This window comes from Silene latifolia, chromosome Y, assembly GCF_048544455.1.
Source record: "Silene latifolia isolate original U9 population chromosome Y, ASM4854445v1, whole genome shotgun sequence".
In the NCBI taxonomy this organism is placed as follows: Eukaryota; Viridiplantae; Streptophyta; class Magnoliopsida; order Caryophyllales; family Caryophyllaceae; genus Silene; species Silene latifolia.
The window spans coordinates 373,406,393-373,478,481 of NC_133538.1; the positions used below are offsets into that span (position 1 = coordinate 373,406,393).

At 39.5% G+C, this 72,089-nt stretch overlaps 2 protein-coding genes and 1 pseudogene across 2 annotated transcripts; 1 reads left to right on the forward strand and 2 right to left on the reverse strand.

The window, feature by feature from the left end:
• Positions 1-229: 229 nt before the first annotated feature.
• Positions 230-1,755, reverse strand: LOC141631856 (pentatricopeptide repeat-containing protein At5g56310-like; annotated as a pseudogene).
• Positions 1,756-11,582: 9,827 nt separating this feature from the next.
• LOC141631857 (uncharacterized) lies at positions 11,583-12,167 on the reverse strand. Its single transcript, XM_074444476.1, has 2 exons — positions 12,021-12,167; positions 11,583-11,936 (listed from the first exon to the last, which is right to left on the reverse strand). Exons 1-2 carry the CDS (start codon positions 12,165-12,167, stop codon positions 11,583-11,585), a joined length of 501 nt encoding a protein of 166 aa, XP_074300577.1.
• Positions 12,168-17,024: 4,857 nt separating this feature from the next.
• On the forward strand, positions 17,025-30,462 carry LOC141631858 (uncharacterized). The gene is made up of 3 exons (XM_074444478.1): positions 17,025-17,436; positions 17,533-18,059; positions 30,370-30,462. The coding sequence occupies exons 1-3, from the start codon at positions 17,025-17,027 to the stop codon at positions 30,460-30,462; spliced, it is 1,032 nt and encodes a 343-aa protein (XP_074300579.1).
• Positions 30,463-72,089: the final 41,627 nt, after the last annotated feature.

Sequence of the window (72,089 nt, forward strand, 5' to 3'; positions counted from 1 at the left end):
GGGAGACAAAGGATCGATTTTGTTTTCGGAGGTGCCAGTGGAATTGATAAGTTCGTTGTTCGTCATGTTTGATTAAGGAGACGAACAAACAATTTTTATGATAGAAAAAAGAGAAAAAAACACTGATACGATGATAAACTAAGTTTAGGAAAATATGTAGTTGTGTTATCATATTATTAGCAATCATCAGCCTATTTTTACATCAAGGAAGAAGGCTGATACAAAGAATCTACTCAGCCAAATACAATGAATTTGATAATACAATGAATTGGTAAATACCATCCACGGAATATGATGAATTGGTAAATACAATGAACGGAATACGGAATACAGAATATGGAAGGCCTACCCGGCCTAACACACCACAATTGACTGAGCTCCACCCTGGTATTTTCTTTAACTTTCCTCCCTTCATCACCTTCCTTAACCTCGAAACTTCATCCCATCTCCCAGCCTCTGCGTACATATTGGACAAAACTACACGAACTCCGTGATTATTATAGTCTAATGCTAAAATCTCTTCCGCAACCCTTTCAGCAACCTCGACATTCTCACATTTCCCACAGGCGCTCCCCAATGATCCCCAAATCATCAAATCGACTTTCCATTCCATGTCTCGTATCAATTGCTCTGCCTCAAGCAGTTTTCCTTCTCTTCCTAGCAAATCAGCCATACAACCATAATGCTCCAACTTGGGCTGAATTTTGTAACGTGTTCGCATTGAATGAAAATACTCATGGCCTTTTTCGAGGAATCCACCATGGCAGCAAGAAGATAGGACTGTTACCAAAGTAATGCCATTGGGCACATATCCTTCAGCCTCAAACTTCTAAAAAAGATCAAGAGCTTCATCTCTATGTCCATGAACACCTAGCTCCTGAATCATAGAATTCCTTGTCGCGACATTCTTCTCTTTCATACCCTCAAAGACATCCCAAGCCTTAGCCACAGATCAATTCGTCACATACATATAAACCAAAGCGGTACCAAGAATCACTCCCAAATCATCACTCTTTTCCCTAATAAAACTCTCAATCCTTTCCCCTAACACCAAACACCCATCCTCAGCATACGCCGATAATACAGGCGCAAGTGTAGCCCCATTTGGCTCAATCCCATCATCAACCATCCGATCAAACAACAACAGCGCCTCATTCGAGCAATCATTCTGCGCATACCCGGAAATCAAACTCGTCCAAACACTCGAATTCCTCCCAGGACTTTCATCGAACACTTGACGGCCACGCCCCAAACTCTCACAAACACTATATCCCCTCACTAACCCATTAACAACATGGCGGAATCCAACTCATATTTAACCGCACACGAATGAACCTGTTTACACCCAAAAATCCACTTCAAACAAGCACAACTCATCAAAAGAAACGAAAATGTATGCTCTCTCGGCGTCACATTGTTCCTCATCATTTCCATAAACAATAACAAAGCCTTATAAGGATGTTCAAAGCTAGCATGAGTTCTAAACAAAGTATTGTACATAAAGTTATTTGGTTCTTGTGTGTAATTGAATAACTTTATGGCGTAGCAGATGTCGCCAGAACTCGAAAGAGCGCAGAAAGATAAGAGGCGGCTGGTGGCGTAGTTATCGTGGATGCGTGCAGAGAGGATCATTTGAGCATGGATTTGCTTGAGGTGATGTATTGTGGTACATTTGTTAGCTAGAAGAGAGAAAGGTGGATGATGATGAGAGATCATGGTTTTGAATTTCGGAGGGAACGGGGGTAGTTTCGGCATTGTGATCACAAATTCTCAAGGAAGAGGTTTGAGGCCAATGAAATTTCGAATAAGGCCGGTGTAGTTAATAGGAAATAAATATAATTGTTGGACCTCAACCATCACCTTAATCTTTTGGCTGGGATGGTTCCCTGATATGGTATCAGAGCCTTTGTGACCAAAGGTCACGGGTTCGAATCCTGGCAACCCCAATAACTCACGAAGTGAAATTTCAGCACACGGTAGGGGCAGGCTTGCACTTACCACTCTTCAAGCCCTGGGTATTCGAGTGAGGGGGCGTCTCTTCAAACCCTGGGCATTCAAGTGAGGTGGCGTAATAAGATATAAATATTATAGTTGGGCCTCAACCATCACCAGTTTTGGTTGAGATGATTCATCTAACAGTAGTTCGAGGGTTATGAGACTTGTGATTCGGAATAACGATAAATGAATTGAGCAAATTTTTGGGGTTGGTTCGGTAAAAACTTGGCTCGAGCTAGGCTTGGACGCAGCTGTTAGCCTGAATTCACGACTCAGTTGAAATAGATTTTTCTCTTATTATATTTTAATATAATTTTGCTACCCGTATAGTTATATTTATTTCTAATTAATTGTTATTTTTCTGTATTGAACTTGAAAAAAGAAGAATATATATTGCAAAGCCTAGCTTTGTATTTGTCCAAGCTAACTCTGAATTTCAACTTTCGATAATTTCTTGCCAACTTTGTGCTCAAGCTCGGAATTGGGAGTTGATCTCGAGTAATAGGAAATAAATATAATTGTTGGACCTCAACCACCTGCTTAAACTTTTGGTTGAGATGGTTTCATGTCATGGTATCAAAGCGAGCTTGACCAAAGGTCATGAGTATAAATCCTGGCAGCCTCCAATAACTCACGAAATAGACTTTCAGCACATGATATGGGGGAGCCTGTGCACTAACCACTCTTTGAGCCCAATGGGCATTCGAGTGAGGGGGCATAATAATATAGTATTAAATTACACCAACTTCCTCCCTATTTTCATGCATTCCGACTCAATTCGAGTCGGTTTTCTATGTCTTGCATTGCATTTTGTACCCCGATTCCCTACTCTATGATATTATGTCCGTCTTGCAGGTTTTGGAGCAGAAATGGAGGAATCGGAGCAAGCGAGACAACTGGGTAGACTTAGCACGAAGAAAGGAGGAAGAAATGCTGAGAGGAGCTCCCAGCCGGTAGGCCGGCAGCCGGTCAGCCTGCTGGGACTCACCCCCAACACTTAGCATTGCATATTAGGATGGAAGTTACAGAGAACTCCCTGCCGGTCAGGCCACCGGAAGCCGGCTGGGAGAACAAGAAGAAGGAATAAATTGAAGAAGTTCCAGAGAACTCCCAGCTGGGCAAGGCACCGGCAGCCGGTCGGCCGGCTGGGAGTACAAGCTGAAGAACAAAAGTCAACAAACAAGAGGGAAAGTCAAATGAGCTCCTAGCCGGTGGACCACCGGTAGCCGGCCCACCGGCCAGAAGCACCTAATGATATATTTCCAGCTTGATTCTTACAGGGAATTCTCATCCGGTCAGACCACCGGCAGCCGGTCGACCGACTAGGACCCCCCTTCCGCATTTTACCCTCCTTTGTAATTTCCAACCTAATTCGTGTGTAACCTATAAATACCCCCTCCCTTAATCATTTATACACACAACCCTAGATCTGAAATTATTTCCCTAATCTTATGCAAACCCTTAATCAAAACCTTAATCTTTCCTTAATCAAATATTAATTACTTCATAGATTAGCTTAGAATTAGTTGTTATTAATTGTTTACATTTAGTATTGGGTTATTAATTGAACAATGGTGAAGATTATTCTTCTATTTAATCAAAGGTTGCAACTTTGTCTTCGATATTAGTATAATCCCTTCTCTATTATTGTTCATCTTTCAATTGTTTACATATTTGAATTGTTTAGTTAGTAATATTTGAAAACATGCTTTCTCTTACTTGTTATATGCTAAAGTATCCATCTTTTACCTTTGTTATCATGAGTATGTGTGAGTAGTGCCTTACTAGGATGAAGGGGGAGCTCTTGTAGGATTATAGGGGAGGATTAAGACATATGAAGAATGAAACTATTGAGTTTATGCTTGTTGATTTTATCATGCACACAAGGTGTTTGTGAGAATGCTTAGGTGAGAATTTGAGCATTTAATCTATCTTTCGACTTGTTGGGTGAGAGCTTGACTAGTAATTAGGAAGCACATGTTAAAATCAAGGTTTGGTTAATTAGGTGAGAGCTTAATCGATCTTATCTTAGGGGTTAGTCTCACATCGATAGATCGAGTCTTACTCTTATGCATGCTCTTGGTTTTACCTATCTAAGTTCTTGCCCCCCCTTCCCTTCATGAGTGAGCCCGATATCCTAGTTCTTTTAACCATCGTCTTTTATCACCTTAACGATGATAGAACCATAATTCCGTCCCTATGGTTCGACATTTGAAAGCTACAACGTTCATTCGTACACTTGCGAAGCTAATACAAATAAAAAGCACAATAAGTTTTTGGCGCCGTTGCCGGGGACGACAATATTGGATAGGATTATTTGTTTTCATCTAGGCTTAGTTCTTTTATTTGATGCTTGTTTATTTTCTCCCCTTGTCCTAGTGCAACTCTTGCATTAGGACTATTTGATCTCTTGTTAAGTGCATGAATAGGTGTTACATCGGACCTCTTTTCCCACTTGATTACGAGATCGAGAAGACATTCCGGGCAAGAAGAAGATTAGCTCTTTCGGCAGTTCGAGAATCCCCACCCATTCTTAACCCACCAATCACCCAAAAACTCTCAATTGAGAATTTAAACCAACCACCCTCTTCCTCCACCCTATCACCCCTTCACATTCCACAAAACTCTCCACCACAAAACTCTCCCATCCATTCACCACAAAATTCACCAACACATTCACAACATTTCACCCATACAAACGATAACGAATATCCACGAAACAACATCATAAACGACGATATGGCGGACCAACCTATGGGGTATTACAATAGGCCGGATCCCAACCGTGCTTGTTCGGCCATCAACTATGGAGCTCTCGCTCCCAATACATTTTAGCTTCGTCGCCATGTGATCAACTACATGCAACAAGATGTCTTTCATGGAATGAAAAGTGAGGATGCAAACCAACATATCACCTCATTCAAAGAGAAAGCGGGTTCTATCAAGCACAACGGTGTAACCGAAGAGCAAATGCTCTTAATGCTCTTCCCTATCACCTTGAAAGATAACACCAAGAAGTGGTTGAACTCTCATGAGCCGGGTACATTTACTGCTTGGGAATATTTATCCAAGGCTTTCATCAACAAGTTCTACCCACCATCTAAGACCGCAAGAATTTGCCATGAGATTCAAACCTTCAAACAAAGACCCTTTGAAACTCTAAGTGAAGCTTGGGAACGTTTTAGAGATCTCCTCTCATCTTGTCCACACCATGGTATCCCAAAATGGATGACCACCCAAACCTTTTTCCAAACTCTTGAGTAAAGATTCCGAGACATGATCGTGGCGGCATCCAGTGGAAATTTTGATAGTATGAATAACGCTCAAATCACGGAAATGATTCAAAACATTTCCGAGAAGGAGAGTAGTTATGCTAGAGATGTGGACTACAAAAGTGAAGGGCCTTCTAAGATAGAGATGGAGTACAAGGCAAAATTGGATACTTTGACAAAGGAATTTGAAGAGTTCAAAATGGGGAAGAAGCATGGGGATTCAAAGCATGCCAAGGAGAGCGGACCTAGGGCATTCCAAGGTCTATTACGTCCAAGAACCTAGGTCTCCACCTAGGCAATATCCTCCTCAAATGTTTTGCAATTATTGTGGCGGTGTGGGGCATACCATTGAGTATTGTTCATCTATTCCACAAGATGATCAACAAGAGTGCTTTGCTCTTCAAGGGCAAGGTGCACCGAGGGTCTCCTACCAACGTCATGAGACATTCTACCGTGCCTTTCCTAACCAAGATCCGAAACTTTCCTATGCTGGGCAACCTTTGGACTCCAAATATCAACAACCTCAATACATGCCTCCACCAAAGCCCGACCATTCTAAGCAGTACAATCAAAACCAAGGCTCTAACTACCGAGGTCAAAGGCAACATGACAATCCAAACTACATCCCACCCCATCAAAGAGACAACTACCGCAACCGCAACCAAAACCTTCCATATCAACAACAAGGCTATCAATCAAACCAACAATCTCAACAACCATTCAACCAACAACAAGGATACCAACAAGGGTATCAACAACAAAAAAATTCCTACCAACCTCCACAAAATCAACAACAATGCATAGAACCACCCAACCCCGTCAGCTCTCTTGAGAAATTGTTAAGGGAAATGGATGCCAAAGCCGAGAGAAGAGAGGCCCAAATTGACAATCAATTCAAAAGTTTGAAGACCAAACTTTCAAATGTATAAGCACATCAAAGGAAATTTGATTCATATATGGCCACCCAAAGCCCCTCTTCTTCACAAAGAGCTCCACACTCATTGCCTCCTCAAGGTTCTCATCCTAGGGATAGACCATTGTTTTGGTAAAAATTTACCTAATTATCGATTTAATTTATAAGTGATAGTGATTACTCTATGGCCGATTAATATTTGGTTATGATGAATATAATGAATAAATATGCAACAAAATGAAGAAGGAAATAAAGATGAACGAAAAGAATGACACGAAGGATTTTTGGTGACGCGGAAAACCCGGTGTGGGAACAACCGCGGGGGGGGGGGGGTCGGAATCCCGCCAAATTTGCACTATAATCGAGAGTAAATGCCCAAGTAAGGAAATACAAGATTCTTTGTAGCTAGTGAACTATCGCCAAGTGTAAACGGAATTTTTGAGAACTGTAGAGTTGCTTGGGTTGAAAAATCGAATGCCTTGAGTGTTGCTCTCCTCGTCCTTATATAGATGCTGAAACCAGAACTAGGGTTTTTGAGCAGCCTCTGCGTCTGTTGCTAAATACCAGGTCAACCTTCTAAAAAATAGGGGTTTGTTGATTGACTTTGTTGGTGGCCCCATTTTGCACGTGGGTTTTTAGTTTACCCAATTTGTGTTTGTTTCTTCTTTTGATCCCATGGCCCATAACACGCCACCTCATCGATTCCCTTTTCCCTTTATTTACCAATAATCATATGCCACATCGCCTAGTCTTCTTGCCACTTTTTCTGCCAATAATATGATGCCATGTCACAGGTGATAAAATACAATTTTTGTCCCTAACAATTGCCTCCAAATTTCCGTCTCAAATATTTTTAGGCGGGAATTTCCGTTGTGATGCGGAGAACTGACGAAGTTTTAGCAGTTACCTTGGTTTCTACAACTTCCCCACTTAATGCTTCCTCAACCGCCGTATTTAGTTCCCCAATCCCCCATGAACTCCTTTTTATATAACTCCCTCAGTATTCCCCTCTTTCTCTATCTTCTCACTTTTCCATCATTATCAATCACTTTGATCTTCCTCTCTCATAAACCCTTTTTTTCTCTGCCGGCTGCTCTTCAACAAGTACTTCGTCTCCTACTTATTTTCTTTTCTTTTCTTTGCACATCATGTCACAAAAATCTGCTTCTTCAACCCCGGCCTCACATCCGGTGACGCCGCCTGATCTTTTCCTCTCCGGCGGTGTCCTTTCCGCCAAGCATTCTTGCGATTCCGACTTTTCTTCAGAGGACCTTGCTTATATCAAGGAAACGTTTGGCTTTTCCGATGATGTGGTATTTCATATTCCGACCCCTGGCCAAAAAGCCGACTCTGTGAGGGAGGGGTGGATATGCCTATACGAGTATGCTTTCCGTCTGGGCCTGAGGTTTCCTTTTCCTCCTCTGATTCAGGAGTTTCTAAACAAAATAATCACTTGGCTATTTGCCAAGTGGCTCCATATACTTGGCAAACTTTGCTCGCGATTAATGCTATGAATAGCCGCTTCGGTTATGAAATCGGTCTCTCGGACCTTGCACACTTGTTTTCGGTCAGGTCCCTTAGTCGGGGTCAAGTGACCATCCGGGTTCGAGACGGGGAAAAGAGTTGCATTATCTTCCCTGTGAAGCCGGATGATAGCAAGTGGTTCACCCGCTTCATTTTTGTGAAAGTAGATACTCTTCCGGCTCCCACTGACTACATTGTCAGCGTCTGGCGGTCAACAGACGGTATTTGCATGCCCTTATTCCTGTGTATTTTTCTTTGATGCTTATATTTCCTTACTTGGTTTTTTGTGAAGATCTGTGCCACTTGCCTCCATCCTCCGACGAAGCTGCTTCTCTTTCCAAGCTATTTGGTCCACCCCCCTGAGCATAGGACCTTCCCCAATCTGGTTCAGGATTCTGCTTCTGTGGTGAAGGAGACAACAGCTGAGGAAAAAGAACATTGTGAATCAATGTCGACTGGTGCGTTGTTCTTTTCTTTCGACTACGTTCTGTTTCTGGATACTTGATATTTCTGGTTCTGACTTGATCTTTTTTCCTTCCAGGCTCTGCAAAATCCAAAATTTCGCTAGACGATGTCTTGGCCAAGAGAGAAAAGAAGCGGGTCGAAGTTACCTCCAAGCCTGCTGAGAAGAGGAAATCCACCCCTGCCCCTGGTTCTGGACCTCGTCCTAAGAGAAGATCTGCTGCTGTGGGCCGGGCTAAGGAGCAGACTTCTATTGAAGCCACTCTTCTAGCTGTGAGGCCTCCATTGCCTGGGCACGGGTTGTCTGCATCTGGGGATCCTCCGGTTCCCAGACCTACTCTTCTCAGCCCCGCCATGTCCGCTTACGCTTGATCCCGGCGTCTAAAGCCATCCCACTTCGAGTCGCCGCTTCGGGGCGCCTCGCTTCCAAATCTGCTCCTGCTACTAGGGTTATTGTCCTTATACTTCCAGACGACTTTGGCAAGGCTAAGTCTGCGCGTAACCTGGGCTTAATGAACCAGATGCTACTTCCTGCTCCTAGGTCTGCGTTGGACAGCAGAGTCTTGCATGATTTGGTGGATCGTGCAGCTGAGCACTCCTTTGAGGTAAACGGACACTGACTGCTTCAAGTTTTTTTTTTTTTTTTTTTGACACTCTGTTCTGGTGCGACAGTCCTTCCAGATGGCTCTGAATCTGCAGGAGAAGGTACCTCTCTTAGAAGCGAAAAATGCTAATTTTCAGAAGTAGATGAAAGCAGCTAATGAGGACAGGCTTAAAGTTCAGGATGATTTAGACAAGTCCCAAAGTCTGCTGCTGGAGGAGGCTGCTCAGAAGCAGATTTTGCAGAATAGTCTTTCTGCTGCTGAAGGGCGGATTTCTGGTGCTGAAAAGAATGCTGCCGATCTTTGTGAGGCGTCTTTGCGATCTTGAGAACGTTCATTAGAAGCCGAGAAACGTGCTTCGATCTTTGAGGCTCGTGTTTCTCGGTTACGGAGGAGAAGGCTTCCGAGGTGCAGGAATTGAAAGAGAAGAATGCTGAACTAGGGGAGACTTTGGTGAACTCTCTTTCCTATGCTGCTCTGGAGACGAAGATTAAGTGTATAAAGGCGTTCCAAAAGGGGGAGCACTCGGCTTGGAACTTAGGAGCTGAAGAGGAGAAGCTTGCTGCTGATTTCCCTGATGGCCTGAACCTGGATCTGCTAGCTGGCTTAGTGGAACCTGGTGCTGCTTCTGCTGATGATCCAGGTGCTGAGGAAGAGGTGAATTCTCCTGCTCCCGATACTCAGGCAGCTGCTTTTGTGACTGTGGATCACATTGACATATATTAGCTTTTCTGCGTCTGAAAGACTTTTACCATACTTAGTTAGTTTTTGGCCCTGCGGGGCGTAACATTTCAGTTTTATTTTGAACAGTTTGATGTATTTTGGTCTGGCTCTGGTGCCAGACGTACTTTTTTTCTGAACTTAAGTATTTTCTGGTGGATATATCTTTGTGTCGTACCGTTTCTGGTGCTTTGATTTGTGCATGCACGTCGTTTGTTTGGCCATCGCTGTTTGATTGCTGGCTAAGGGGTCTAGTATGCCCACTCGTCCAGAGGAGCCAGGCTTACGTGGGTGCTAATGCATCGCGGGAGGCTGGTTGTCCCGGTTGTACGTCCTTAGACACGGACACACGCTTTCTGTAATGAATACAGACTCTGCCAGATTAGTTTGCATTTTATTCACTTGGCCATTTGAAAGAAACAAAAAGGGATTCTATACTTAAAACATTAAAAGTGGTTTTGTAAGTTAAAATTTATTAGAATTAAAATACAAATAAGGTTGTTTCAGAACCAGAAATGTTGAATTCAGAAATAGCGTTGAGAATCAGAAAAATATTCAGAGTCAGAAAATATTCAGATCCAGAAAAATATTTAGAGACAGAAAAATATTTAGAGATAGAAAATATTTGGAGCCAGAAAAATATTTAGAGACAGAAAAATATTTAGAGCCAGAAAATATTTAAAGCAATATCTAGAACCCAGGTGAGTTTTGTATCTCGGTAGGCCGAGTACCCGATTCTTGACCATCTTTGGTGACTTAAGTGAAATACTTTTTCAAGTGGGTGATATTCCAGGATCTGGGAACCATTTGCCCTTCCATAGTCATGAGTCGGTAGGCTCCATTTCCAACTGTGCTTTCTACTTGGTATGGCCCCTCCCAGTTGTAGGCGAATTTTCCTTCTCGCTGGTTCTTGGTATTCTGGAAGACTTTCCTCCGGACCAGATCTCCTACCTGCAGGGTTCTTACTTTTACATTTTTGTTATAGCTTCTAGCCACAGTCTATCGGTAGGAAGCCATCCTGATCTGGGCGCTGGTTCTAATTTCATCTATCGTGTCCAGACTGCTTGCCATTTCCACCTGATTCCGATCTTCTGTTATGCATCCATATCTGTGGGTTGGGACCCTAACTTCGGATGGAATGATCTGCTTCTTCTCCGAACACCAGTGCAAGGGAGTTTGTCCCGTTGCAACCTTGGGTGTGGTTACACACGAGAACCGCAGGGTAGCTCTTCCGCCCATTTGCCCCCAATCTCCTCCAGCTTCTTTTTCAAGTTTTCGATGATAATCTTATTGCTGGATTCAGCTTGTCCGTTGGACTGAGGGTTCCTAGGAGTATATTTCTGCAATGAGATATTCCACCTAGCACAAAAAGCTTCTGTCTTATTTCCAATGAATTGGGATCCATTATCGCATATAATCTCAGATGGAATGCCAAACCTGCATATGATATTGCGTTTAATGAAAGATATCACCTGGGTTTCTGTAACCTGGGAGGATGATTCTGCTTCTATTCATTTATAGAAGTAGTCCGTCATGGCGAGCATATAGACTTGGTTTTCTGGCGCTCTGGGTAATGGTCCCATGATGTCCATTCCCCACTTCATGAAGGGCCATGGTGAGATAACCTGATGTAGAGGCTCTGCTGGCTGGTGGCTGACGTTGGCATGCCTCTGACAAGCGTCACATCTTTTGCGAACTTCATGGCATCTTTGCGCATTGTTGGCCAGTAGTATCCCTGCCTCAGTGCCTTGTTGGAAAGGCTTCTGCACCCTGCATGGTTTCCACATTCTCCACTGTGGAGAGCATGCAAAACAGCCTGAGACTCTTCCCGATCCAGGCATCTGAGGTAGGGTCCAGCGAGGGATTTCCTGAATAGAACACTATCAATTAGTATGAATCTGGACGCTCTCGTTTTAAAGCTCCTTACCTCATTTTTATCTGCTGGTAGGACATCATTCTGCAACCAGTCTAGGTAAGGTTTCCTCCAGTCTGGAGTATTTTCTTCACTGCTGGTGCTGCACACCATTTTTTTTCTTGCTGAGATTTTAGTGTTGCTGGCTCCAGCACATGGACAATTGGTATCGTGGAGATGGTTCATGCTTTGAAGGTTGCTCCCAGGGTGGCTACTGAGTCTGCTTCTGCATTCTGGTCCCTGGGGATTTGCTTGATGTTGAACGTGACAAATCTGATTTTCAGCTCTTTTGCTACGTCTAGATATGCCATCATCCTGGGATCCCTGGCCTCATAGCAATCGTTAATATGGTTAACTATAAGTTTAGAATCACTACAAACCTGAAGGTGTCTGATTTTCAAATCCAGAGCCAGCTTCAGACCCAGGATCAATGCCTCATATTCTGCTTCGTTGTTTGTTGCCTTGAATTCACATCGTACAGCCTGGACTATGAGGTCTCCCTGGGGTGACTTGAGGACCAGTCCTACTCCTGCTCCCTTGGCATTTAAGGCTCCGTCCACATGTAGCTCCCATACTTATTCTCCTTTATCTTCTTCCAGACTCAGAATGTCCTGCTCTGCCTGGGTCTGGAGGGCTGGGCAGAAGTCAGACACGAAGTCTGCCAGAGCCTGAGACTTTATAGCCGTACGAGGTTCAAACCGCAAATCGTAACCGCTCAAGTGCACGGACCATTTAGCCATCCTTCCTGACAATTCTGGTTTTCTCATGATAGTCTTAAGAGGATAATTAGTTATCACAGAAAATGTATGAGACTCGAAGTAGGGCCGCAATTTATGGGATGCAGTAACTAGTGCAAGGAAAAGTTTTTCTAGTGATGTATACCTGGTTTCTGCTGGAAGCAGAGACTTACTGATGTAATATACTGGATGCTATGATCCTTCCTACTCTCGTACTAGTACTGCACTGACTGCTGCTTCTGTGACTGATAGGTACAGGAACAATGGCTCTCCTGGCTCTGGCTTCGACATGAGTGGTGGGGTGCTGAGATAACGTTTCAGCTTCTGAAATGCTTTCTCGTGATCGTCCGTCCACTCAAGTCTTTGACTTTTTCTGGGTACATCATAAAATAGCCTGCATCTGTCCGAGGACCTGGATGTGAACCTGTTCAGGGCCGCCACTCTTCCAGTTAGACGTTGGACGTCTTTCAGTTTCCGTGGAGACACCAGCTGCAGAATTGCTTTGATTTGCTCGGTGTTGGCCTCTATCCCCCTCTGGGTCACAATATACCCCAGAAATTTCCCACTGGATACTCCAAAGGTGCACTTTGTAAGATTCAGCTTCATTTGGTATTTTCTGAGGGTATTGAAAGTTTCTGCCAGATGCTGATGGTGCTGTGAAGCCTGCTTCGATTTGACGACCATATTGTCTATGTATACTTCCATAGTTTAGCCTATTTGCTCTTTAAACATCATGTTTACCAGCCTCTGATAGGTAGATCCTGCATTTTTCAGTCCAAAAAGCATGACATTATAACAGTAGATACCTCGCTCGGATCTGAATGCTGTCTTTTCCTGGTCACTGGGGTGCATCTTTATCTGGTTATATCCGCTCCAGGCATCCAGGAATGTCAGCATCTCGTGCCCTGCAGTGGCATCCACCATGGCATCTATGTGTGCTAGTGGGAATGGATCCTTTGGGCAAGCTTTATTTAAATCCGTGAAATCGACGCAGACCCTCCACTTGCCATTCTTCTTCGGAACCACCACCACATTAGACAACCATTCTGGATACTTTACTTCTCGAATTTTTTCTGCAGCAAGCAGGTTATTTACTTCTTTGTTTATGACCTGGTTTCTTTCAGAAGTAAATTTTCTTCTTTTCTGCTGCACAGGTTTATAGCTTGGATCCACACTTAGCTTGTGAGTTATCACACTTGGGTCTATCCCTATCATATCATCATGTGACCAAGCAAAGAAGTCTATGTTAGTTCTCAATAATCGAACAAGTTCTTCACGAATGTTACCTGTACATTCAGATCCAATGAGCACAGTTCGTTCTGGATGCAGTGCGTCCAGGATGACTTCGTCCAGCTCTGCCTGCTGAGGCTCAATGTACTCGTCTTGGATGCGCTGGCTCTGTAATTGCTATGCGGGCGAGCCGATTGTTGACTTCAGAGCCACCTTATAACAATCCTTAACTTCTTCCTGGTCCCCACGTATCTCTTGCACCCCCCAAGGCGTTGGAAACTTCAGGCATTGGTGGTACGTTAAGGGAATTTCTATCATCTCGTGGATCCAGGGCCTGCCAAGGATCACATTATAAGTAGAGGGTCCATCAATAACCAGATATCTTACCTGCTTGTTTACTCCTCCGGCATAGGCCAGGATGACGATTTCTCCTAAGGAGTGCTTTGTTTCGCCACTGAAACCAACCAAAGGAACCGCCTTTTTTGCTAGATCCTTATCAGTGAATCCCATGCCTTTGAGTGTCTCTAGCATGATCAAATTGACGGAGCTTCCGGTGTCCACCAAGATCTTTCTCACCTTGCAATTTCCTATAGGAAGCGTGATGATTAAAGCATCGTGGTGCTGTTCTGGAGCAGATCCTGCATCTGTTTCGTCAAAGGTGACTGACGGCAGATTCTGGCGGTTAATCCTGCAAGAGCTTTCTGGTCTGTCTTCTTTAGTTCTGGTTGCGTGCCTCTTTGCTGCTGAATATGTTAGCCCACACAGCTCCAATCCACCTGTAATAACATTCACAGTTCTAGTGCATTGAGGAGGAGATGGCAGTACCTGATCTCCTGAGTTTACTCTGGTTGTGTTTCTGGGTAGGAGGTGATCCAGGTTTCCTTGATCATAGTGGAATTTGACTTCCTTTCTGAGGGAGTGGCATTCATCGGTGTCGTGGGTGTTGCTGCCGTGGAACTCGCACTTCTTGCCTGTGTCCTTTCTGCTGCTGGGGTTTCCTTCTGGAAGTTTTGGCCATCTGACTCTGCGTCCTAGCTCCTTCAAGGCTTTAAATAGTCCTGCAAGATTGGTAGTAAAACCATACTCACTTACTTTCGGAGGCAGATATGCTTTGCTCTTTCCTTCAGAATTTCCAGAAACTCTATTCACGCTCCTGCTGTAGGGTTTGGGTCTTTCACTCTTCTTTTCTACTGGAGCTTTCCTGGATACTGGGTCTGAATCATAGATGCCTCTAATTGGTGCAGAGTCTTCCTCCAATCTCATGACAGCAATTGCCTTTGTCTGTACTTCCTCAAAGGTGGTGCAAGGGTGCTTCGTCAGAACCTTGTAAAGATATGAATCCTGGTGCAGTCCTCGGCGGAAGGCTTGTATAGCGGTTGCTATATCACATCTTGGGATAGCCACCTTCTCTTTGTTGAACCTGTGCAGGTAATCACGGGTGGACTCCTCGAACCCTTGCACTATTCGGTAGAGGTCACCGTCCGCTTCTCCGCTTTCGCTGAATGCTGGTTGAAGGCATTGACTAGGTCGGCGAAGCTAGATATTCTCTTGTTCGGCAGGCCAACGAACCACTGCAAGGCTGCTCCTGACAGGGTTGATCCGAATCCCTTCCACATAAAAGTTTCCTTTAGAGATCTAGTTGCGGTCATCACCATCATTTTTTGCTTGTAGTGATTGATATGGTCGAGTGGGTCTGTGGTTCCGTCATAAAGCGTCATGGCTGGAGGCACACATCCTTTAGGGACACCGATTAGGGCTATGTCATCCATGAAAGGTGAGTCTGCGTAGCTGTCCCTGGCTGCTTTCTCCAACGGACGGCTACGCCGGTATCTCGTACATCGCTCCCTCGCTCCTGTATTCTTTGCTCTAGCGGATTACCTGCTCCTGCAAGAGGGTTAGAAACAGGCGAAAATGAACCAGCCAGTTTACCTCCTAGCCAAGGCGCTCCAGAAAATTGGCCTGGTGCTGGATGACTGGTTACTAGTGTTGCACTGATTATAGATCCAGGCTGCCATCCTGGTGTCTGCTGTAATCCTCCGATCCAGGTTCCACTGGTGTACTGGTTGCAGGATGGAATTGCTGCATTGGTGATAGGTCCAGATTGCCATCCTGATGTCTGGTGCGCGGGGGTACCTGAGAAAGGTGGAAGGTCAGGTCCTGATGGGGTGCTAAACAAAACGTTACCTGTTGTTTGCTGCAGACTGGGTGGATTATCAAATGATAGGCATCTCAATCCTCTGGGCTCAATTGGTTCGCTGGGTGCTACTCCTGTAAGGTCTAGTCTGGTGACTAGTTCTGATGGAATTGATCGATTCGACCCTCCACCGTTGGTTCTGGTAGGAGCCTCTGGTGCTGATGTTGGCTTGGTCTGGACTGCTGTCACGATCTGCGCAATCAGGTTCTGGTTGTCCTTCCTTAGATCCTCAACGACCCGACGCAGAGTGTCCATCCCCTGAATCATCACCTGCATCGGATCAAGCGCTGGAGATCCTCTGCTTCGGTGAACTTATGCGCCTGAGCCTTCCTGGGTCTGGCTTCTGGATACAGCTTCACCTCTGTTGGGGTTGCTTTCCCTACTGGATTTGGACTGACCGGATGCACCTGCTGCCTTTGGAGTCCGCGGTGGCTTCTAGAGCTGGGGCATGGCTCTGGTTGACATGCTAACGGGGATCGTCTAGCTGGACGCTGGGGGTGCACTGACTGATCCTGCGGATGCAGAAGTAAGTCCTGCTCTATAAGACAGGGCTGACATGCCCTGGATGCTGGAAGGATCCTGGCTGGTTCCAGACATCGTGACGGCTGGTTCAGTCTTGCGAGATTTGGCTATAGAAAATGATCAATATGCCCCACGGTGGGCGCCAAACTGTTTTGGTAAAAATTTACCTTGTTATCGATTTAATTTATGAGTGATAGTGATTACTCTATGGCCGATTAATATTTGGTTATGACGAATATAATGAATAAATATACAACGAAATGAAGAAGGAAATAAAGATGAACGAAAAGAATGACACAGAGGATTTTTGGTGACGCGGAAAACCCGGTGTGGGAACAACCGCGGGGGGAGTCGGAATCCCGCCAAATTTGCACTATAATCGAGAGTAAATGCCCAAGTAAGGAAATACAAGATTCTTTGTAGCTAGTGCACTATCGCCAAGTGTAGACGAAATTTTTGTGAACTGTAGAGTTGCTTGGGTTGAAAAATCGAATGCCTTGAGTGTTGCTCTCCTCGTCCTTATATAGATGCTGGAATCAGAACTAGGGTTTTTGAGCTGCCTCTGCGTCTATTGCTAAATACCAGGTCAACCTTCTAAAAAATAGGGGTTTGTTGATTGACTTGGTTGGTGGCCCCATTTTGCACGTGGGTTTTTAATTTACCCAGTTTGTGTTTGTTTCTTCTTTTGATCCCATGGCCCATAACACGCCACCTCAGCGATTCCCCTTTCCCTTTATCTACCAATAATCATATGCAACATCACCTAGTCTTCTTGCCACTTTTTCTGCCAATAATATGATGCCATGTCACAGGTGATAAAATACAATTTTTATCCCTAACAACCACCACCACACCAACAAGCTCATGTGGTGACCTTGAGGAGTGGGAAAGACTTGGAGGACCCTTACAAGGATTATTAATTGAAGAGAAAGAGAGATGTCATGAAATATGGTGAGGAGAGTCCACCCCCCTCACCTACAAGTAGAGTGGACAACACTAAGAAGGGGAAGGTGAGTGACTATATTGAAGATGATGAGAACTTTGTTTTGCAAGAAATAGTGGTTGAAAGAGACCAAGAAAGAGTGGTTGAAAGAGACGAAGGGAAAGGAAAAGAAGCAAGTGAAGTAGCTAACACAAAGCAAGCCGCAACTCCCAAAAAAGCGAATAACCTTCCAATTCCATTTCCTAATAGAAGTAGAGTCATGAATGAGGAGAGGAAGTTCTCCAAATTCTTGGACATGTTGAAGAAGCTTGAAGTTTCATTACCTTTCACCGAGGTAGTGACACAAATGCCGCTCCACACAAAATTCTTGACAGATGTGTTGACCAATAAGAGAAGCATTGGAGGAGATGGTCTAGTTTCTCTTAGAGGAAAATGTAGTGTGATCTTACTCAATCCCATGACGGAGAAACTACAAGATCCGGGTAGTTTTTCCATCCCTTGAACAGTGGGTAATGTGAGCATTAAGAGGGCACTTTGTGATCTTGGTGCTAGTGTTAGCATACTACCTCTTCCCATTGCGAGGAAAGTCGAGTTACATGACATGATTCCTACCTCCATGACACTACAACTAGCTGATAGATCGGTACAAAGACCGATGGGTGTGATTGAGGACGTGCCGGTTAAGGTTGGAAACTTCTACATCCCGGTGGATTTCGTGGGGCTTGACATCCCGGAGGATCAACAAACGCCTATTATTCAAGGAAGACCCTTCCTAGCAACCGGAGATGTTAATATTAGTGTCAAGGAGGGAAAACTAACCTTCAAGGTGGGAGGGAATGTAGTTGAATTCTGTTTGACCGGAGCCATGTCACAACCTATGTTCGAAAGTGTTTACTCCATAGACATGTTGGAAGAAGCTATTGAAGAAGCTAAGGACAAATGCTCAGGGAAGCATTTGGAGGAAGATTATGAAGCTCTACCGCCTATCTTGGATGAAGTTGAGGGTAAGAACCCTCCTGTTGAACCATACAAAGTATATGTTTATGTTTTGATGATGTCAAGAGTACTTTATATTATATATACTCGTTGCGCATAATTGTTCGTTTAGTCTCTTCAGATTAGACTTATTATTTGCAAAGATTAAAGGATTGTGATTAAAGTATACAAGAACTTATTGTGATCAAGCCCTCAATTACGGATCAAGATATTGCAAGATAATGGAAGAATTATTCAAGCATTCGTGAGAAGATGAAGCTCAATTGAAGATTGATCAAGCTTGAATAACGAAGTAGCCTACACTCGAAGATCTCCTAAGAAGATTAGAGAAGCGTAGGTGATTATCTCGTAATGGTAACATAAAAATGGATTTCTTATGTTAGTAAAGTTATAGCTTCACAGCTATAACATTACTTATGAAAGAGCTCAATGTTATAGCTCTTCTACTATAACATTGAAATGCTAAGCTTATATAACGCACGACTTAAGAAGTTTTCAAATTGTTTTTGAAAAATATTTTTGTCTCTTTTAAATGTTTTAGCAAATAGTATTTATTTAATGATGAAGCCCATATTCATATTGAGTGTGGTTTTATTTTAATCTTATAATTAGTAATTATGTTGGGTCAACTTATGAGTTGAGTGATATTGCTAATTAGGGTTTCTAATATAGCATACTCTTAAACCCTAAATCTAACCTAATATCAAGCTAGGGTTTTCACGAAAAACAAGACATATGAGCCGTGTTGGTTTTGTGTAAGCCAAGAATAAAAGTTGTTATTGTTAAGATTTTATTCTCTAGAATTATCTTAACATATCTTTTATATTTAAATTGATATGGTTATATATGATAAGAATATTTTTGTTATGGAAAATCTTATCATATCTTAAGATTTAAGGAAAAGATAATAGGAGAATAATTGATAAAATTATCTTTTGAATATTCTCTAGTATCTCCTAATATTTTAAGGAAAGAAATAACAAAGATATGATTTGTGTACATATCTGTTGTTTCGGCCTCTAGGGTTTCGTGGAAACCGTGTGTGCCTTGCTTCCTCCTTTGATATAAATACTCTACTCTTTACTACATTTGAAAGTAAGACCTTTGAGCATAAATTGAATTTATTTTGAAAGCAAAAAACTGTGTTTCATAAGCAAAAGCCGTTTTGTTATTTTGAAAGGTCGTGCGTCTTATTCACTTGTGCATTCATTCTTTTGTTATCGTTATAAGATAATAGTGCTTAATTGACTTCTTACTCGTTCATTAACGTGAACTTTTAGAAGAATCATTAGTACTTTCTTATTAGCGTAAGTTAGTCACTCGTGTATTTAGCGATACTCATTTGAGTTACAACTAGGGTTAGTTGTACGAGTTGGGTTAGTAAATATGTAATCTGTAGAAAGGTACTAAATTTATTAATCGAGAATAGTGGACGTAGGTTTCGATTTGTGAAACTGAACCACTTCAAAAATCCATGTGTCTCTCTTTCTCTTTCGTTTATTTGCATTGTTTTAATTCGTTAATTAATTGATTAGTTAAAGTTTAATCAATAAACTTTAAATAATTAATTATACACATGCAATCGAAAAAGTAGGTTAAAGTTTTTAATCCTTAATTCACCCCCCCTCTTGAGTATTTCAGATCGATAGACTCTTCAACTGGTATCAGAGCCTCGTGCTCTTGATTGCCTAACCGCAAAGAGGCTGATCTGTTTATCCTCATTTATCTTAATGTTTTAGTTTCCGCTGCCTATCACGTGATAAATGGATTCCAAATACCTCAAATGTCCCGTCTTTGATGGGAAGAACTATGGTTTATGGAAGAACATGATGACTTACTATGTGAAGGGTCATGATTGGGAGTGCTGGAAGATTATTTAAAATGGACCGCATAAAATTTTGGTTGCATCCGCTGAAGGCACTACCTATGAGAAAAAGGAAGAGGATTATATCGAGGCTGACTACAAGAAGGTCGAAAATAATTCTAAAGCAATAAGCCTATTGCAAAACGGCATGAGTATTGCAGAATTCGATCGATTCTCTTCGTGCTCAACGGCCAAGGAAATATGGGACGGCCTTGAACTAGTTTATGAAGGTACTTCTATTGTTAGGAAACACTGCACAGATCTGTTAATGCAGAAATATGAGCTATTCAGTATGGAGCAAAACGAGTCCTTGGATAGTATGTCCGCAAGTTTTTCAAGCATCATAAATGAATTGAAAAACCTAGGAAGAAAGTTTAACACCGAGGACATTGCAAGAAAGGTTCTTAGGAGCCTGATTAAAAAGTGGCGTGCTAAGGTCACAGCAATGGAGGAATCGAGAGATCTTGAGAACTTTTCCTATCAAGAACTCATTGGTGCCCTCATGGCCCATAAAATAACTCTAAATGCTGATGAAGATGAACCAAGTTGAGGTAAAAATATGGCCTTGAAAAGCAAAGATGTTAGCTCCGACATAGAAGATGAGACAGTCTTGTTGCACGACGTTTTAAAAATAGAATCTTTCGAAACAAATAAGCAAAATCTTCTTCTAACAACAACATGTCCATTAACAAGAAAGCAACAGAATCAAAATCATCATTTGCTAACAAAAGTTTATTCAAGTGTGGAGAATCTGATCACATGATCAAGAATTGTCCAATATGGGAGAAAATTAAAGACAAGGCAAAATGCTAGAAGACAAAGAAGGAGTTCAAAAAAGTAATGATGGCTTCGTGTTAGGGAGATCTTGACTCAGAAGATGATGAAGGATATGAAGATAACGAAGTACCCAATATTTGTCTCAGCAGCGTCAGTCTTGACCTAATCTCTGACAGCGACGATGATAGCACGATTTCTCATTCAAATTAATGCTTTCTAGGAGAATCAGATGAAGATGACGATGATGAGGTTAGTTATCTTGAACTCAAAAAACGTGTTAAGAAATTATCTAAGAATGCCCTACTTGATTTTTTTGAGCAATCCCTCGACAAATGTCATGAACAGGATATGGAACTAAAGGATCTAAAAGAACAGATTCTTGATATTGCTGAGGATAATCATATTCTAAAGGCAAAAGCGACAAAGTTAAAATCTAAAGTTACAGATAATAAAGCTACAACATTAGATACTACTAATGCTGAAAATAAGGAATTAGAGTCCAATGTTATAGCTAATGAAGCTATAACTTCAGACCTAAGGCTTAATATTAAGCACCTTCAAGCCAAAGTTATAACTAGTGAAGCTATAACTTTAGAACTTAGAAAAGCCAAAGAACTTTTAGAGAGTAAAATCACATCTGATGAAGCAGTGATTTTAGACCGAAAGAAAGAAATCGATCCTCTCACAAAGCAATTGAAAGAATCTAAAACTGACATGATCAATGTTAAGAAACAGCACTCGGATGTTGTATTTATTCTTAAAAAAAGGTTCCAAGACTTACGTGACAATTTCAAGAAGGATAATGACGTATACCACATGCTCGGAAAGTCCATGTGATCCGGTTGATGTCGTCACTCATCCAATCAAACACATTTATAATACTCAACAAACTACTAGTTAGCGGTAAGTCGAGGTCGATCCATGGGACGGTGTGCTTTGGGTTCTAAGTCTATCTATCTCAATTTATGCTAGTGTCACAATTGATGGGGTTTGTAGTTGTGTCCTAGACTAATGCAAGCAATAAAGTAGAACGAGCAACAAAAGGAAAGATGTAAACAATTGATTAAAAGTGCCAGGATATCATGGGGTCATGGGGGATTCATGGTTTTGATCATACAAACATGTTTACAATTATATGCAAGCAATTAATGTTGTGGAGGAACCGAGTTCATTTATGTCTTACGGTTCATAGGAAGGGTTGGGTCCCGGAGCCGAATCGATTAGATTGTACAACACCTACAAGTCGACTTACTTTCCTCCTATTCAACTTCTATGCATGATCTAACAAGACTCGAGTTGGGTTATATCTTACAAGTCAAGTTGAGTAGATAAGAGATGGTTGTAAATGCAAGGATTCATAGGCTTAGCATTTCATCAAACATAACATGTGCATAAAGTTGACATCACAACAAGCAAGCAATTTAATCATGTGAACATATTAGATTAAGCATGAATCAATCCCATGTTGGTTTCCCTTAATTACCCACTAATCCTAGCTAAAGGACTACTCACTCATTATCAAGTTTAACATGTTAATAAGGGTGTCAATCATCACAAGTATATACATGATAATAGAATGAAGAAACGAACAATAAAGATTAAAGAGTAAAGGAATTATACCAACTTAAGATGATCCAAATAATAAAGCAAAGAATAATAGAAGAACTTGATGATTGATGGAAGGTTGTCAATCTCCCAATAATAACCCAATAATCTTCAATTACCCAATAATAAACTTGAATAATAAACTTGAACAATAATTATGGAAAGATTAATGTGTAATTTGTGGAGAGATTAAAGAGTAATCTATTCTAATCTACTCCTAATTTAATCTAAGAAAGGATTTTTCTAGCTAGAAAGATGTGTAAAGGGACCCCCCTTTGATTATTTACAAGTGGGGTATTTATAGTAGAAATTAGGTGGATGCATTAGGGTTAACTAAGGGTTAAACTAGTAATTACACGTTTTAAATGGAGCAGGGAGGAGCCGGTATTTCTTGAAGGAAGGGCGTCTTTCTCTGAGGCTTGAAGAAGACAAAAATACGCTGGGCTGGAATCCGAGCGTCTTTGGGAGAATCCGGGCGGATTGGTGAAGAGGAAAACGGGCAGATTGGGGAGAAGACGCACGGGTTCCGTGTATTGTGGACGGCCGGATTTCAGAGAATCCGCTCGGGTTGGTCTTCAGTTCACGTTTTCTTTTCTATTCTTCCCTTTCCTTCACTTCCATTTTATTCTTGTAGGCTTGGTCTTCAGTTCTTGCTTCCTCCTCATACTAATCCATCAAATGTCGTCAAATAGCTTCCGAATATGCACGAAAGACGGGAATTTCTGCCTTATTCTCTTCTTTCCTACAAAACATATAGAATGCGATAGAAAAGCAAATAGGAAGGTCTTGACGGATAAAATGGCCATGAAATACTATAATAGTATGCAAAATAGGCTCAATTAGGGGACTAAATGTGCGCAAATAATGCTCACATCAAATATCCCCAAACCGAACCTTTACTCGTCCCGAGTAAAGAGGTGACAAAAACTAGACCTTTTTTTAAACTAACCTACTAATATAACCGATATGAGACAATTAGCGGGTCTCACTCCGCCCCTTCAACTCACAACAAGACAACCATGAGGTAGGATGCCTTCTTGCAAGGCAAGGTGGGGCTTGCCAAAATGGCGATACATCCAAACATTAAAGCACACAAAACAAGTAATGGATGCATCTACAAAAGAATAGCCACTTTCCTCATCTAAGTGGCGGAAATTATCTACAAGGGAAGCAATTCAAGGGTACACACTCCTTCATAGATGCAATTTCTTCAAACGACTAAGCCTAGAAGGATACCAATAAATCACCTCCAAGTTGTGTTAAGCTAGGGTACCTTTGTCCTCAATCGTTAAATGTTTTTGTCAAGGATAGACTCCCTATGGTGTTAGAAAACCTGGAGGATCGCGGAATTCCCCTTCTTGCCTAGACAAGAAGAAGGGTCGTCCCCTCTCTACCATGCACAAAAATGGATACGGTGGATAAAGGGATCAATAGATATTTGAGTTTCACTTTGGGAGTTTGCTTTCATTTTTGTTTTTCCCCCCAATTTCTTGTGGCATATAACATTTGAGAACACTTTCTTGCCATTTCTTTCTGATTTTTGGCATTTCAACACTTGACAACTTTCTTTGCATTTCATTTTGAACATTTTCAAAGTCACCCCATATGTAGTGAGGGTGCCTTATATTTAAAGCTTTAGGAGTTCTATTTTTGCTCCTCTTTTCATTTGATGCATTTTGCAAACTTTTTCTTTTCTTTTCTTTTCATTCCTTGAACTTAAATTTTGAACAATTTATTTTTGTGCCCATTCCCTTTGATGACAAAAATGTGGTAGAATATGGATGAATGATGGTTTCATGGTTTCAAGGGTCACCTTGGAATAAACGGTAGCCAAGGAGTTATCACACCACAAGGTACTCTTGACTAGGCTTTAATCCATGGGTCAAAGGATACTAGCATGACACATCCTAGGGTGTTTTACAAGTATTCTAACAAACAAAGTCTTGAGAAGAAAAAGCATCTACTAGGGCCTATATACACTTGTCAAGCTTCCCAAATAGACGGTTTCGCAAAATTTTTCTAACATGCAACTATATGCCATGATGCAACTAACATATAAACATCCTAATGCAAATGATTCTACCAACTAATATGCCATATAAACTAAATGCAAGTCCTAAGTTCACATTGTTTATACCGCATCAATCAAAATAAGGCCACATATTCATTAACATAAAGAGGAAAAAGGAGATTGGAAAGATCATACCATGCGGTGTTCAATATCCTCATGTCTCGGATGTGGCGTAGTCAATCAATGTGAACAAGGATGAACAAACACAATATATACAAATAATGTATACAAAATTATACGACAATGGAAATGAACTTGTTTTTGGTTTTTTTGAATTTTTCAATTTTTTATGGATTTTGTTTTTATGAAATTAAAAGACATATTTTTGTGATTTTTTCGAAATTTTTCAATTTTCATGCATTTTTGGAATATAAATTCCCATCCCTCACTTTATTTTGGACATTGTCCTCAATGTACATGTAGGAGTAGGAAAAAAAAAAGGAAAACATGTTTTTGAATTTTTGATTTTATGGAAATTGAAGTACAATGATATGAATGAATGCATGCTCTAATTAAGTGCAATTCTATATGACATATATAACAAATGAATGCAATCTAAACTATATTATATGATGCATGTTTTCTAATAAACTATGGTCACCTATGATCAAACCTCCCCAAACCGATTTAAACACTATTTCTAGTGTAGAAAAGAATAGGATTGCTCATTAGTGACTATGCATGAATTCTAGTCTATATGCAACTATCTACATGAATCATGTGAGATATATTACAATACAACTATACTATATAAACTAACTCATGTAAATGCAATATGAAATATGATACAAATGCAAGCTAAATGTATATGTATATAACTAAATGCAAGTGTAAATGTAATGCAAAGTCAAAGGAAATGATATCTTACAAATGGTGGTTTGAGGGAGGACTCCACCAAACTCATTCCTTGTTGCCATGGTTATTGATATTGTCCATGTTGCTCAATGCTCTCAATAACCGGTCAAATGCTTGGGCACAATCCTCAAATAAGCATAAATATGGTTTGTTCCACTTCAAAATAAAGCTTGGCCAAGGTAGCTTGCCACTTATTCTCTTCTTCACCTTACCCTTAGCACTTGATCTTTTGCAATGCTTCAAACCAACAAGCTCATGATTCTTGTCAACATAAGGTATGAAGTGTGGTTCATATTCGTCCGGAGACTTCCACTTACCACCTTCTCCTTCAATTTTTGTGATGATGATAGCATTTGGGTTTTTCAATCTTTCTAAAGTCGAAGGAGAATTCTCATAACATTGATGACCGGATACCTTAGAAGTTGACATTGTGGGTGCCAAATTTCCACAAGTAGCTTCACGTGCAAGTTTCTCTTTGAGTTTTTCCACCAAGTACCCCTTGTATGATGCTTTGACCTTTTGAAGAAGGTCCAACATATCCTCTCCAACAATCATTGGCTCCATGGTAGGTGCCAAGTAGTCTTCGTGGACAATAGGGAAGGGACATTCATCTTCATAATAAGATATCTCAAATACTTCAAGGATAGGCTCCTCAAGCAAGGTGATATCACAAGTCCATTCCTCTCCCCTATTCCAAAGGTCCTTGTAAGACACGTATTCTTCATAAGCTCCTTCCTTAGGCACGTCATCATCGCTATCTTCATACGAATCATAGATAGGGGCTTTATTCCTCTTCACAAACTCTTTCTCCAACACCTCAACATCCACTTCAAATGACACACCCTCATACTCACAAAGGTTAAGAGTATTTGGCTTACTCAACCTCATATCTTCATCATCAAATAACACACTTTCATACTCACAAGAGCTCAAAGAGATTGGCTCTTCCCACTTCTCATTAAAGGTAACTCCTTCAAACTCACATTCATGGTCAATGTCTAAAGAGTGGTGAGGGGTAGTTAGTTGGGTTTCTTTTATTTGGGCAATTTGAATTTCCAACTCCTCACCATGAGTAACAATGCCTTGAAGAACAATGTGCCTTCTTTGGCTCTCTTCTAGCATTTGTTTGAAGAAGTTTTGTTGATCTCCCATCATTTGGAGAATCACATTTTGAATGGGTTCATCTTCTTGTTGTGGGTAGGTGTGAAAGTGGTTGTATTGTGGCATTTGGAATTGGTTGTAAAGTGAGTTTTGGGTGGTTGGTTGTTGTGGGTATTGGATGTGGTGATTTTGGTGGGAAAAGTTGGGGTAGTGGTTAGGATTTTCATTGTACAAATAGTAAGGTAGGTTTGTGTTGACTTGCTCCTCAAACTCCCCATACCCATAGTCATACTCAAAAGATCCACCACATACTCCATATGTCAAGTCTTGAGTCATCATCATGGTTAAGACAAGGAAACAATTACAAGCACGGAAACTACAATAAAACGGTAAAAACAATCCTTGAGGAACAAGTTCCTCAAGGTGAAAGCAAAAATCAAAATAGACAAACAAGTAAGAACTTAATCACATAGCACCATCCCCGGCAACAGCGCCATTTTGATCCGGTTGATGTCGTCACTCATCCAATCAAACACATTTATAATACTCAACAAACTACTAGTTAGCGGTAAGTCGAGGTCGATCCATGGGACGGTGTGCTTTGGGTTCTAAGTCTATCTATCTCAATTTATGCTAGTGTCACAATTGATGGGGTTTGTAGTTGTGTCCTAGACTAATGCAAGCAATAAAGTAGAACGAGCAATAAAAGGAAAGATGTAAACAATTGATTAAAAGTGCCAGGATATCATGGGGTCATGGGGGATTCATGGTTTTGATCATACAAACATGTTTACAATTATATGCAAGCAATTAATGTTGTGGAGGAACCGAGTTGGTTTATGTCTTACGGTTCATAGGAAGGGTTGGGTCCCGGAGCCGAATCAATTAGATTGTACAACACCTACAAGTCGACTTACTTTCCTCCTATTCAACTTCTATGCATGATCTAACAAGACTCGAGTTGGGTTATATCTTACAAGTCAAGTTGAGTAGATAAGAGATGGTTGTAAATGCAAGGATTCATAGGCTTAGCATTTCATCAAACATAACATGTGCATAAAGTTGACATCACAACAAGCAAGCAATTTAATCATGTGAACATATTAGATTAAGCATGAATCAATCCCATGTTGGTTTCCCTTAATTACCCACTAATCCTAGCTAAAGGACTACTCATCATTATCAAGTTTAACATGTTAATAAGGGTGTCAATCATCACAACAAGTATAAACATGATAATAGAATGAAGAAACGAACAATAAAGATTAAAGAGTAAAGGAATTATACCAACTTAAGATGATCCAAATAATAAAGCAAAGAATAATAGAAGAACTTGATGATTGATGGAAGGTTGTCAATCTCCCAATAATAACCCAATAATCTTCAATTACCCAATAATAAACTTGAATAATAAACTTGAACAATAATTATGGAAAGATTAATGTGTAATTTGTGGAGAGATTAAAGAGTAATCTATTCTAATCTACTCCTAATCTAATCTAAGAAAGGATTTTTCTAGCTAGAAAGATGTGTAAAGGGACCCCCCTTTGATTATTTACAAGTGGGGTATTTATAGTAGAAATTAGGTGGATGCATTAGGGTTAACTAAGGGTTAAACTAGTAATTACACGTTTTAAATGGAGCAGGGAGGAGCCGGTATTTCTTGAAGGAAGGGCGTCTTTCTCTGAGGCTTGAAGAAGACGAAAATACGCTGGGCTGGAATCCGAGCGTCTTTGGGAGAATCCGGGCGGATTGGTGAAGAGGAAAACGGGCGGATTGGGGAGAAGACGCACGGGTTCCGTGTATTGTGGACGGCCGGATTTAAGAGAATCCGCTCGGGTTGGTCTTCAGTTCACGTTTTCTTTTCTATTCTTCCCTTTCCTTCACTTCCATTTTATTCTTGTAGGCTTGGTCTTCAGTTCTTGCTTCCTCCTCATACTAATCCATCAAATGTCGTCAAATAGCTTCCGAATATGCACGAAAGACGGGAATTTCCGCCTTATTCTCTTCTTTCCTACAAAACATATAGAATGCGATAGAAAAGCAAATAGGAAGGTTTTGACGGATAAAATGGCCATGAAATGCTATAATAGTATGCAAAATAGGCTCAATTAGGGGACTAAATGTACGCAAATAATGGTCACATCACCATGATAAGTGGGAAGGTAGCACAAATGTTTTAAACTTCCTAACCGAACAATCTGACAATAATATAAAGATGGGTTTAGGACATGAGTGCTACAGCCGTAGAGATCACTCTAAATGAAAATCAACACCTTCAGATCATGATTTCAGAAAAAGAAAATATGCCGATCTTCCTGAATATCTGATTTGCAATTATTGTGGTCATACGGGTCACATCCAAGACAATTGCGTCAAACATGTACATGATATACGAAAAAATACCGAATTTGTTAAAACGCTTGACACAACAGTCGAGGATGATGAATTCCTTATAGATGAACCTAACGAAGAGAGGAATAATAACTTTCGTTGGTTCTATGACATGGCTTTTGATTACACCAAAAAGGCTAGCACTTCACAAACTCATTGTCAACCTAAACAAGCTAAACCTAAACACAAGGAGACTAGATATGTGAGACCCAGGGAGTCCCCTAGACCTAGAACTCCTCTTGAACAAAACTACCCAAAGTTTAGAAACACGACTGTTAGACAAGTTTGGGCACGAAAGGATTTAGTATATAGGGTACCTAACTATAAAGGACCCAACTTAGCTTGGGTACCTAAAAACTGTATCTAATCCTTTTGCAGGTGATGGTGAAAGAAAACAATCAATGGTATCTTAATAGTGGATGCTCAAGACACATGACTGGAGATAAGAATTTATTTCTTTCACTCAAACCTTTCAATGGAGGAAAGGTGACTTTTGGGGATAATAAGAAGGGCAAAGTGATTGGTGTGGGCAAAGTTGGAATTTCTAAATCACACGCAATCAGTGATGTTTATCTAGTGGATGGTCTCAAGCATAATCTACTTAGCATATCTCAAGTATGCGACAAAGGTAACAAGGTCGTTTTTCATATAGATGTTTGTCGCATTATAATTGAAGGTACAAGTAATATTATTCTTGAAGGCCATAGGAAAAGGAATGTGTATATGGTAAATTTAAATGCCGTGCCTACTAACTCTATTTCGTGCATGAAAGTTAAACATGATGATCCTTGTTTGTGGCACAAGCGTTTTGGTCACATTAGCTCACCTATTTTGAGTAAACTCAAGAGATGGGACTTGGTTGAAGGACTACCTAAAATCAGGTTCGATCAAGATAAGATGTATGACACTTGTGCTCGATGCAAACATGTGAGATCATCGTTCAAACCTAAAGGAGTGGTAAGCACGAATTAAGCTTTGGAATTAATACATATGGACTTGTGTGGTCCCATGAAGGTAATGAGTAGAGGAGGATCCAGGTATGTCTTCGTCCACGTAGATGATTACTCAAGGTATGTATGGTCTATCTTTCTTCATTCAAAAGATGAGACTTTTGATGAGTTTGTTTGTCTTATGAAACTTGTTCAAAATAAATATAAGACTAACCTCGTGTCTATTCGTACGGATCATGGCACCGAATTTGATAATCAAGCCTTTATAGAATATTGTACAGTTAATGGTGTAGGACATAAATTTTCTGCAGCACAAACTCCTCAACAAAACGGTGTGGTCGAGCGTATGAATAGAACACTAGAAGATATGGCTCGTACAATGCTCTTGTGTAATGGTCTACCTCGTAATTTTTGGGCTGAAGCCATTAGTACTTCATGTTATATCCATAATTGTGATATGATAAGACCTATAAAGAAAACCCCTTATGAACTTCTAAGAGGCCGTAAACCTAATATCTCTCATCTTCGTTGTTTTGGGAGTAAGTGTTTTGTTCATAACAATGGTAAAAATAGGTTAAGTAAGTTCGACCCTAGAAGTGATGAGGCTATTTTTATAGGTTATTCGGATCATAGTAAGGCTTATAAGGTCTTCAATAAAAGAACACTCTATATTGAAGAAAGTATTCACGTTATTTTTGATGAAGATAATGTGTTTGATAAGCCCTTACAGGATAAGGAAGAAGACATGGATGAACCTGATTTTCGTCTTTCTCGAAATGATCCTCCAGAATTGGAACCGAGGACAATGAGATTGAAGGAATAAATGATGAGCTTGATCACTCTTTAAAAGACAAAAAGAAGAAAAATAAAGTTATAGTTGATGATACTATAACATTGTCTCAAGATAAGGATTCCCAATCCAATATTATAGATGATGTTACTATGATATTGAATCCAAATCAAGGTGACGAGTCCGAAGTTATACCCGACTTTACTACAGCACCTGTATTGGATTTAGGGAGAACGTCCTTGAATTTTGAGCCAAATGAAGTTGGATCAAGTTCAAATGCTGAAGAACCAATTACTTCAACGAAATGGATATATAAGAATTCACACCCTATGGAAAACATTCTTAGTAATATTAAGAAGGGTGTTCAAACGCGACGATCCTTGAACAATTTCTGTTCCTTCTATTCGTTTATATCAACAATTGAACCAACGAATATTAAGGAAGCTCTCGCAGAATCAGATTGGATTATAGCTATGCAAGAAGAGCTTCAACAATTTGAACGGAACAAAGTTTGGCACTTAGTTCCTAGACCCAAGGATCGATCTGTAATTGGAACCAGATGGGTGTTTAGAAATAAATTAGACGATGATGGGGTCATAGTTCGAAATAAGGAAAGATTGGTGGTACAAGGCTATAATCAACAAGAAGGAATAGATTATGACGAGACCTTTGCACCATTGGCTCATCTTGAAGCTATTAGACTTCTGATACCATTCGCAGCCCATAAGGGAATGAAACTCTTCCAAATGGACGTTAAGACATCGTTTCTAAATGGATATCTACAAGAAGAAGTCTTCGTAGAACAGCCTCATGGATTTAAGGATAGCAAATTTGAAGACCATGTCTTTAAATTAGACAAGGCCCTGTATGGATTGAAACAAGCATCTAGGGCTTGGTATGACAGATTATCGAAATTTCTACCTGACAGTGGATTTAAGAGAAGATTTGTGAATAAACCCAATTCCTAAAATCCGAGGATTCTGACCTTTTGGTTAATCAAATCTACGTCGACGATATTATTTTTGGATCAACCAACCGCAATCTGTGCAAGTATTTTTCGGAGTTGATGACTTCCGAATTTGAGATGAGCATGATGGGAGAATTGAAATTCTTCCTAGGTCTGAAAATTCAACAAACTAAGGAAGGCATCAAAATTCATCAACAGAAATATATTAAAGAATTAATTCAAAAATTTGGAATGGAAAATTCCCATGCTATGTCTACTCCAATGGTCGCAGACAAGAAATTAACTCTAGATGAAGATGGTAAGTCAGTTGATGAAACAACTTACCGAGGAATGGTTGGGTCATTGCTATATTTAACTACAAGTAGACCAGATATCATGTTCAGTGTATGCATTTATGTAAGATATCAATCATCTCCCAAAGAATCGCATATGACGGCCGTAAAAAGAATTTTACGATATCTCATTGGGACGTGTAAACTGTATCTATCGTATCTGATGGAATGCAATTTCGATCTTGTCGGATATTCAGATGCCGATTATGCAGGATGCTCCTTAGACAGAAAAAGTACGTCAGGTGTTGCCACGTTCGTTGGACCTTGCATTATCACATAGGGTTCAAAGAAGCAGAATTCAGTTGCCCTTTCAACAGCAGAAGCCAAAAATATTGCAACAGGACTGGTATGTACTCAATTATTATGGCTTAAGCAACAATTATGTGATTATGGGGTTGATGTAGGTTGTATTCCTATTTTATGCGATAACACGAGTGCTATTATTATTTCCAAAAATCCCGCGCAGCACTCGCGTACCAAGCACATTTAAATTAGACACCATTTTATACGTGACCATGTTGAGAAAGGGAATATAAAACTTGAATTTTATAGTACTGAAAAACAATGGGCAGACATTTTGACAAAATCGTTAGCTAGAGGACGTTTTGAGACTTTACAGTTGAAAATTGGTTTAATCGGTGGCACCTAAGTTTCTATAAATGTTTAATCTCTCAATGATTGATTAGTTTGATATAAGATTATATGACTAGGTCCGTATATTACGTTGCATGAACATCTACGTTTTATAGATATTTATTTATCGTATATATTCTGTTAGTATTTAAGAATTTAAGTTGCATACAAATTTTATTCTCTTAAGAAAATTGAGATACACCATATTATTTTATTTACCAAATTTCTATCAAAAATCTTTCCAAAAATCTCATATGCCATATCTCGTCCAACTTGTGCTATATCTATCCTAATCTTCTCATACATTAGTTACCTTATTTATGTAAACATATACCTTTCCTAAACCTAAACCTAGATTCCTAGCTAAAACCTATAATTACCCCCAAAACCGTGTAAAACCTCTCCAATTGCATTCACCTTTTCACTTTACCAAATCAATACACAATCTCCATCATCATCATCATTCAACCTCTCAACAATGACACCTCCACATGCACACACACGGTCCTCAACCCGAAATCAACGCCAACATCATCCATGCAATCAACCACAACAACCAACATCCCATCAACCTAATTCTTCTACCTTTGTTCCAACAAACCAACAACCATCACCTCCATCTTATCTATTTCGTGGTCGGGATGAGTCGACTTCCGAGGGAAAAAGGCGTCGGCTCAATAAAGGGAAAAATAAGGCTGTAGTAGATGAAGTTGAGGAAGATCATGAACCCAAAGTTGTTGTTCGGGACGGGATTTCGAGGACTCTGTTTCAGGAGCCTTCGAAAAGCGCAACCAAGGCCGGTTTGAACCGGCTTTGCATGACCAAGGGAGAAAGCATCTTGGTCTCTCGGGTTTTACAATATTCAATTCATGGTGGAAGGTACTATCTTAAATCTTGGTTGTCTCAAATTCCGTCTCTTAAGTTCTTTGTCGATTTTCTTGATTTTCAAGGGTGGAGTGATGTCAGTAGATTTTCGGATCCGACTTACCCAATTGAGGTTATACAGTTCTTTGCATTGGTAAAAGTTAAGGAGCGTGTGTTGCATACTGTCGTGAATGGTGTCGATTTCACTGTCACCATTGACTACTTTTGCTCTGCTTTTAAGGTTCCTCATGATGGAACTGATATTAATGTGAGTCTAGAGTGGTCCAATGTTGTTGATGATAAACAGTTGGTTAATAAGAGATATTTTGATGAGGTTGCTTCTGAGAATAGCAACATTGTGGTTCATCCTCTCTCGGCCAAAATCAAGTTCTTCTTCAACTTTTTGTGGAACACCATTATTCCGAGAAGGGGAGGACGGGATAAGGTATCGAGTTATGAGGCTATTATTATGTATTTGTGGTTGGAGAGTCGAAAGGTTAATTTGGCTAGTCTCGTGTTTAGTCGGATTGTTCAAACAAGCATAACCGTCACCAAGGAAAAGCATTGCACTACTCTCGATCTCCCATATGGTATGTGGAGTTCGAGATTGTTAGAAATTAAACGGGTTGTAGGTAAGGAGAGCTACGGTGTAGGTGCTAAAGACGGTATGTGTGACCGTGTGTTAAAATTAATGGGTCTCGGCTTTGAAGGGCCCGAATTGGTCTTCGCTAAGGGTGTTGATAAAAGTGCTAATGAGGTTGGAATGGTGGCTATGGAAGCCAAATTATATTCACTTATGGGGTCTTTAATGACTAAGTTTGAAGAGCAAACATCGGACTTGGCTACGGCTATGTCTCGGGTTGGACCATCACGGTCCTCGGTTGGTGGTTTGGATAGTGCTCGGGTTTATGCGTAGATGGAAGAGGCCGATAAGAGGCTTGCGGGTTTCGAGAGGTATTTGGTGGCTATTCGTGAGGAAGTGTTTCAACACGGTGATCGTCTTTCTTTCCATACTACTCAAGGGGGTGCCTTGGTAAAAGACGAAAAAGCTATGATGGCGGATCAAGCTATCACTTTGGAGGCGACAAAGGCCTTGTCTTTGAAGGTCCTTAACTTCGAGACAAGTCTCAATGCCCAAAATACCCTTGTGTGAAGTTCGTTTGATCGTCTTGATGCCTTGGAATTCCGTACTCGTCCCGACTATGTTAACCCGGCCCGTACAAAACCCGTCACACTTAGCCTTGCCTTACCCCTCTCCTGTTTTCGCATTTCCCTTATAATGCCTTATTTTCTTTTGTTTTCTACTGGTGTATTTTGTCCTTCCAAACTATTTCCAATTCGGCCCATTTTAGCATACTACTTGTGGTTATGGCCCAAGTAGCTCTTAAACATGTTGTTTCATTCGGCCCAGGCGTTAACATGTTTCTTTGGTTTGAATGCTACCTTATTTTCGCAAGTACTTATGGATATTTACGGTTTCTTTTGGTTTCTTAATCGTTCTTATCTCTTGTCTCGTCGTATATTATTCTAGTCATTTTATGTTTGTTCTTATCTTTTCGATGATGTCAAGAGGGGGGAAAGAACGACCATGGTACGCATTTGCCTAAGCTTTCTCCTTGTCAAGACCAATTGTCTCTTAATGTCCTTAAAGTTTTGGTCTTGAACATAATTGTTTTGATCTTGTGTTGATCTTTATCTATAAAGATGACGGTATTATATTGAGGGGGAACTATATACTTAGTCACAATTTTAGGAGACTAGCCATCATAAAAAAAAGGGGGAATTTGTTGAACCATATAGAGTATATGTTTATGTTTTGATGATGTCAAGAGTACTTTATATTATATATACTCGTTGCGCGTAATTGTTCGTTTAGTCTCTTCAGATTAGACTTATTATTTGCAAAACTTAAAGGATTGTGATGAAAGTATACAAGAACTTATTGTGATTAAGCCCTCAATTACCGATCAAGATATTGCAAGATAATGGAAGAATTATTCAAGCATTCGTGAGAATATGAAGCTCAATTGAAGATTGATCAAGCTTGAATAACGAAGTAGCCTACACTCGAAGATCTCCTAAGAAGATTAGAATAGCGTAGGTGATTATCTCATATTGGTAACATAAGAATGGATTTCTTATGTTAGTAAAGTTATAGCTTCACAGCTATAACATTACTTATGAAAGAGCTCAATGTTATAGCTCTTCTACTATAACATTGAAATGCTAAGCTTATATAATGCACGACTTAAGAAGTTTTCAATTTATATTTGAAAAATATTTTTGTCTCTTTTAAATGTTTTAGCAAATAGTATTTATTTAATGAGGAAGCCCATATTCATATTGAGTGTGGTTTTATTTTAATCTTATAATTAATAATTATGTTGGTTCCACTTATGACTTGAGTCATATTGCTAATTAGGGTTTCTAATATAGCATACTCTTAAACCTTAAATCTAACCTAATATCAAGCTAGGGTTTTCACGAAAAACAAGGCATATGAGCCGTGTTGGTTTCGTGTAAGCCAAGAATAAAAGTTGTTATTGTTAAGATTTTATTCTCTAAAATTATCTTAACATATCTTTTATATTTAACTTGATATGGTTTTATATGATAAGAATATTTTTGTTATGGAAAATCTTATCATATCTTAAGATTTAAGGAAAAGATAATAAGAGAATAATTGATAAAATTATCTTTTTAATATTCTCTATTATCTCCTAAGATTTTAAGGAAAGAAATAACAAAGATATGATTTGTTTACATATCTGTTGTTTCGGCCTCTAGGGTTTCGTGGAAACCGTGTGCCTTACTTCATCCCTTGCTATAAATACTCTACTCTTTGCTACATTTGAAAGTAAGACCTTTGAGCATAATTTGAATTTATTTTGAAAGCAAAAAACCGTGTTTCATAAGCAAAAACCGTTTTGTTATTTTGAAAGGTCGTGCGTCTTCTTCACTTGTGCATTCATTCTTTTGTTATCGTTATAAGATAATAATGCTTAATTGATTTCTTACTCGTTCATTAACGTGAACTTTTAGAAGAATCATTAGTGTTTTATTATTAGTGTAAGTTAGTCACTCGAGTATTTAGCGATACTCATTTGACTTACAACTAGGGTTAGTTGTACGGGTTGGGTTAGTAAATTTATAATCCGTAGAAAGGTACTAAATTTATTAATCGAGAATAGTGGACGTAGGTTTCGATTTGTGAAACTCAACCACTTCAAAAATCCGTGTATCTCTCTTTCTCTTTCGTTTATTTGCATTGTTTTAATTCGTTAATTAATTGATTAGTTAAAGTTTAATCAATAAACTTTAAATAATTAATTATACACGTGCAATCGAAGTAGGTTAAATTTTTTAATCCTCAATTCACCCCCCCTCTTGAGTATTTCGGATCGATATACTCTTCACCTCCGAAGGTAGATCTTAAACCTTTACTCCCTTCCCTTGAGTATGCCTATCTCGATGAGGCACACTCCTTCCCCATGATAATCAATGCGGACCTAATGGCTTCCCAAAAGGAAAAACTCTTGAAAGTTCTTGAAGAAAACAAGAAAGCCATTGGGTATAGGCTTGATGACCTCACGGGAATCGATCCCCGAGTGTGCATGCACCGCATTACACTTGAGGATAGATTCACTCCTTCTGCCCAACCTATGAGAAGGTTAAATGAGAAATTGAAGGAGGTGGTAAGGAAGGAGGTTGACAAGTTGCTTGAGGCCGGGAAGCGATTGGGTTAGCCCGGTTCAAATCGTCCCCAAAAAAGGCGGTATGACCATGGTTGAGAATGAGGACGGTGAACTCATCTCCACCCGACCGGTCATGGGATGGAGAATGTGCATTGATTATAGGAAGCTTATTTCCGCCTCAATCAAAGATCACTTCCCCTTACCATTCATTGACCAAATGCTCGAGAGACTTGCAAACCACGAGTATTTTTGCTTTCTTGACGGGTACTCCGGGTTTTTCCAAATACCCATTCACCCGGATGATCAAGCAAAGACTACCTTTACTTGTCCTTACGGCGTCTTTGCATTTCGAAGAATGCCATTTGGCCTTTGCAATGATCTCGGGACATTTCAATGGGCCATGATGTCTATCTTTTCCGAGTATATTGAGAAGTCTATGGAGGTGTTCATGGATGATTTTAGTGTCCATGGCACCTCATTTGATGATTGCCTAAATAATCTCTCCCTTGTGCTCCAAACATGCATCCGATATGATTTAAAATTAAATTGGGAGAAGTGCCATTTCATGGTGCAAAAGGGAGTAGTTCTAGGGCATGTTATGTCTAAGGAAGGGATCCAAGTGGACAAAGCTAAGGTAGAGGTGATTGAGAAACTTCCCCCACCCACAAATGTCAAGGGTGTGAGGAGTTTCTTAGGCCATACGTGGTTTAACCGACGGTTTATCAAAGATTTTGCCAAAATTGCTAAACCCCTCACCTCACTTTTGGCTAAGGACACTCCCTTCATATTTGATAAATCTTGTGATGGAAGTTTTTGTAGGCTCAAGCAAGCCTTGATATCGGCTCCAATTGTACAACCACCCAATTGGGACCTCCCTTTCAAATTGATGTGTGATGCAAGTGACTTTGCATTGGGGGAGGTCTTGGGTCAAAGGAAAGACATGAAGCTCCATGTGATAGCATACATTAGCAAGACCTTAGACAATGCTCAATGCAACTACACCACCACGGAGAAAGAAATGTTGGCGGTGGTGTATGCTTTTGAGAAGTTTCGGCCTTACCTCTTGTGTTCCAAAGTCATTGTCTACACGGATCACACCGCCATTTAGCAACTTATGGTCAAGAAGGATGCTAAGCCAAGGTTGATTCGTTGGGTATTGTTGTTGCAAGAGTTCGATGTCACAATCAAAGATAAACTGGGTTCCGAGAATCTTGTTGCGGATCACCTATCAAGGTTGACTCAAGAAGCCAGGGGAGATGTTGATGATGGGATTCCTATGATGAGTGGTTTCCCGATGACTCTATCTTAGCTATCACGCACTCCGACCCTTGGTATGCGGATATTGCTAACTATTTGAGCTCTAACTTTATCCCGAAGGAACTTGACAACAAGGCTAGGAGGAAGTTGAGATATGAGTCTAGGAGATATGTGTGGGAAGATCCTTTCCTATATAGGAGATGCAATAATGGAATTTATAGGAGATGTGTCACTCATGAGGAAGGTCAAGCAATCCTTCAAGCTTGCCATGCTACAACATATGGAGGGCATTTGTCCACCTCTAGGACCCAAGCTCGGGTTCTTCATTGTGGATTCTATTGGCCCTCCTTATTTAAGGATGCTTATGCCATGGTTCACTCATGTAATTCTTACCAAAGAAGAGGCAACATTGGAAGGCGTGATGAGATGCCCTTGAATAATATCTTGGAAGTGGAACTCTTTTATGTATGGGGTGTGGACTTTATGGGACCGTTTCCGTCATCATTTGGCAACTAATACATTTTGGTTGTGGTGGACTACGTGTCTAAGTGGATAGAAGCAATAGCCGCCCCTACCAATGATTCACGAGTGGTGACCAAATTATTCAAGGAGTACATATTCCCCCGCTTTGGAGTACCTCGGGCCATCATAAGTGATGGTGGGTCACACTTCATTAACCGCACCATCTACGCTCTACTAAAAAAATATGGCGTCCGACATAAAGTAGCTCTTGCCTACCCCCCCCCCCCCCCCAAACCAATGGGCAAGTGGAGGTATCAAATCGACAAATCAAGGCTATTTTGGAGTGGGTTGTGAACAAATCTAGAAAAGATTGGAGTACCAAACTCAATGACGTGCTATGGGCTCTAAGAACCCCGTAAAGACCCTAATAGGCACCACCCCTATCATTAAGTCTTTGGCAAGTCTTGTCATCTACCTCTTGAGTTGGAACACCGGGCAAGATGGGCTCTCAAGGAGCTCAACTATGATTTAGATGCCGCGGGGAACAAGCGGTGCGTTCAACTTAATGAGCTTGATGAGTTTAGAATAGATGCTTATGAGAATGCCAAACTCTATAAGGAGCGGACTAAGCATTAGCACGATTCCAAGCTTACAGGGAAAGAAATCGGTGTAGGAGACAAGGTCCTACTCTTCAACTCCCATTTCCAATTGTTTCCCAGGAAGTTGAGGTCCCAATGGTTGGGACCATTTGAGGTTGTGACCGTGTTTCCCTACGGCTCCTTTGAAATGAAGAATAGCCAAGGTCAGTGCATCAAAGTGAATGGACAACGAGTGAAATACTTTTATGAGGGTCAACCCATTGACCCGAGGTGAACTCGACTTGGAAGACCCCCCATCCTTGGGGGATGAGTAATTTCAAATTGAACAAGAAATGGTTTGGTGGAGTCCCATAAGAACCACCATTTGTACATATATACCATGCATATTGATAGGTAATGAGAATTTTGGAACAATTGTACTTGGCAATTTGATTGATGACGGGGTGTCATTTTGAAGAAAATTGGGATTTGATGAAGAACAAGCGCATAACCTTCAATTGGCCACTTCACGACATGATGAGTCGGCTTAGAAAGACGAAAACACGTAATTCGAGGCCAATTGAAGAAGTGACTTGAAAATAGGGGCATATTGAAGAAAATGTGAGGAAGTGTACTCCCAGCCGGTAGGCCGGCGGTCGGTCCCTGGACCGGCTGGAAAGTTCCTGGAAGTTGATGAAAAAGTTTAGAATTTAAGGAGAGGTGTCTCCCAGCCGACAGGCCGGCAGCCAGTCCACCGGCTGGGAGTGCAGATACTTGGCTAATTTGGTGGAAAATACGAGAAGAGAGGGTGTGAGCCGGTAGGCCGGCAGCCGGTCCACCGGCTGGGAGCACCCTATTGAGGAAAAAAACGAAGAAAAGAAGGAAGGTAGTTCCCTGCCGGCAGGCCGACAATCGGCCCACCAGCTGGGACTACATTTGTGAATAATTGAGATTTTTGATGTTCTCCCAGCCGGGGCACCGGCGGTCAGTCCTTGGACCGGCTGGGAGTTCCCTGATTTTGTTTCCAAAAATTTCGAAATATGCTTTTACTCCCAACCGGGGCACCGGTGGCCGGTCCATCGACCGGCTGGGAGTACTCTGACGGTTCAAATAACACAAAAATCAACCCATTTCTTCATATAAACCACGACACTTCCTCCCTCTATATCTTCCCTTTCTCCTCCAAAACACCACCAAACACCTCCAATCCACCAACAAACACCAATAATCCACCACAAATTCCCTCCACTTCACTAACCCTCTCACAAATACACCCATGACACCAAAAAAGAGAGTCCGAAAGGGGGATTTGGCATTACAACAAGCGGAACTTTGGGCGGCCGCGGCTACCGACATGAGCCCCGATCCGGCATTCCCGGACCTCAAGTTTAGCTCCGTCACTATGAAAGGTAAGTTTGTATTATTTAAACAACGTCCCCTCACCCCGACTCGATTTATTGATCGCCAATCTATGAGAGAGTTAGGGTTAGACCGCGTCACCCATGATTTATTTCAGAGTATTGGTATGAAATTCATGTATGAAATACATGAGAAAACCTATTCCCGTCTCACTTAGGAATTTTTGAGCTCGTTGAGAATTGATAAACACCGCCAAAACCAAAAGGTTGCATTCTTACATTTCCGACTAATGAACAAGGATTACTCTTTGACATTACCGACTTTTGCCGCATTTTGGGCTAGACCCAAGCCCTCCTCATAAAGCCCCTGGCAATTTTGACCATGGTGCTCTTTGGAAGGCCATTACCGGCCTTGATGACAGCCCCCGGTTCAAGAGAGCGGCAAACACTTGTCACAATGCCGCAATTAGAATTTGACATCGGTATATGGGGTGGACTATTTTCGGCCGCGATGAGAATCACAACTTCCGAACGGAGGAGTTGGAAATTCTCGGCTCTTATCTTTGTTCCAACCCCATTACCTTCAAAATCGACATTGCGCACAACATGGCCCTCCATCTTCACCGCTTAAGTGATTCCCCGGGCCAATCAACGCCAATTGTGGTGGGTGGACTCATCACCCACCTCGCCAAGCGCCTCATCCGGAAGCTTAATTTGAATGGGATGCGGTATATTATGGGGGAAACAATGCTAACCAAGGATTACATCCAATTTACCCTTAATTGGATCAAGAGGAACCCCCATGACAAGCAACACTATTGGTAAATCCGAGTGAATGGAGTGGATAGAAATTCAATTCCACACCCCATTGCCGAGAGAATGAAAGTAGTGCCAAACTCACCGCAATATTTACTTGAAATTGAGGCAGATGAAGACACCGCCACCGCCCAACAACAAAATCCCAATCTTGTCTATGCGCGCGAGCGCTCGGTGACCGTAAAACCCACTTTGCGGTACACAATGCCCTCTTCCCTTTCTTTCCCGGTCCCTTCCAACATGGTGAAGGGTCTTCAAGTCAACAACCGCAACAACAATTCCCGCTCCACGCCGACTTAATCTCTTTCATGGAGGAGATGAAGTTGGGAATGGCAACTGCCGGTAGTGAGCGGCCCGGTCTACAACAATGCATGGACCATATTTACTTTGACCACTCGGTCGGCCAATTCCCGGTCTACGATGATTGCCAACGGCGAGGATACGAGCACCCCTCAGGCCTTCATCCCTCCTATTATCTAGCTCCGGATGGTGGCCATAGGACGGAACATATCTCTACGGCGATATCAACATGCGCCCCGACTCCTATAGTGCTCCCGTCTTCCCCACCCCGCCTTCCACTCATGGGGAGGGGCACGACACTCGATGGTTTGGGGGGACCCCTTCCATCTTTGGTGAGGGAGGAGGTGCTAGTGGCTCGGGAGGGGGTAACACGGCTGTCGTAACCCTATCAAAAATAAAACCAACCGACCTAAACTTATGCAGCAGAGGTAAGTCGGGTATCGTATCCACAAGGAGGCGGTCACAATGTACTTGTTATTTAGTCTGTCTACGGTAACAAATGGGGGGTTTGAGTTGTTTTATAAACTAAAGAACAGAATTAAAAGCAGTAAAAGATATTGTTGGAGTTAGTGTCCTCCACAATAGTGCGTTTACATAATAAATCTCATTAATGGAATATCATTAGATATTTAATTATTTGATCCTCGTAAGTTGATTAACGTAAATCGATAACGGTTGGCTGACTAGATTTTGACGGTATTGTCGTGAAACGGCGGTGATCAACTGACCCCTTTCGGTCACACCTAAAGGAACGAACCCCAATTGACAACTAATTAATTGTATGAGATACAATTTATTTAGTCCCTTGATTTATAGACTAAAAGGTTAGTCGATTATTTTTAGAGAGATTTCGAGTTGCGAACTTGAGGAGCGGCAGCTATTATTTAATTACACGATAATTAAATAATAAATTTTATGAGACGAGTTTTAGTTAATTAATTGTTAATTCACTAAAATTGTACTAATTGATTAATGTGATTAATATTAGTACGTAAATAATATGTGTAGTGGTACACGTATATTTACGGAGTGATTTGGACGAATTAATTATGGAAGTATTTAAACATGAAATGATGTTTAAAATAAAATTACACGTATTTGTGTGACAAATATAAGAACCAACATGGACCCGTAAATGGGCAAGTGGACCGTGTAAAATAGAGTTGTGGATGATTAGGAACATAATCATTTCACCTTACTTTATATTCTTCCATAAGCTATCTTATAATGATTTTGCATGTGATGTAAGATTGATAAAAAAAATAAGAAATTCACTCCTACACACTACCTCACTCCACCCGCCACTTTCCCCTCCTATATACTCCATCTTATGTTCATTTCTACACTAATTCACTTATGTGTTTTGCATGTGAACAAAATATATCATCTCTCTAAAATTATTATTCATCCTTTACTAAGTTGTTAGTAAACTAAAATAAATAATTACTAAGAGTGTTAGTATTATTTACATATTATCAAGGGAATAATTCTAATAAGTTCTAGTAAAATACTTGTTAGATTTTTGGGTTGAGTTCTTGGGTGCATATTGTTAGGAGATCTTCTCTTTGAAGATTTGTTAGGAGGATCATCCTTTTGTTATAAGCTCAAGAACAATCAAGGTAGGAGATCTTGATTGTGCCCATATTACTATAAAAATCTATGTAAGGAAATTGTTTTTCCTTGACTTTCATTTTTATACTTTTATATTTGCATGCATGTTACATGGATCATCAAAATGATAAATTATGAGGTAATTTAATTTTTATTAGAGATTCTAATATGGATCTATGATCTTTCAAGTGGTATCAGAGCTTAGGCTTTTAATATGTATGTTGATTTTAAGCATATTAATGAATTATGAGATAATTTATAAAAACTCAAAAATTGTGTTAGAAGAGTTTTTAGCACGAAATTTTTGGGACATACATACCTACTGATCTCAAAAGAGTTGTGGTTAAGTTTGATGATTTATGAAGTTATTTTGCTATTTTTAATGTTTTCTGGTAGAAAACCGAGTCAAAATGCCGTATTTTAGTTAAAAATTGACTAAAAGTAGTTAAAAGTTGATTCGGTCAATGGAATTTTAATGGTATTTCATGCATGTTTTCTAATGATTGTATGCAAAAGGTCGAAGGTTGGTTTGAATTTTTCTGCATGTTTATTGATTTTGTGAGATAAAAGTCGATAAAAGTGAAATTAATTAATCATAATTTCGAAACAATTGATTCTGCCCTTGATAAATTTATGTACATTTAAAAATATTATTTAAATGTTAAAAGTGAATTTTAAAATGTGTTTTCACCTTATTTTGATGTTTATTGGTTTTAGTGGTTAAAAACCGATAAATATCGATCTTTTTCTTCATAAATTTTATCCGGATTTTTAAGGCGATTTTTCTGACATTTTGGTGTTCTTGGGAGTGTTCCAGAATACTAAAAATTTTTGTTTCAATTTTTTTGGGTAATTTTTCAATTATTTTGGATTTTTACTTAAACATTATGATTTTACCGATTAAATTAGCAAAATATCACCAAATCAAACTAATTATTCATCATAAAATTAGTGAGGACTAATTTTGAGGTTCAAAACAGTTTGGACAATTAGTTTGGACTTAAATGAGATTTAAGAGTTGATTATTGATTTTTACATGTTAAAAATCGATTAAATCCACAAAAACCGAGAAGGATACCAACGATTGATAGATAGGGCGATTTTGGCATCATTTTACAGAATTTTAAGCATATTTATTTAAGTTGAATGAATTATTGTCATTTATTTAAAGTATTTATCTTGTTGTACCTAGTATGGCCTAATTTATTTAAATAGTTATTACCCGAAATGAATGGGAATATCGACTTGTCTATAATTAAATACGATCTCGTATCGTCGGTTTGTAATTAATTAATAGTTTTAATTATTTTATTAATTAATGTATAATAGGAATAGCTATGTAATTCAATTGTAATAGTTATTCTTACCGGCGTTTCCAAAAGACGGATTACATCGAGACGGAGTCTATTTTTGGAAGGTGTTCCAAATCCCACAAGTAGGAGCCACTTATGCAATGAAGAAGCAAGGGACCAAGGAGTTGGTTTCCGAAATGTAATAGACTAGTTTTTATTAACTAGGTGGCCATACTAGGATTTATTCATATGCTTACTTGTTTGCTTGTTTTATTTTCGCGCATGCCAAAATCGCCATTCACATGCATTTTATTTTCGCGGTTGTCAATTCACGTCATATACATTTAGCGACTTAGTTCACTTATAGGGAATTTATGACTAAATTGACAAAATCTCTCACATAACTAAAATTGAGATTAGCCTTACCAATTAGTAACACCTATGAATCTCTTGTTCATTAGAGCCACGCTCGCCCAAGCGGGGTGTTCTCTTTTTACCTTGGGTAAGTAGGGTGGTAAACAGTTATCACACGCTAAAATTGGTTGGACTCAACGGGATATAAGACGGTCTTGTGTTCTGGGGCTAGTAGATGGATTTAAGGAAATTCATCGACCAAGAGTTCTAGAGGTAGAATTAGTCAACGTGACTTACCGAATTTACACAATTATGGGATATTTCGCCCAAGCGATGCTCATTTTTTGTTTAATATTTGGGTCTTAGAATCATTTATATAATTTAGTGGGAGATCATTATATAAATGCTAAAACTTGTTAAACACGTTTTCACAAGTAATTTTTAAAACAATGGATGTTAATTTTTCCTTTTTGTTGTAGCATTTTAATTCGCAATGACAACTTCATCAACTCCATCGACTACTTCACTAGGCAAAGATTCATGGCTAAGGTCCGTAATGGACAAATGTATCTTAAAAGATGACGGTAGTAACTTTCTTGAATGGGAATCCAATATCAAAAGTGCCGCGTTGTCCGACAATGTGCTCACTTACTTGACCGATGCTCCTCCTTTCGAGCCCGGTCCAATGGCTTCATCGGCGGTGCGGACCGCCTATGATGACCATGTGAGGATGTCGAATGATATCAAGAATTTGTTGATATGGTCAATGTCCCAAAGCTCAAGCTATCATGCATTTCTTTAAATGCGTACGAGATATTCACTAGTATGATCACTATGTTTTCACAAACACCTAAAGTCCGTCAATACGATGCGGCGGCACGCTTCTTTGAAGCTAAGCTTGAGAGGGGCCAAAAGGTTGGTCCCCATGTATTCAAAATGGTCGAATATGTTGACATCCTAGAGCGTCTAGGGTGTAAGATTCCTAAGACCCTTGTGGTGGATCGTATCCTCCACTCACTTCCCACCAAGTTTGCCCACTTTAGGGTAAACTACAACATGAATGACATGGATAAGAGTTATCATGAAATTCATGCACTTCTCACCCAAGCGGAGAGGGATATTGAAGCTAGTGGGAGTGAAAAAGGGGATGTTCTAACCATGAAGTTAAAGAACATGTCCCTTGGAGTTAAGAAAGGAAAAGGGAAGGAAAAGTCCCAATTCAAGAAATCGTCAAAGAAACATGACAAGGAAAAGGGGAAGGCCGTTGAGAATGGCAATCCCAAGGCAAAAAGTGTCAAACTCTCCGAGGCCGAATGTTTCCATTGTAATGGGAAAGGGGCATTATAGGAGTAGCTGTCCCGAATACTTGGAGGATCTCAAGGAAGGGCGTGTGACGCCTATTGGTATGATTTCCTCTCTCTATGTGTCTTCCTCTCTCTATGTGATAGACGTTAATTATACTTGCACTTCCACTTGGGTACTTGATACCGGATGTGGCTCTCACCTTTGTAATCATTTGCAGGGTTTAAGGGACATGCGAGCACTAGCAAAAGGTGATGTGGATCTCCGCATGGGCAATGGAGCTAGAGTAGCCGCCGTTTCCGTGGGGACCTATGTGCTCACTTTAGCTAGTGGTTTAGAGTTGTATTTAAATAAGTGTTATTTTGTACCAACTTTAACTAAGAACATCATCTCCATTTCCGCGTTAGACGCGGAAGGCTTTTGTTTTATGATTAAGGACACGTGTTGTACTTTTTCTTTAAATGATGTGGTTTATGGCAAGGCCATTTCAATTGGAGGCATTTATGTTTTAAATGATGTTAATGATGTTTATCATGTGGAAACTAAAAAGCTCAAAACGGGTGATCCAAACGAATCCTACCTTTGGCATTGTCGTTTAGGCCACATAAATGAAAGACGCATTAAGAGACTTGCTTCATCAAAAGTGCTTAAACCATTTGGTTTCGAATCTCATGGTACATGCGAGTCTTGCCTTCTAGGCAAGATGACTCGTGCACCTTTTGCGGAAAAAGGGACACGAGCTAGTGAGGTTTTGGCTCTCATACATACGGATGTGTGTGGACCATTAACCATCACCGCTAGAGGAGGTTTTCACTACTTCATTACTTTTACTGATGACTTAAGTAGAAATGGGTATGTCTACTTAATGAAGAACAAGAGTGAAGCCTTTGACAAGTTCAAAGAGTTTCAAAATGAAGTAGAGAAACCGAACTTTACTAGATATGGTTCAGTCTATGATGAGTCTAACTAAGCTTCCTAGTTCATTTTGGGGTTTTGCCCTCTTGTCTGCAGTATTTTCACTAAATCGAATCCCGACTAAAGCGGCCGATAAGACTCCATATGAGATATGGACAGGGAAAGTCCTTCATTTGTCATTCATGCGTATTTGGGGTTGCGAAGCATACGTTAAGATCAAGTCTGACAATAAGCTTGCACCCAGGTCTGACAAATGTCTTTTCGTAGGATATCCAAGGGAAACACGTGGCTATTACTTCTACAATAAACACGAGAACAAAGTTTTTGTGGCTGACAATAAGCTTGCACCCAGGTCTGACAAATGTCGTTTTGTAGGATATCCAAGGAAAACACGTGGCTATTACTTCTACAATAAACACAAGAACAAAGTGTTTGTGGCTCATGATGCTGTCTTCCTAGAAAAGGAGTTTATTTCTAGGAGACAGAGTGGGAGAAAATTTGAACTTGAAGAAGTTCGAGAGCCACAAACCGAGAATGAGGTAGAGGAGAACGTGGAGGATAGCATTCCCTCTTCCTCTGAAACGGTAATTGTTCCTAGAAAGTCAAGTAGGATTTCTAATCAACCTGATCGCTACCTTGGTAACATCAAAGAGGATGGTGTTTTGATACTTTTGGAAAGTGATGAACCCACTACCTACAAATCGGCCATGTCCAGTCCCGACTCCTCGCTTTGGCTAGAAGCCATGCAATCTGAAATGGATTCCATGTACAAGAACCAAGTATGGGACTTGGTGGATTTACCTGAGAGAGTGCGACCCCTTTTAGTGTAAATGGATATATAAAATTAAGCTCGGCGTGGATAAACATGTGGATGTTTACAAAGCTAGATTGGTGGTAAAAGGTTTCACCCAACTTCATGGTTTACACTATGACAAAACCTTCGCCCCAGTCGCTATGCTTCGGTCCATTAGGATAATCTTAGCGGTTTCCGCATTTCATGATTATGAGATTTGGCAAATGGATGTCAAAACCGCCTTCTTGAATGGCATTCTAGAAGAAGAGGTGTACATGATACAACCTGAAGGTTTTGTGGATACATCTAACCCTAAGAAGGTGTGTAAGCTTAAAAAGTCCATCTATGGTCTTAAGCAAGTATCTAGGAGTTGGAATCATCGCTTTGATCATGTTATTAAACAATACGGTTTCACTAGAAGTGTGGAAGAACCGTGTTTATACATGAAGTTTAGTGGGAGTAAGGTTGCATTGCTTGTCCTATATGTGGATGACATATTGCTCATTGGGAATGATGTTCCATCACTCACTTCCGTTAAGGAGTGGCTAGGGAAACACTTTCAGATGAAGGACTTGGGAGAGGCACCACGAATCTTGGGTATCGGGATCTATAGGAATAGGTCCAAGAGGATACTAGCATTGAGTCAAGAGGCTTATATTGACAAAGTTCTTGACCGGTTCAATATGAAAGACTTCAAGAGAGGATTTCTACCTATGGGCCAAGGGATTACTTTGAGCAAGTCACAGTCTTCCTCTACTCCTAAGGAGATTGAACACATGAAGACCGTCCCTTATGCTTCCGCTGTTGGGTCTATCATGTATGCTATGATTTGCACTCGTCCCGACGTTGCGTATGCCATGAGCATGACAAGTCGTTATCAAGCCAAGCCTGGTGAGAGTCACTGGATAGCCGTAAAGAACATCCTTAAGTACTTGACAAGGAATAAGGATTCGTTCTTAGTGTTTGGAGGAGAAACTGAGTTGGTGTGTAAGAGGTTACACGGACGCAAGTTTCCAAACCGATCGGGATGATATGAAATCCCAATCCGGCTATGTGTTTATGCTAAATGGAGGAGCTGTTTGCTGGAAGAGCTTCAAGCAAGGCGTTACCGCGGATTCTACAATATAGGTTGAGTACCTTGCAGCGTCTGAGGCTGCGAAGGAAGCTGTTTGAATTAGGCAATTCATGGAGGGGCTAGGAGTAGTCCATTCCGCCAAAGATCCTATCACTCTATATTGTGATAACAGTGGAGCTATTTTTCAAGCCAAAAAGCCTAAGTCTAGTAACAAATATAGACACATTGAAAGGAAATACCATGTAATTAGAGATTATGTGGAAAGGAAGGAAATTGACATTTGTAAGGTTGAGACAGATGATAATATTGCCGATCCTTTAACCAAGCCTTTATCAAAGGCTAAGCATGATGGTCATGTCGTCGCAATGGGATTGAGACGAGTACAAGATTTTCTTCAGATTATGGATATGTAATAACTGGATAGTGTATCTCTTATTATATATATGGTAATCACATTCATTATTTTCACATTCATTCTTTTATGAATCTTTTATTTAGTGTGACTAAATTTTTAAATACCTTGTTTATCTGATTAAGTTGTGGAGACAATGTTGAACAATATTCAAGTGAATAAGATAAACATTGTATTTTGTCCCGAGTCACTTAAAGAGGTAACGTCTCAGAGTGACTAGATTGTAAGTCGATTGATGGTTGTTCAACACCATATGGTCATACGTGATGACTAGTCGATTACATAGGCAGAGTGTGTGGCACTTTGCCGGACAATGATCATTTAGAGAGTCCCTAAGTTCTACTATAGACGCCTGGTTGTGGCAGGGATCTATAGGATGTTCTAATGAGTCGATTCTTTTGACTGGAGACTATTATCTAAGCAAGTGCAGTTTCCGAGTGACTTTGGTTTTTGTCCTAGGTCGTGCCGAGAAAGGAGGCCAAAAGGGCATTTACTAGGTCATGGTGATCTGTATTGTGCAATAGGATAGATAGGGCATACATGAATTGTCCACCCACATTGAGTAAACTATATCTCAAGGCCAGTCGAGGAGTTAATGACTACAAATGCGTGGCCACGCTCGGAAGTAATCTGTGAGAGATTTTTCCGGTCAGGTAGTCACACTCCCGATCGAGAAAACCACTCGCGATATGTTCATGTGCAAGTGCGACCTGAAAGACACCTTGCATTGAGTGGGAGATTAAAACGGACAAGAGAATTGGTAGCGCACACTTTGTGTCGGACAAGTGGGAGATTGTTGGAGTTAGTGTCCTCCACAATAGTGCGTTTACATAATAAATCTCATTAATGGAATATCATCAGATATTTAATTATTTGATCCTTGTCAGTTGATTAACGTAAATCGATAACGGTTGGCTGACTAGAGTTTGACGTTATTGTCGTGAGACGGCGGTGATCAACTGACCCCTTTCGGTCACACCTAAAGGAACGAACCCCCAACTAATTAATTGTATGAGATACAATTTATTTAGTCCCTTGATTTATAGACTAAACGGTTAGTCGATTATTTTTAGAGAGATTTCGAGTTGCGAACTCGAGGAGCAGCAGCTACTATTTAATTACGCGATAATTAAATAATAAATTTTATGAGACGGGTTTTAGTTAATTAATTGTTAATTCACAAAAATTGTACTAATTGATTAATGTTATTAATATTAGTACGTAAATAATATGTGTAGTGGTACACGTATATTTACGGAGTGATTTGGACGAATTAATTATGGAAGTATTTAAACATGAAACGATGTTTAAAATAAAATTACACGTATTTGTGCGACAAATATAAGAACCAACATGGACCCGTAAATGGGCAAGTGGACCGTGTAAAATAGAGTTGTGGATGATTAGGAACATAATCATTTCACCTTACTTTATATTCTTCCATAAGTTATCTTATAATGATTTTGCATGTGATGTAAGATTGATAAAAAAATAAGAAATACACTCCTACACACTACCTCACTCCACCCGCCACTTTCCCCTCCTATATACTCCATCTTATGTTCATTTCTACACTACTTCACTTATGTGTTTTGCATGTGAACAAAATCTATCATCTCTCTAAAATTATTATTCATCCTTTACTAAGTTGTTAGTAAACTAAAATAAATAATTACTAAGAGTGTTAATATTATTTACATATTATCAAGGGAATAATTCTAATAAGTTCTAGTAAGATACTTGTTAGATTTTTGGGCTGAGTTCTTGGATGCATATTGTTAGGAGATCTTCTGTTTGAAGATTTGTTAGGAGGATCATCCTTTTGTTATAAGCTCAAGAACAATCAAGGTAGGAGATCTTGATTGTGCCCATATTACCATAAAAATCTATGTAAGGAAATTGTTTTTCCTTAACTTTCATTTTTATGCTTTTATATTTGCATGCATGTTACATAGATCATCAAAATGATAAATTATGAGATAATTTAATTTTTATTAGATAGTCTAATATGAATCTATGATCTTTCAATAACAATTAAAATAGCAAGAGTGAAGGGGATTGAGATCCAAAAGAGAGAAAGATGTCAGGATGTCAGTTCACCATGATATTACACAATTCTGCTAAAGGTAAGGTCAGTCAGTCTGATGTGAGAAGGGTAAAGGAAAGGTCCTTCCGGTCCGCTATTCGCCCTAAAATACTACTAACTTAGCTTCCGCCTTCATTAGAGTAGTGTATTATTCATAACAGGTCTATTCATTCCAGTATTCCAATCTAGGTGCGAATTTAACCAGTTTAATTACTTCAGTTGCAAGCATTCAACCTAATAATTACAGTTATATTGCTATCAAACAATTCTCACATGCAAACTTCCTAAACTAATTATCGCATCGTTGTTTTACTATCCTGGCTCCCCCAATCCTAGCATTAGAGAAATTAGCTATGAATAACCATAAATAAAACAAAAACAAAAGATAAAGCACTAATAGACATAGTATAAAGATGAATAAAGGGAAACAACATAAATTAAATGAGAACAATTGAGAAAACAAGAGATTAAGTGTAGCAAAAGAGAATTAAATTAAATGGAACTAGAGTGAAGAGAAATTACACCAAACGAGATCCAGAAAATGAAAGCAACGTCAAAGCAGAAATATTGAAAGGGATCGAGAGGAGAGAGAGAAATTCCCTAAACCTAATTACGTCTCTCCTATTTATAGCAGAGATATTTTATTAAACGTAAGATATTAAATAAACAAGTTCTCGTAAGAAAAATATCACATCAGACAATAAGGTACTCGATCGAGCACATTGAAACAACTCGATCGAGTAATGTTCAGCCAAAACTTATTGATCGAGGACTTCTTCTTCTCGATCGAGGAACACCATTTTAGTACCTCTCGATCGAACACAAGAAGTATTCGATCGAGGTCTTCTCATCTTCCAAAAGATCTTGACCGAGCACATTGTCCAGCAAAACCTCTCAATCGAGTGGAACTACCACTGAATCTGCCATAGGTCATGTGAGTTAGTTTCCAAGACAACTTCACGCATCCCAAGGCAGCAACATTTCCGCTCCAATTCCTTCATCTCCTGAATACAAGCTAATGGAACAGCAAAAGTCTCAATTCTGCTTCTTTCGGGTCCATTCCTGCAATTAAAGCCAAACGAACAAAAGTAGAATATTCGGGGCATTTCGTAGCATGAAACTACGGGAATCGCATAGAAATACGTGCAAATAAGACTTAGAAAGGCTATACAAAATGCACGCATCAAATCTCCCCAAACCAAAACTTTGCTTGTCCCCTAGCAAACTATATGCAAAACTAATGAAACGGAATAAAAACTCAGAGCCGGCTACAAATGGCCACCTAAACCAATTTAATGCAAGCAAACTAACACTTATAGCAAAAAATGTCAAATGCAAACGAGTTATAGGATGTCTATAATTAGGCTGAACTGTCGACCTTGCAAGACATTTGATAATGGACTTTCACGGGTGACTCTTCTCTCATGAAGCAAAGGGTAAGCATATAAATGTAAGAGAGAAGGAAATGTAGTCGCTCACCTAAACTACGACCCACATAAGCATGCATGCAATATAGTATGATAGACAATTCTAGCTACCGACACATACATTCCAACCAAATAAGGTCCCGTCACAGCCGAGGGCTTACAAAAGTATGGAAAAGTGAGGTAATGGGTAAGTAGGGCAAACCATTTTTGGATATGTGAGGTTAATAGCCAAGTTAGCTACCTAAACAGAACCAAATGAACCACATCCGCTTATCCATCAAAATTATGAAGGAAAAGTAGATCTATATACTAACATATTCATATATGTTCCATTTTAATTTGTCATAAAATTAACAAGTGATCTTATGCATGCAAACTATTTAACAAAGTAAAGAAGAATTAATCCTTACATTGGAATTTCGGTTCATGTGGGCACAAAAGAGATCTCCTTCTCTTTTGTTCTTGAGCTTTCCTTTTGGATGAACAAAGACCCAAGTGTAGGATCTCTCCCAAGGATTTATACCCAAGACACACTCTTAATAAAATTAATATAATATATACTAGATAATATTAATTTTGTAAAGAAAAATTGACCCAAAAAAATATTTGGTTATCTCACCCAAAACCAGTTGAGAGAGGAATGATAGAGGAAATTTTTCTCTTTCTAAAACTCTTGTTTTTAGATGATATGAATGAATAATATCACTAGTTATTTTTAAGTGAATATTAGGCAAAAATAAGAAGAAAAATCTCATGGATTTCTCTTCCCAAAACCGGTGGGAGTGGAGGAAAAATAGAGCCAATGCATGCTCATGGTTACCTTCACAAGAATATGTAGGTGTGCATGGCTAACAATAGGTTTACATAATCGTGTTTTCCATTAACTTTAGTCAACATAAAATATATGTTAAATCCTCCTACTATTTCGGCCAAATGGAGATAAAATGGATTCCATTATATCTTTGTCAATTGTCAATATGCCACATGTCATATGTTGCATAAATTTGTTGTGCATTTTTAACATATTAAAAATCAACGTATTATTATTAAAAATACGTCACATACAAAAATCGACTTAGTAATTCATAATTACTTGTGCCAAAATATTTTACCAATTATAAATCACAACAATTTGTATTTATAATAATTCATTCAAATTTAATTGTTTCCTTAAACAATAATTTCATCTGAGTAATGATACAATTCGATTACTCAGACCGTATCTCATATTAATCAATTTCAATGTGATACGTAAATTTTACTTCCAAAATCGTCCGTCAATTTTCAAGTAATTTAATTAACTCGTAACATTATACGATTAATTAAATGATCAATTAAGAGTGTTATCCTTTAGGTATGACCTAGGGGATCAATCGATCACCACCGTCACACGACGTAATGTCAAACTCTAGTCGCCAATCATTATCGATATATGTTGATCGATTGACATAAAAATATTACTTCCCAATTGTATTCTTTATAATGAGATTTAAACATGTGATCATCATGATCAACAGTCGTGATCGCATTATTGTCGGAGGACACATATTCCAACAATCTCCCACTTGTCCTCGACAAGTGTGCGTCACCAATTCTCTTGTCCTATTACTATCTCCCACTCAATGCAAGGTGTCTTTCAGGTCGTACTTGCAAGTGATCATATCGAGAGTGGTTTCCTCGATCGGGAGAATAACTGATTGACCGGACTTATAGATACTTTCCGAGCGTGGCCACGCATTTCCAGTTCATTACTCCTCGAGTGGCCCTGAGATATTGTTATAACCCTGACTAGGGGTGGACAATTCCTATCGCACTCATTCCCTTCAACTAGCCACAGCCATCATAACCCAAAATGTGCCCATTTGACCCCATTTACGAAGGTCGTAGTAACACAAATCAAAGTTAATCTGAAACTGTGCCATATTAGGCGAATAGTCTTTAGTCAAAAGAATCGACTCATTAGAATACTATAGTAGCTCTCGCCACGACCAGGCTATATAAATTGCCAGAACTCTATAAGTGGTCATAAGGCCCGACAAAATGTTCCTAACAGTCTGCCTATGTGATCGACTAGTCATCTCACATGACTCTATGGCATTTGAACTTGCCATCAATCGCATCACACTCTAGTCACTTCGAGACGTCACCTCATACAAGTGACTATGGGCAAATACTATGTTAATCCGTGTTCACTTTAACGGGGTTCAATTGTTATTACAACCCGTTTGGATGTAACAATGTATAAATTGAAGATAAAAGACAAATGTGATTGTGAACATGAACAAAAACAACACTTTTATTTCATTTCAAAATCTAACAAAAACTTGGTACACGTTTAAGTCCCATGGACGTAACATGTCCATCATGCTTAGCCTGCGATAAAGGCTTGGTGAGAGGATCGGCTATGTTTTCATCTGTCCCAACCTTACAAATCGCAATTTCCTTTCTCTCAATGAAATCTCTTATTACATGATATTTTCTAAGTACATGTCTAGATCTATTACTAGACTTTGGCTCCTTAGCTTGGAAGATCGTCCCACTATTATCACAATAGAGAGTGATGGGATCATTGGCGGTAGGTACTACTTTTAGACCTTCCGTGAATTGCCTGATCCAAACAGCTCCCTTAGCGACTTCGATCTTGCCGCAATGTACTCGACCTCCGTTGTAGAATCCGCGGTTACAGCTTTCTTGAAGCTTCTCCAGCGTACGGCACCACCATTGAGCATAAAAACGAAACCAGCTTGTGATTTCAAGTCATCTCTATCTGTTTGAAAACTTGAGTCCGTGTATCCATTAACACGTAACTCAGTATCTCCTCCAAACACTAGGATAGAATCCTTAGTTCTTCTCAAGTACTTAAGGATGTTCTTGACGGCTATCCAGTGACTCTCACCTAGATTTCCTTGATATCTACTCGTCATGCTCAAGGCATACGAGACATCAGGACGTGTGCATATCATGGCATACATGATTGATCCAACAGCGGAAGCATAAGGGATCAACTTCATGCGTTCAACATCATGGGGTTCGGAGGGAGATTGAGTCTTGCTCAATATCGTCCCGGTTACCATAGGTACCAAACCCCTTTTGGATTTGTCCATGCTGAACCGTCGAAGAATCTTATCAACATAAGACTCTTGACTTAGTGCCAATATCCTCTTGGATCTATCTCTATGGATCCGGATACCTAATATGCGTTGTGCCTCTCCTAAATCCTTCATTTGGAAGTGGTTACCTAACCACTTCTTAACAAAAGACAACATTGGAATATCATTTCCAATGAGTAGTATGTCATCGACATACAAGATTAGGAACACAACATTGCTCCCACTAAATTTCATGTATAAACATGGTTCCTCAATACTTCGAGTGAAACCATTTTCCTTTATAACATGATTGAATCGATGATTCCAACTTCTAGATGCTTGCTTAAGACCATAAATGGATCTCTTAAGCTTGCACACTTTGTTAGGATTTTTAGAATCAACAAAACCTTCGGGTTGTATCATGTACACCTCCTATTCTAAATGCCCATTTAGAAAAGCGGTTTTGACATCCATTTGCCATATTTCATAATCATGAAATGCGGAAATCGCTAACAAAATCCGTATGGATCTTAGCATGGCTACGGGGGCGAAGGTCTCATCATAATGGAGACCTTGGACTTGGGTAAATCCTTTTGCCACTAGCCTAGCTTTGTAGACATCATCATGTCCTTCTATGCCATTTTTGACTTTGAATATCCATTTGCATTGAAGGGGTTTTGCCCCTTTAGGCAAATCTACGAAGTCCCAAACTTGGTTTTCATGCATAGAATCCATTTCGGACTTCATGGCTTCAAGCCATAAGGAGGAATTTGGACTAGAGATTGCGGCCTTGTAGGTGGCGGGCTCGTCACTTTCCATAAGCAACACATCGAGTGTTCCATCTTCCTCGATAAGTCCCACATATCGATCGGGATGGCTAATTACTCGACCCGTCCTTCTTAGTGGAGGAGGTACAACCGCGTTAGACGACGAAGGAACTTCTTCTTGCGTCTCTACCTCGGTTTGTGGCCCTTGAACTTCGTCAAGTTCAAAATTTCTCCCACTCTGTCTCTTAGAAATAAATTCTCTTTCTAAGAAGACAGCCTCGCAAGACACAAACACTTTGTTATCTTGAGGTTTGTAGAAGTAGTATCCTCGAGAGGTCGAGGGGTAACCTACAAAGATGCATTTTTCGGATCTTAGGGCAAGCTTGTTGTCGTTCTTAGTCTTGACGTAAGCATCACATCCCCAAATCTTCATATAGGATATATTGGGGATCCTTCCCGTTCATATCTCACAAGGAGTCTTTTCGGTGGACTTTGTGGGACTATTATTCAAAGATCAAATTGCGGTTTGAATCGCAAATCCCCAAAACGAGTTCGGTAACTCGGTTTGACTCATCATGGATCGAACCATATCAAGAAAGGTTAGATTCCTCCTTTTGGCAACACCATTGAGTTGTGGTGTTCCGGGTGGAGTAAGTTGTGATATAATACCACAACCTTTCAAGTGTGAATCAAATTCAAGGCTAAGATATTCTCCACCACGATCGGATCGTAGTGCCTTAATCCTTTTGTTCAATTGGTTCTCTACTTCGTTTTGAAATTCTTTGAATTGCTCAAACGCTTCACTCTTATGCTTCATTAAATAGACATACCTATGTCTACTCAAGTCGTCGGTGAAAGTTATAAAGTAGTCATAATTTCCACGAGCGGTGATACTCATTGGTCCACATACATCGGTGTGTATGAGTCCTAATAGTTCACTAGCTCGTGTCCCTTTACCACTAAAAGGATTACGAGTCATTTTGCCAAGTAGGCAATATTCGCATGTACCATATGATTGATAATCAAATGGTGTAATCACATTAGTCGAAATTAATCTTTTGATGTGATTCTCGTTTATGTGACCTAATCGACAATGCCAAATGAACGCTTCACTTGGGTCACTTGATTTGAGTTTCTTTGATTGAATGTTATAGATATCATTAGTCAGATTTGAGGTCTCTAAAATGTAAATGCCATTGATAGAGGAAGCTTGGCCTATAACCAAGTCGTTCCTAGAAATAGTACAACGATTGTTCTTAATGACAAAACAAAAACCGTCCATGTCTAGCATGGTGATTGAAATAATGTTTTTAGAGAGTGTAGGCACATAAAAACAATTATGTAAATACAACTCAAATCCATTAGGCAAAGCTAAAACATAAGTTCCTTTGGATTCGGCCGCTACCCGAGCTCCATTTCCAAGGCGTAGATCCACATCTCCCTTGCTAAGCCTCTTCACGTCTCTTAAACCCTGTAAATGATTAGAAAGGTGAGAACCACAACCGGTATCTAGTACCCATGTCGTAGTGGAAGTATAATTTATATCAATAACATAAATTTCCTTAGGAATTTTACCTTTTGGAGTGATGATTCCTTCCGTTATATTTCGCAAATATACGGGACAATTCCTAAGCCAATGTCCCATGCCATAGCAATAATGGCACTCATCATTAACTTGCTTGAAGTTTTTGATTTTCTTTCCCTTCTTCTTGAACCTTTTGCCCTTTGAAGCAAGAACTTGATTGCTTGAGCTCCCACTAGTTTTGGCATCTTTATCTTCCAGAGACAAAGACCCTATAGATTGTATGAGGTAGTCTTCCTGAGACGGACTCACACGAGGTCTAGTAGTAGTAGGTGGTTTAGAAGAAGTGATGAAGTTAAGGTTTCCATCCGAACCTATCCCAAATTGAAGTTCTCTAGTAGTGTCGAAATCATTGTTGGAGCAAACGTCGTCAAAAACATTGTGGTAAGACTCAATAGTTATCGGTGCGGTAGCATTTGATGGATTCATTGTAATGAACTACAAATATGGAGGAAAAGGAAATATTAACATTTGTCTTTTTAAATCATACTTGCAAATTAACAAGATATGAACATTTATATAGTGACCTCTACCCAACTATAATAAATGATTCCAAGACCCAAATTCATATCGACTTAGGCACGGTAAGGCCGATACATCCTTTATCAATATAACTCGGTGGATTAACGTTTAATCGATTCTACTTTTAGAACTCTTGGTCGATAATATTAAATTAACAATTATCTTTAGCCCAAAACACATCCGACAGGGGCACGGTGTGGCTGATACATCCCTTATAAAAAACTTCTATTGAGTTCAATCCAAATTTCGAATAAATGTGTCCATGATCCAAATCCACATCAACTTGGGCACGGTAGGGCCGATTCATCCCTTATCAACATGAATTCGGTGGATAGACATTTATCACCCACTTCCCCTACGTAGCAAGTTTTGTACCCCGGTAGGGCCGAGTGCACTCCCTCGCGAAATAGGTTTTCATGGTTTCTACTATTTGGTAAGGCTATGTCTCAATTAATTGTTTTAGCGAGAGGTCATGTCAATTTATTATCTATCACATTTTAAGTGAACTAAAGCGGTGAACTACGATAATTTTAATTGACATGGTCGATAAACTTGATGAAAGAAGATGCATGTTTTAGTTATGGCAATTTAGCGATGCATGTGACATAAAATAAAATGCAAGCATAAAATAAATCCTAGTATGGCCTTTCCTAAAATAGAAAAACTATTTAACTATTACATATTCGGAAACCAACTCCATTGGTCCCTTGAACTTCGGTTGTGGCACGCATCTCGAGGTAACACCGTCTTTATGTATCGCCATCTTGAAGAAATCCGTCTTTGGGAACTCCGAGATAAATTAAATTACATAGAAAATTACATAATTTCCTATTATACATTTGTAACTAAGATAAAATAAAATAAATTTATTAAATTACAAGACGGTGATACGAGATCACAATAAAAATTACAACCGAATCGATATTCCCATACATTTCGGGAAATACCAATTAAAAAACTAAGGCCATACTAAGTAAAATTACATAATTCAAAAATTACATAAATTAAATTATGAGAATCATAAAGAAAATGCAGCATTATAATATGTATGAACATGCCCAATTTTAATGCTAAATCGCCTTTAATTAGCCAATATCGTATATTACTCGGTTTTTACGGATTTGCGTGATTTCAACATTTTATAATCACAAAAATTACATAAATTCATATTTATGCATAACTTAATTACCCTAACCTCTTAGGACTCAAAATTTAGTCTTCACTAATAATTTGACCATAATTAACTCATATTTATAAAAATTGTTCATTAATGGACTTAAAATTATAAAAATAAGCTATAAACTTCAAATAAATCACAAAAATTTCAAATAAATTCAAAATTTGAAATTTAAACTCATGAACATTCTGGAAAAATACCATGACACTCATAATGTTCAAAAAACTTAGGTTAAAAATTTCGAAATTTATCCGGAAAAACAATGTTGCGGTTTATCGGTTTTAACCAAAATAATCATAAAAACATGTGAAAAATTATATACATTAACTTTTCAATTTTAGATCTGAAAAAGATAATAAAATGCAACATATGATGTTTTTCTTTAGTCATAGAGTATGTTTTATTAATTTTTTCATTAATTAAGTCACTATTCATGCCATTTTTCTTCAAAAATCCATAAATCATGCAAAAAGACTTTACTATAGCCCATTATTTTACACACATCTTGTAAAATTGCATGTGACAACATACTAAATTTTTATGACCATATTCGAAATTTATCTCATATTAACCTATTTTTCACCTAAATCCGAATTTAATAATGAAAAATCCATTTTTCGAGCATAACATGTCCAAAAATTATGAAAATTTACAGGTTATCTCAAAATAATATATGTGACAACATATCCAAAAATCACTGGAAAATTCGAAGTAAGCTAATTTTAGACCGAAAATGACATTTTTACTCATAAAATCATATTTAAATGCCATTATTGTATAATATGAACAATAAAAATCCGTAAATTAACCAAAATATCCTAAAACATTTTAGGACCAGAAATTTTAACATGCATGAATTAATTTCGTGATATATCATAATAACACAAATTTTACAAGTTTTATATGTTAATCTTTATAACTCGGAAAAACTTTTAACCGATTTGCATGCAAACAACCATGGCTCTGATACCAATTGAAGGAAAAGTAGATCTATATACTAACATATTCATATATGTTCCATTTTAATTTGTCATAAAATTAACAAGTGATCTTATGCATGCAAACTATTTAACAAAGTAAAGAAGAATTAATCCTTACATTGGAATTTCGGTTCATGTGGGCACAAAAGAGATCTCCTTCTCTTTTGTTCTTGAGCTTTCCTTTTGGATGAACAAAGACCCAAGTGTAGGATCTCTCCCAATGATTTATACCCAAGACACACTCTTAATAAAATTAATATAATGTATACTAGATAATATTAATTTTGTAAAGAAAAATTGACCCAAAAAATATTTGGTTATCTCACCCAAAACCGGTTGAGAGAGGAATGACAGAGGAAATTTTTCTCTTTCTAAAACTCTTGTTTTTAGATGATATGAATGAATAATATCACTAGTTATTTTTAAGTCAATATTAGGCAAAAATAAGAAGAAAAATCTCATGGATTTCTCTTCCCAAAACCGGTGGGAGTGGAGGAAAAATAGAGCCAATGCATGCTCATGGTTACCTTCACAAGAATATGTAGGTGTGCATGGCTAGCAATAGGTTTACATAATCATGTTTTCCGTTAACTTTAATCAACATAAAATATATGTTAAATCCTCCCACTATTTTGGCCAAATGGAGATAAAATGGATTCCATTTTATCTTTGTCAATTGTCAATATGTCACATGTCATATGTTGCATAAATTTGTTGTGCATTTTTAACATATTAAAAATCAACGTATTATTATTAAAAATACGTCACATACAAAAATCGACTTAGTAATTCATAATTACTTGTGCCAAAATATTTTACCAATTATAAATCACAACAATTTGTATTTATAATAATTCATTCAAATTTAATTGTTTCCTTAAACAATAATTTCATCTGAGTAATGATACAATTCGATTACTCAGACCGTATCTCATTTTAATCAATTTCAATGTGATATTTAAATTTTACTTCCAAAATCGTCCGTCAATTTTCAAGTAATTTAATTAACTCGTAACATTATACGATTAATTAAATGACCAATTAAGAGTGTTATCCTTTAGGTATGACCTAGGGATCAACTGATCACCACCGTCACACGACAGTAATGTCAAACTATAGTCAGCCAATCATTACCGATATATGTTGATCAGTTGACAGTAAAAATATTACTTCCCAATTGTATTCTTTATAATGAGATTTAAACATGTGATCATCATGATCAACTGTCGTGATCGCATTATTGTCGGAGGACACATATTCCAACATATTAAGCACAAATGCCCTTGATTGACATACAAGCTCACCAAACCGAATATAATCAACTCCTCATAAGATATAGAATAAGAATATAGAAGCAAAAACCGTTTCATCAAATTTTGATTTTTCATCTTTTTCTTTCTTTTTTCGGTTTTTTCTGATTTTCTTTCTTTTTTTTTTCAACGTTTTTTTCTTTTCATAATTTCATAATCATCCTCTTTCTCCATATTACCAACTCCCTATTATCAATACAAACCAAATTCGGCTCAATAAACAACATACCGCAAAAACAATCACTAAACTAGCTTGATATGGCAGGCTAAATTTGGGATGAAGTTAAGGGTCAAAAGGCTAATTTTGCTAAATGTGGAGTTAATGGGTAAAATGGAAGAAAAGGGAAAATAAGCACCTCCCTGCATGTGACACCAACCACTAACCCGAATGTATGCAGGCAAAAAGCAATTGAATTTCATACTTGTGCAAATTAATGATACATGTTATGCAAGGAGTAACTACTCACAATCCTACATGAAACTGGTCATGGATGACAGCAGTTTATACGGCTCTAAATCCTTAAAAATTATAAGTAGGTTGCCAAAATATTAGGTCAAGTCTATTCGTTTAGCTAAATTTCAACATTAAATCGTAGATATGCAAAAAGACAAATCTAGAAGATATGATTAGTTTATGCAAGGCTTAAGCAAAAAGACTAGAAGTAGTGCAATTTCATCATCGAAAAACTAACGTTCCGACTCAGCTTCTATGCAAATATAAACGTGTATTTTTTTGGAAATTTCAATTTTTTGAAAGTAAAAGACAATGCAGCAAAAATTAAACGTGATAACAGAAATGCAATAAAAACAGTATGCAGACACAGATATGGATGCATATACCCTCCCTAAACCAAACCGTACAATGCCCTCATTGTACCCAAAAATAGGGAAAGGAAATGCAAACTGAAAAGAAGAATGAAGCTCAGAAAACTTATAAGAATACGCGAAGTAGGGACCTCCCCAAACCAGGCAGTAACAAGGGAGGTCGCTAAGAGCTTCATAACAGCATCTCTGGAAACGAATCAAAACAAGCGAACTCGATCGAGAGAACACAGTACTCGATCGAGTAAAACAGACTGTGGAAGTGCTCGATCAAGGAAGAAAGTTACTCGATCGAGTGGTACCTGCAGTCACGTAAATAGCGACCACAAATACGACAAAAAACCAAGTCTAAAATGTTCCACAGTCTACAGTCGTGAAAACCAATTATTGAACACACAAAAAAACTGAAATGTTTGAAATCCAACTGAAAAGTTTTAAACTCCGGGTTGCCTCCCGATCAGCGCTAGTTTCAGATAGGTCCCAACTCGTCCTTCTCTTCTTCATCCACAAACGCAAATCAATGGCCCACAACAAGGCTTCTGGCTAACTGCGGTCCCTTCAGCATCCACGATTTTGACTTTAGGCCTCTATAACATTGCATCAACTGAAGAACATCAACTCATCGCAGCGTCATGGCCTCCACATTTGGCTTCCCCACGCTCTTTCTTCTTATACGGCATAGCCTCGTCCAAACCTCCACCTGGGTCATCAATACTTACTGTTCCAGTCTCCAAATTCAACGTATGATGCCCTCCTCCTGGGTCTTTCAACCTGTCAGAACCTGCAAAAGAAGTAACAAATACATGCTACGTAGAATATAAATTTGATCGATTAAGTAAATCATTCGATCGAATTGTTTCATCACACAAACTACTCGATCAAGGACTACAATTTGTTCGATCAGGAGCTTTTTCTCCTGAAATGCTCGATCGAACACCAACATCTGGTCGATCGAGTAAATCTTCCTCCAAATTTCTCGATCGAACAAAAATATATGCTCGATCGAATTCCTCTGTCATGACAGCACTTGAATTGATAAAAGACGCTTCCCTGTGAACAATAACTTCAGTCTCCAAGTCATAAATATCGGCATCAACAATAGGCAACTCGGGTCCTTCATAAGGAAGATCAATCCTGGTGCGAACAACATAGACTGTCTCGGGTTGCCTAGAAGTTTGCTCGGTAATTACTTGAGCCAAGTGAGTCTCAAGTCTCTTGATAATGGCATCTTTAGTTTGCATAATCTCTTGCGCTTGTAGTGCAAGTGCCTTTAGTATAGACGTCAATTCAACAATCTCATCATTCTTTTTAGCAGGAGGAGGAGTTTGTTGTTGCGGCGGCCAAATAAATGGAGGCTTTTGATAGCCTCGTTGCTGAAACGGATGTGGTGGCCCATGTGCAAAGGAATGACTAGCTTGTCTATGCTGCTTAAACGCATTAAATTTGTCGTTCTTCGCCAGAAAAATAACAGCATTATGCCCCGCAGCACCACATCTCTCACAGTAGACCACCTGTTGCGCCATAGTATGGAACTGAGATGGACCACCCCAAGATTATCTACTCTCCAGCTTGTCAGATCTTGCATTATGAGCTTCAAATTGTGCTATAATTCTGGAGACGCTAGACATCTTGGTAGGAGAATCAAAGGTACTCAAGCCTTCCCTTTGATCATCTTTCTCCTAGAAACCTGTCTAGGTAGGACCTGTAGGACCTATAAAAAAAAAACTAGAAGAAAACATAAGAACTGCCTCAAGGAATAAATTCCTTGAGGCTGAAGACAGAAAAAAATAGAATAAGTAAATAAAATAGTTGCCTCCCCGGCAATGACGCCAAAATTTGATGAGGCTGTCGCAACCCTATCAAAAATAAAACCAACCGGCCTAAATTTATGCAGCAGAGGTAAGTCGGGTATCGTATCCACAGGGAGGCGGTCACTATCTACTTGTTATTCAGTCTGTCTACGGTAACAAATGGGGGGTTTGAGTTATTTTCTAAACTAAAGAACAAAATTAAAAGCAGTAAAAGAAATAACAACTAAAATAGTAAGAGTGAAGGGGATTGAGATCAAAAAGAGAGAAAGATGCCAGGATGTCGATTCACCATGATATTACACAATTCTGCTAAAGGTAAGGTCAGTCAGTCTGATGTTAGAAAGGTAAAGGAAAGGTCCTTCTAGTCCGCTATCCGCCCTAAAATACTACTAACTTAGCTTCCGCCCTCATTAGAGTAGTCTATTATTTATAACATGTCTATTCATTCCAATCTTCCGATCTAGTTCTGAATTTAACCAGTTTAATTACTTCAGTTGCATGCATTAAACCTAATAATTACAGTTATATTACTATCAAACAGTTCTCACATACAAACCTCCTAAACTAATTATCGCATCGTTGTTTACTATCATGGCTCCCCCAATCCTAGCATTAGAGAAATTAGCTATGCATAACGATAAATAAAACAACAACGAAAGATAAAGCAATAACAGACAAAGTATAAAGATGAATAAAGGAAAATAACATAAACTAAGTGAGAACAATTTAGAAAACAAGAGATTAAGTGTAGCAAAAGGGAATTAAATTAAATGGAACGAGAGTGAAGAGAAATTACACCAAACTGAAAGTAACGTTGAACCAGAAATAATGAAAGGGACCGAGAGGAGAGAGAGAGAGATTTCCTAAACCTAATTACGTCTCTCCTATTTATAGCAGAGATATTTTATTAAACCTAAGATATTACATAAATAAGTTCTCGTAACAAAAATATCACGTCAGACAACAAAGTACTCGATCGAGTACATTGAAACAACTCGATCGATTAATCTTCAGCCAAAACCTCTCGATCGAGGACTTCTTCTTCTCGATCGAGGAACACCATTTTAGCACCTCTCGATCAAACACAAGAAGTATTCGATCGAGGTCTTCTCATCTTCCAAAAGATCTCGATCGAGCACATTGTCCAGCAAAACCTCTCGATCGAGTGGAACTACCACTGAATCCGCCATAGGTCGTGTGATTTAGCTTCCAAGACAACTTCACGCATCCCAAGGTAGCAACATTTTCGCTCCAATTCTTCCATCTCCTAAATTCAAGCTAAAGGAACAGTAAAAGTCTCAATTCTGCTTCTTTTCGGTCCATTCCTGCAGTTAAAGCCAAACGAACCAAAGTAGAATATTCGGGGCATTTCGTAGCATGAATCTATGGGAATCGCATAGAAATGCGTGCAAATAAGACTTAGAAAGGCTATATAAAATGTACGCATCAGGGAGGCACGGAGGTGTTCATTGATATGACCACGGAGGCGGGAACATTTGGCCCAGACATGCCCTTGAACGTGGATGATTTCATCCGTAAATCCGAGTTTGGGACCGGGAATGATGAAGATGATGATTGATACCCGTCGTTGTGAGTACCAAAGATAAAATTTATAATCTCCTATGAAGACTAACCTAGGCTAGTGGCAACAGGGTCGAACCACAAGGAGGCAGCTGTAAATTCTAGTTGATTTATATCTAGTCCAAGGTAACAATTGTGGGGGTTGAGTTGAATTGGTCTACAACTAAAAGTGAATAAAGATAATAAACTAAATAAACGATTTAAACAGATAAAAGAAGGGTACTAGGATGGTCGGTTCATTATAGCTTCGGCGGCAGCAAACTAAGTCGGTCTGAGTCAACACAGGTGAGGCGGGAAATAAAGAGGTCCTCTCGGTCCACTCTTAACAAATAGCATCTTTCGATCTCGCTATAGGTCCCTAATATCACTAATACTAACTTTCGTTCTGAAAAGTGACTGATGGTCTAAACTATACCTATCTTTCGATCTTAGCACAATTTAGTCGATTTAGTTGATGGTCAAATAACTTTCCCTATCTTTCGATCTAATGGGTCAGTCATAAAATAGGTATCTAACTGGTCGCATGCATTCGATTTGTTAAATACAACATTAAAACAAGTAAAACGAATATAAAACCCTACGAGGTCAGTCGATCGACCTACGAGGTCAGTCGATCGACCAACACGCGAGACAGTCCGTGTATGATCTATTGCCGCCTATGCCATAAATTGCCTACATCCTAGCACTATAGAATTAGCTACTCATGCTAAGGGTAAAAACAACAATAAAACTAATAACGAGTACTGAATTCATGCTTAAAGTAGATAACAAATAGCGATAATGCGATAATTGGCTTTGGGATACTAACTAGCAAATCTATACTAATGATGAAAATAAAGCAATAAACTGTAATTAGGGCAGAAAGAATACCGAGATTCAGAGTAAAGATTAAGAACAAGAACAGAAATCCAATGCTAAAACGATGTTCCAAACCCTAATTACTCGAATGAACAAAACTGAAAGTTACTGTATGAAACTTAGATAAAAACTCCGATCCTAAACTGAAAGTTTGTGTTACGTTATATAGCAAACAAGCGTAACAATTATTCCAAAACCTAAACTTCATGGGCTTGAAGATTCACGGTCTTTTAATTCACGTATGAAATAGCAATCTGGTCGATCGACTTAGGCCTGGTCGATCGACTACTCCTCAGCAAACAGTAGCTTCTGGAACCCGAACATTGGTCGATCGACTGAGGGTGATGGTCGATCGACTACTTGAGCTGCTACTTGACTTCTTAAAACTCGTGGACTTGTCTTTTGGGCCTTGAATTGCGCACCAAGCTCGTTCCTTAAGTGATTCCTTTACGTCATTTGCAATGCAGATTACTCGGGGACGGATTTGGCTTGATTTTCCGTTGAATTCTTCACATTTCTGCAATAATGTACAAAATACGGAAGTAGACGGAAATAGGGAGAAATGCAGCATAAACTACACGAATGAGCTCTGAAATGCGTGTAAAATGGGATGTAAAACATCATATAAAAGACACGCATCAAATTTCCCCAAACCAAACCCTTGCTTGTCCCCAAGCAAGAACTAGACTCGATCTAATGACCTAATGGAACGAGTTCAATCTCAGAGCGAAATGCAAACTGTTAAGCCTAAACCAATTTAATGCACAACCAACAATCAATTAGTAAATGAATCATGCAAACGAGTTATGAAGCCGTCAAAGACCGCTGAACCGCCAACTGTAGAGACTTTATCAAATCGGACTCTCGCGGGTCGCTCAAATCACTCAATAAGCACAGGTGATATATATGTAAGATAGAAAGAATTAATTTTGTTGTGACTCTCACCTAACTACGACCTATGAAGACATGCCAGCAATAAAATATGAAAGTAATCTCTATGACCGTACATATGCATTCCAACCAACAGATGACCAATGACACATGCCGAGGTATAAATATGGAAATGTGAGGTATGGGTAAGAAGAGGCAAAACAGTTTATGGTAAAGTGGAGGTACAGGTGATCAAGCTAGTACCAAAACGGAACCAAATGGCAACATCCAACTTCATGCTCATAAACAAACGAAGCGGTGCTATATCAAGCACAAATCTCACAGTCTCCAAAATACTAAATCAATACTCCCCATAAGATATAAATGAATCATGGGAGCAAAAATCGCCAAAAGATAAGGATTGAATTATGCGAATTGACTTTTTTTTTTTTTTCTTTCTTTCGAACTTCAGTCGATCGACTATATTGGGCAGTCGATCGACTGCTATGAACAGTACAGAACTCTTTTTTCTTCTTTTTCGAATCTTTTTCATCTTTTTTTTTTCTTTTTTCTATTTCTTTCTCCTTCATTTTCCAATCATCATCTCAACAGAGCATATGCCACCAAAAATGAGTAACAATCCCAAAAACTAAACTACTAGCTTGACAAAGGACAGGCTAAATGTAGGATGTAGTAAATGAGACAAAAGGGATATTTTTGGCAGTGTGGAGCTTATGGGCATAATGAATAAAGGGAAACCTCTACCACATGTGTCAACAAACCACAAACCGAATGCATACAGGTATTAAGTAGATCAAGTTCATATTTATGCAAATTAAGGAAACATGTCTCATAAGGAGTACTACTCACATTCCTAAATAAATCGGCCATAAATGTCACCAGTTATAGGCTCTAATTCTCAGAATATATGATGTAGTTTGCCAATTTTCAAAGTCAAGTTTAAAGTTCAGCAAGAATGGAACGAAAACTCGTAGATATGCATTTACGATCCTCCTAATAACATGTCAATTAAGCAAGGCTCAGGCAAAACAGATGCAATTGCAGTATCATCCTTGAAATACTACCATTCCGACTCGACCTATATGCTAAAATAAACGTGCATTTTATGGAAATTTTTGAGATTTTTCAATTTTTTTGAAATTTTGTATATATAAGAGAAATGTAATGAAACAATGCAAATCAAAATTAAACGTGAATGCAAACAAATGATATGCGACGCAAAACCCTTCCCCAAACCAAATCGCACAATGTCCCCATTGTGCAAAATCATGTAATGAAGAAAAGAGAAATGGGAATTTGCGAGAAATGAAATAAAAATATGACCTAAAGTAGACGCAAGGAACTCACAAGACTTTAAGCGCAGCAAAGGAAACCTCCCCAAACCAGCGTGAGCTAGGAGGTTTCAGTAGCCAGCAGTGCTACCATTAAGTACCTGAAAGACAGACAAAAACCACGCATAAAACCGAGAAAGACAATCATGAAGCGGTAAAATTGTGCACAAATGGGAAAATCAGAAGAAATAAATAAAACGACGGAAGATAAAGTGGAGTAGAAAACTCCCTTAAGTCCGCATATCGACCAAACACAGCAGGGGAGAGGTCGTGAACAAATACAGCAGTGTCTATGGTCGATCGACCTATATGGGCAATCGATCGACTAGATGAACAGGAGCAGAAGCTCCTGGAAAGCGCAACTCAGTCGATCGACCATGATGGCCAGTCGATCGACTGAAAGTACTGCTGTACTCCTTATTTCTTCGTATTTGCTCAATGATTCGAGCTAACAAGCTCTAAATACTTGCAAGTACACAATAATACGCGCCCAAAATTGCGCAAAACCCAGAAAAAAAGTCTAAGTGCTTAAAATCCTAGATAAACAAAAGAAAATGCGAAGTTTTCGCGCACACAAAAGCAAGAAAAATTGTTCGAAGGCAATAAAAATGTTTGTAAAGCTTTTGATCAACTAGTAGTTGATCAAGAAAGGCCAAGGTATGGCCCACTTTGTCGGCTTCTGGCTACTAGAGGTAGCCTCAATGGTGCTCATCTTATCAGTTGCACCCTTCTCAGCTTCAACAGTTGGAGAGCTCGATGGATCAACTTTGTCATCTCCCCAATCAAGGACTTCCTTGGAATCGTCAGAATCCAAATCAGCCCATCTCACCTTGGCTGGCTCATCTTCCACTTCCTCATCAATCCCATAGCTTAGACAACCAAGACCTCCTCTTTGAATGATAGGCTTTGTCGCGGCTAGAGTGACCTGCAACTTATCCTTCCCCAAACCAGCTCCTGCAATGTCTAAAACAACAGATTCTTCCTCCATTTTGCTCCCAATCTGGGGCAGAGGGGCTAGCACAGGAGTAGTAATAGAGATAGGCAATTCAGGAAGCACAAAGTACGATTTCTTTTCAGAAACCGTGTTACAAGTAACAGGCCACATGGGGTCCTTCTTTTTAGCAGGTTGGGCAAAAATGATAGAATGTTTCCCAACTTTGAAGGTCAAAGTTTCAGAGCCTACGTCAATAACTGCACCAGCAGTGTGCAGAAATGGCCTACCTAGGATGATCGGTATATGGGCATCCTCGGACATGTCAAGGACAACAAAGTCAACAGGGAAGAAAAACTTCCCTATTTGGACGGGTATGTCCTCTAGGACTCCTATAGGCTCGACCATGGATCGGTCGACCATCCGAATCTGTCATGTCTGTGATAGCAAAACGGGTCAGCTTAAGCTTCCTAGCTAAACTCAAGGGCATGACGCTTATGCTAGCCCCTAAGTCACACAATGCCTTCTCAATTGAGAAGGTACCTATTTTGCAAGGGACAGAAAAGCTGCCCGGATCCTCTAACTTATGGGGCGCAGTGTGAGACAGATAGGAGCAAGACTCCTTAGTAAGTGCTACAGTGTGCACTGTTTCAAGTGACCGCTTTTTGGACAACAGTTGTTTCATAAATTTAGTATAAGCGGGCACCTGGTTAACTAACTCAAGGAAAGGAACCTGTACATTCAGACTACGGATAACTTTTTCAAATTTGCTGAAAGATACCCGTTCCTTGGTCGGCACTAGCCTCTCCGGGTAAGGGGCTGTAAGAAGTACCTTAGCCCTCTCCTCCAATTCACGTGCACCGGCATCCTTGGACTTAGGCTGAAAGTCCGTCACCTTCTCTTTGTTGAAGCTAGACCCCTCCGCAGACCGTCTCAAATGAGAACCATTGACCGTCATTGGGTCGAACTTGGGACCGGATGACCCATCGAGACTCGGGTCTGGTCCTAAAGTCTTCGGATCGTGGTACCCCGAAACAAGTGGTCTCGATTATTTGGCATTAAAGGACGAAATTCCTCGGATCGCCAGCGATCTCGGTCGATCGACCACTTGTCCTCGATCGATCGAGAGATGTCTGATTCCTAAGCTCAGTAACCCGTGCTTCGATCGATCGATCGACCGATCTCGGTCGATCGATCGCAATACCCTGCGACGCCTTTTTCTTTGATTTGTTCGTTGAAGCTTTCTCTTGACTTGTTTTCGGCTCATCTTTTTCAGCAGTGTCCTCGACCATGGCAGGACCATCAAAGGTGGACCCGCTTCTCAAAGTGATGACATTTAGGGTCTCCTTTTGTTCAGGTTGAGTCGGTAAGTGTCCGGGAGCTCGAGTGTTGCTTTTGCTAGCCAATTGAGCAATTTGGCTCTCTAGTAGCTTCATCCCGGCCTCTCTTGCTTGGGATTCCTTTAGCAACAGGTTCTTA

What these genes read in the sequence shown, in the direction of transcription:
- LOC141631857 (XM_074444476.1), bottom strand. Translation starts at nt 12,167, where the DNA reads ATGAGAAAACCAGAATTGTCAGGAAGGATGGCTAAATGGTCCGTGCAC. An exon ending in GCCCAGCCCTCCAGACCCAG is followed by an intron (nt 11,937 to 12,020) that starts GCAGAGCAGGAC and finishes TTAAATGCCAAG; the next exon opens with GGAGCAGGAGTAGGACTGGT.
- LOC141631858 (XM_074444478.1), top strand. Translation starts at nt 17,025, where the DNA reads ATGAAATATGGTGAGGAGAGTCCACCCCCCTCACCTACAAGTAGAGTG. An exon ending in GAGAAGCATTGGAGGAGATG is followed by an intron (nt 17,437 to 17,532) that starts GTCTAGTTTCTC and finishes TCCCTTGAACAG; the next exon opens with TGGGTAATGTGAGCATTAAG. An exon ending in CTCCTGTTGAACCATACAAA is followed by an intron (nt 18,060 to 30,369) that starts GTATATGTTTAT and finishes AAGCCCTTACAG; the next exon opens with GATAAGGAAGAAGACATGGA.